This window comes from Populus nigra, chromosome 6, assembly GCF_951802175.1.
Source record: "Populus nigra chromosome 6, ddPopNigr1.1, whole genome shotgun sequence".
Classification (NCBI taxonomy): Eukaryota; Viridiplantae; Streptophyta; class Magnoliopsida; order Malpighiales; family Salicaceae; genus Populus; species Populus nigra.
This window is the reverse complement of record NC_084857.1, coordinates 10,709,634-10,780,331: the sequence shown is the minus strand read 5'-3', so window position 1 is coordinate 10,780,331 and position 70,698 is coordinate 10,709,634. Positions and strand designations below refer to the sequence as shown.

Genomic DNA, 70,698 nt, shown 5'->3' with positions numbered 1-70,698 from the left:
GGAGCACGTAGCCAACGGCCAACGGCTACCTCGTTAGATCCAATATGCATGAGAGTTGCCCTTGAGGTCCCCTAGCCATGGCACCGTTGTTCATTCTCTTATCTCATTCCCCACGCACTTCTTTTTCTTTTTCCTAAACAAAATGGTGCTTAAAGTGGGGAATCCTAAGTATAAACCCCAAAAGTTCTTTATTCCTCCCAGTGAAAGGTGGGCTTATGGGAGTGTAGGGAGCAGAATCCTACTCTTTACCTCCACCTTTTCTTAGAGAAATTTTAACTTTATTCTGTGGGCATGACAAAAATGGAGGACCCTAGAATTCAGCTTTTAAAGATGATTTTAGTTGTAACACAGTGCCTCGTGGGGTTGCTGTAAAAGGATTATATATAGGCCCATTGGGAACTAAAGAGTTCAGAAGATGGAATGATGCCCACAATATATTTCAGATATAGTTTTTGTGATTCTGTACTCAAAAGTCGCCATCCTGTGTCATACACTTGTTAAAAAAGAAAAGCCACAAAGAAAGTAATATCGTATATGAAATATCATACCACCTTGCACCTGGAAAAATTCACATTTTGTCTCTAATAGCAGTAAAATATTTCTGACCTTATCAGGACAAGTACTATCCGCTTACGCATGTTCCAATCAAGTATTCCCTCCTGTTTTCCATTGAATGAAACTTCAATATACTACTGCTATTCATAACAAATTATGTGTTCAACTCCATCGGCAATGATACCATGTATCAGTAATGCTACTCCTGTACGTAGAGTATTACCGTAAGTAGCAAGCCCTGATAGCTAGTTCATGATTCTATAGTTGAATATTACTTATAATGGAGAGGCTAAATAAAAAAAGGGAGGGCGTGCTTTGGCTTTACAACTCACGTTACCTTCTTTGGATGCCATGAAAAGAAACTGAAAGGGAAGGATGGGAGTGACTACTACTCTCGAGGGAGCGTCTTGCACGGATGTCGCGTTGCCCTTTATTGCCTTTGTGATAGTGCTTGGACCTCCATGTTAAGAGTGGAGACAAAAGTGTCTTCTCTTCTGTTCTGTTCAATCAACATGTTCAACAGCACCACCAGTACTGACCACCCCCCCTCGATCGCCCCATACATTACTAATTCAAGCGTATACAATATATACTCCTTTATGAAGACATGTGTATAAATACATAGATAAATATAGCTTATTAATTAAGCTTAGTTTTACACCTTATAACAGTATTCTACATAACAATTATCAAAAGCAACCAATAAAGCTGGCTGTCTCTTCGCGTAAAAAATTGATGTTGCAAGGCAGACATGCGAGCCAAATTAGCTAGCTCTATCGGGCCTAAAGGGAAAGCCGATTGGTAATTTCAAGAAAAAGAATGCCAAGGCTTCCAAATATGGCATGAATTTATTCGGGGCTTGTGTCAGCGTAGTAGAAAAACAGAGGAGGAAACATGTTTGGCTGATCGATGCAAAAAAGACATTTCTGTTTAGCCGAAAGCCTTAATGTACTCTGCAGCTTGTTTTTTAAAACAAAGAAAGAGAGAACACCGAAGACATACAGTAAAAAACGACAGGATAAGATTGATTAATTGTGAAAGGAGGAAGCTTTGTTAAGAAATTGCTTCCACCTGCTGCTGCTGCTGCTGCTGTTATATAGATTACCAGACATTAACAAAGAAGATCACATTAGTAGGTTTTTTCCTGAGTTTTTTTTTCCTAGGTTAGTGTGTTTTTAATTCTTAATTCCCTAAACAGTGTATTTTTAAACTTATATGTCGAGGGAAGGCATTTTTTGATACACATGCACTAAAACACAATTAACGAAGATTACATGTTAATAAAATAACAATAATAAAAAAAAAGATTGTTTCTCAGCAATACTTTTTTTTTTTTGTTTTTTCTCTTCGGACTCTATTCTTCCATAACAGCACCACTAACAATGTTTATTTTTTTTACAGGAACAAAAGTATCAGTCTTGACTTGGGTTTCTGAGTTCCGTTTATCAACATAAAACTAGTTTTTAAGTTTTCAATGTCTTGTAATTAAGTTTTACCGTGCTTAAAACTTGCTCAATACAAAAGCTTATCGAGATCAGCTCTAGGAACTCCACATGTTAATAAAGTAGATCAATACTAATAGTATTGCATGGAATTGTCTCATTTCATCTCTGCTACAATAGAGAAATACTGGTAGTTGTTAGGCAAGAACAAGTGAACAGACATGATTATACACAATTTAATAAGTGGGGGCGTAAAGAGGAATAAGACATTATTTCAAGCACCTTACCTACAAGCTAGTAGACAGCCCAAACAAAATGATGATGTTAAAAATGCAGACCCAAATCCTAGTATAACTTAATCAATAAAGCTGGAAAGTAAGCTTTCTGTTAGATGTGATTTAAGAGTGGATACAAAGATTTCATTTTTAAAATGGATTCTAATTTTTAACAAATATCAGGTACTAACACCTCGTTTGCACGATCATCCCATCAAGATCATAGTTGTAAAATTATATATATATATTCTCTCACCTCAGTGTTTCTATATGTACATAAATCTTGCTTGAGGAAACGGAGAGCAGCAGGATTATAGCCAAGTAAGTAAGTAAGATTTCAATGTTTTACAGACACTTCATCAGAAGACAGATTGCAATAACCAAAATGCGGGAGACTTTGCTGTTTTTATTTTATGTTCTTTAAATAAATTTATTTGGATTGAAATTATTGATTTAATTAGGTTTATGTTAATATTATAAAGGAAAAAAACTATAAAATGCTGACGTCGACTTTATGTGGCATAATTTGACAAACAAATATTTTTAATAATTTTATAATCAAGTGACTCGATTATAAGACAGTGTATCAATTTCAAGGGTAATGAGACCCAGTCCGCACGCCTATTTTTCAATTGTGTATGTGAGCTTTTTTATTTTCTTTCGAGTATATCGATTTTTCCTAACATATCAATCAATTATTTTATTATTATTATTATTAATATAGATATTTAAATTAATTTACGCATACCTTAATTAATTTTATAAACCTTAAAATTAACGATTATATAAACATTCAGTAGCTATTAATCAATTAATACTATATTTAACAAATAAAATATTGTTAAATCATTTACTAGGCTAAAAAAAACCCATTTAAAAGAAAATTTTCACATAACTTGGATGAAATTAGATATTTAATTGGTAGTTTGAAAAAACCAATGTACTCAAATGAGGGTTTATGTCCTAGATCGAAAAAACCTCAAAATTAAGTTAGAATACCGGCAATGTAATCATCCCAATTTCTAGGCACCGTGAGCATTAATTTTGTTCTTGAAATCTTTCAGGTTACCGATGGATCTACGAAAGCGAGAATCCATCTCCACGTCTCATTTAAATTACAGAATCGTCTGTAATTAGCTCTTAAAAATGAAATAATTTTATGGAATATTCGTTTTCAGTAAATAATCACTGCATGCCCATTGTTTATCTATCTTAGAAACGTACACGAGCACTCATTAACATCTTCTTCCCACATTATAAGCTTTTGAACTAAAAAATGGCTTTACTTGATTCAAATGAAAGCAGACATTGTAATATATATATCGCACAATATCGAGCCAGACATGACAGCAAATGGATTAATTCACATATCCTTTCGAAGAAAGAAAAAGGTGTTCACATATTGGCCATGGTTACATGATTGCGCGCGGGTGACGAGTTCTCTTTATGAAAATGCCACAAAGTATATAATTAATCTTCGGTGGTTTTTCTTGGATGAGAGGGATGGAAAGAAGAAGAAAATTGAATCCATTTGGTTTGTTATGTTTACTTATTAAGCAGCTTTAAGTTCAAGTTCTTAAGATAAAAACGATTGGTAAAAAGTTTATTTAATTTTAATGAAAAACAAATATTCTATTTAAAAAAAAATAGATTATGAAAGAAGCATGCCATCATCTATTTTTTATATATATAAATACTATCTAGTAATAAAATCTATTATAATTAATTAAACACTTGAAAAAATATTATAAAAATGGTAAGATTTATTTATCTTTTATTCTTTTAATTCAATAAAAAAAAAGAGAGAGTAATAAATGTATTTAGATAGAACGGCCGCCTTTAGCCCTTGCCTTGAACCTAAACAAGCATCTTCATGGCATTCATGAGATGCTTCATTGTGAGCTAATTAATGTCGAATTAAATCACGTGCAATAAACAAGAATCATAAAGGGACAAGAGCATCTCCTCCTACTGCAATATGATCCATTCTAGTGCATTCCACATCAACAACGCACAGTCACATTATTTTTCAAACTTTAGGACAATTAAGAAGGGAAAATTAAAGAAAAAGCAATGAGGGAAAGACGAACGAACTTCATTCTCTCGAGCTTATATATTTGATAATCACATAATTAAAAAAGAAAAAAAGCAAAAGATGTGTGTACTGAGCAAAAAGCTATTCTTGGGTTTCGATCACTCCTTGTTGATGCAATTAAAAGTAAACTGTTCACATTATCTTGAAAAGGGTGTGATTTTTTTTTACCGAACACCCTTTTTGACGAAACTGTTCACATTGGCCGTGTCTCCTTTCTATACAATATTTACATGTTTAATGTTTAAAAATGATATAAATTAATTATAGAATTAATTATACTCTAGGATGATCAATATTTAGTATATTGAATTAAATTTTTTAGTTGAGATGGTTCTATAATATGATATTAAAATTTTGTTAACTAAGTAATTATAGATTTAAATTTTATTAATCTTATTGATAAAAATTAAGCATAAAAATAATTCTATTTTACTAACTTTAAGTGTATTTCACTTGAAAGAATGCACTAGAGAATAATATAAATTATATCTAGTAGTGTGAGTTTGTGTAAATTATATAGTTATTAGACAGTGTAAAATGTAAACTTGTATAAGTTTTAAATTTACAATTTTTTTATATTTTTATTGGGTTGAAATAGTTTCTTCACATACAACAAATCTCTCATGGTGTTTTTATTATAAGAAAGAGTCGTGAATATTTTTGCATGTAAGAAAGGTACAATGTTAACCTTCAAAAAAGTGAAGAGGTTAACAAATTAAGTTGAATAGTAAATAACCCACAACATCTTTAACGTTTAATCTGATGATGGAGTGGGTTTGATCCTATTTTTAAAAGAAATCATAAAATAATTATTTTTCTTATGAATATATCAGTTTAGATATGGATGACTTGCTTAAAAATCAATTTAATATTTATACATGAAAGCCAATCCTACTATCGAAACCAAAAGGTAAATATCTTTCACCTCAACAATTTTTTGAGCACCGTGTTTTTGTTTTTTTTACCGCTTTGCTAAAAGATAAAAATATTCTCCCATCAACTTGATTAAACAAGCTATTCTTATCCATTCTTTAGATTGGTATGAAAGTAATTTTCATACTGTCTCCTAAAAGAGCCGCACTTCTTTGCAAAAATCGGGCAATTAGCATAAAAATTAAAAAGAAATGGTGAATTAACATAAAAATAAAAAGTTTCGATGAAATTTCTAAACCAGGAGATCTTTTCATTGCAAACAAAAAAAATAAGCAAGCAAACCAGGCATCTTAATTACTTCCTATTAGGACCTAGTTTATGATGACTGCTGAGGATCCTTAATTAGGTCAAAGCATGGTAATGGAAAGCTGTAAGAGAAAGACATGTAGTTCAGTTACGTTAAAATCCTTAAACCATCCTTTTTGCGACTCCTATGAATATATGCAAAGAAATGGACTGGGACAGTTTCAGGAAGTTCCTCTTTTCTTTGAGGAAGCAGCACTCAGCTCGATGAATTTGAAGTAGTAGACCTGAAAGACTTGGTTTTTCATTCTTATTTCTCAATTGAAAGAGAGTAGAGGAAGGAAGAAGCGAACTTCACCGGATGGTTTTTGTTTATTGATAAATTTTTTAATAAAAGCTGAGATGGGATGAGTTTGAAGAACTAGTTTTTATTTTTCATGACATGTCATGTTCGGGAAGCGCTAGATATTTAATTGTTACTTTTTTATATTGCGATAATTATCTTATTGTATTGAAAATAATGACATTTAATAAATATTATGTTTTAGAAATGTGATAAGATAAAAATATGTTATTTTAAAAAAAAATTAAAATAGTTATGTTCTACAAGATTTTTAAATTACTACGTTAATTTTTTTTAAAAAAATCCCACTTGTTTGACGGGGAATCTTGCTAAAAATATTGCTAGTTCACTGAAGGAGGAGAGTATTGATAGAAAGCGAGCACATTGCAGCGTCTAAGCAGACGAGAGAAAAGGATCCATTGAGCTTGAGAGTCCCATTGTTCTTCATGTGGGCTTCTATAATGGAGCATTTGTGGGCTACAAGATTACGCATTGTTATAAATAAAGCTCTCTTATTCTTATCCGATCCAAATCAAATGGTCCGCTATTCCATAATCCATAAAGATTCCCTGTAAACGTATCACCAGCCACCAGGTTACCGGGCAGCAATGCAAACGCAAAACTCCTCCTCCTGTGCTCCTCCCAGACACACAGTCCCTCCCTGTCTCAAGAAAAGAAACACTCCCACGTTTCCCGAACTCGTACAATCCGTTAGCAGATAGTAGTAACATCCCCTTTGCTTGCTTATTACAGGAGGGAAGATTTTACGAGACAACTATTCAACTAACTGTCCGATCGAGGACGAGCAGCAACTTCATATTTGATCGGAGCTCAAACTTTCTTGCTCGAGCTAGTTTCTTCAGACATACTTGTATTTAGTCGATTGCAATTAATTAAAGGAAAATAGGACATGTAAACGAAATTAGAACACAGCATATTCGGGTAAAATGCTCAAGTTAGTGAAGCTAGCTACTTCAACGACACCGGAGGCCCTGGTTCATTGTCAACATCCTTGCATTAAAGTAGAAAACATGCTGCATTTATGTTGGTGACAGTATCCTTATTCATTAACATTAAAAGAGAGCACCTAAACTAGCATTCATTTAGTGCCCAACATTCTCACACCTAAACGAAAATCATGCATAGAGAATGTCCAATCGATTCGTTGCACTCCAGAGCACAATGTACCCTAAGGATTTAATTGCATGTTAGCTGTTTCCTCATGAGTTTCTGAGATTTTATTCTTTGATTGTGTCCACCGACGATATCCCAATTATTATTTTTTTTAATAATGATTATGTTCACGACAACGAAAACAACTTATCGCTCATTAAAAAACCTAATAAATTATATATATTAAAAATTATTAGTCATAAAATAAATTAAATTAGGATGATTTAATTAAACATGACTTGATTAAAATATATTTTAGAAATTAAAAATTAAAATATAATTAATATAGTGATTATATTTCTAGATCTAGAAAAATCAAGTAAGAATTTAATTGAGTTAATTTTTAAAATTATCTTAAATTAATATATAGATATTATTCAGAGAATAAATTTATATTTTGTCAATTTAAAAGGTTTTTTAGGTTTCACTATAAATAGTAAGTTATGCTTGTTATTTAGAAGTTGTTGTATACTAGACAGAAAAACTACAAAAACATAGAATTAGAGCTAACACTGTAGGCATAGCAATCCTTCTTTTTTAAATAGGGATTTAGGAGATTTTCACAAGAAATTCACGTGGATTACTATTAAAAGCTGAATAATTAGACGGTTTATGATTTGCAACAACTCGGCCTTTAAAGAATTATTCAAAACCATAAAAGATCAAATCTTTAAATAATAAATTTTTAAACAACTCTAAATCTGTCTAATAGGATTTAAAAACTCCATATAATTTTTATTATTATTTTCTTTGTGTACATGACATTTAAAAATCCAACAAAATCTAGCTACAGGGAGCTATGTAAACCATCAGGGTTCTGTTGCTCTCATGCACGGTAGAGCTTCATGATTAAATGCCGTGATCCTTTACCAGCTTAAAGTAGCCCCCCTTCTCTTCTCTGGTGTTTTGGGTGTCAAATTTAAAACATTATAGTTGACAGATATTTATAGTTAAATTTTCTATCTTGTATAGATTTTCGAAAAAGGAACAATTCTAATCTTGGAGCACTTAATAGGATATCTGAAAGAAATGCCAGACTCTGTTATTGAAAATGAACAAGACGAACGTCTTTGGGAAATGATGCAAATGAACAACTGCATGCTGTTACAAAGGCATGGGTGCAGTGGCGAGGAAAAGGCAACTTTTGTATCCTCCTTTTATATTTTGCATTGCAGATCTTTTTACTAGGCTGATGGAGAGAGTGCTGTCTAACAATGGAGTTAAAGCCTTAGCTATTGTTATTACAAGGCTACATAACTGATAGAGAATGATGTTAATCATAATCATTTAAGCCATTTTCTATTTCTTTGGGGCCATACAACTTGCTTAATTTCATCAACTCCTAACTCCTTTCATTAATGGTTTTTCGAAGTACTCGTTTCTTCAAACATAGTCAAACATCCTTTCTTTTTCTGATTATATAGGAGCCTTGCATTTGCTTGACTCGATAACATTTTAATAATTGACTCCCACACGAAATATCCGACCTGACAACTAGGAATATTATCGTGACAACTTCCACCGATTGATTCCAACGTTCTGTGCTTGTTTGGCCCAATGTCTCTATATGCTGCCTGATTGTTTGATGCTACAAGTAAAAAGCAGAAGATTCACATTTTATGTTAATGCTGACTAGCTTGTAGTGTTGGAACCAGATATTCAGTGACTTCTTGCACAAGGACTATGGAGGATCTGAGACTTTAATGGTGGAGCCATTCACAGATGCGTTGGTTTCTCTCGAGGAAAACTTTTTTCCTGGAGCTCCTTCGGCTGCAAGGGCATCTCTATTATGGGCTCAAAACTATGGTGATCAGGATTGAGAAGTCAGGAACTCAAACCTACCAAATCGATTTTTTTTTTAATTTTAAGATATTTTTCCTTGTTGTCTTTGCATTTCTGTTCCCAGTCATCGACCATAAAGGCAGAGAATATGGAGGCAACATAAACTATAATTGTAAACAATATCAGATCCATTGCTTCTTTTGTAGCTATACAGGGAGATTATTACTCGAAAATATTTTTTCTGCTAGGAGCTCTAGTTGACGATGGTACAGATGACTGCCCACCTCCATTGGTTGAGTGACTCTATTTTGCTGTGTATAAGAAAATACTGAATACATGGTGTGCATCTGTCCATATATGGCCAAAATCTGTAAATAATGGAAGCAATCTATTGCACTTTTTATTGGCTACAAGGCAGGTTGCAATTTGACATACCATCAGCTCCCAGCTTCAGAGATACTCTGTAAAGAGGGGCGCCATGACTTTGACCTTAGGGAGGCAGAGTTAATTGATGGCATCCTGTGTCGATGTCTTTCATGTTTGGACACCTGAATTATCACAGCATCATTAGAGTGGTCAGTATTTATGATTAGGGCTGAAACATTATGCAATCAACTATCTTTAATTTCTTGCTTATAGGTGCTCTTAATCTTACACAACAAGTACCAAAATTACGGGCAAACATATAGCTACTCCTGTCTTCATATTCTGCTTTTGTTTCCTAATTTGTGCATTTTATCTGAACATCAGTTGGTATTTGGTTTGGAAAAGAGAAATGAGAAACACAAGCGAAAACAATTTCACCCAGTTATAATGATGCTCATGAAGCAAGATTATATTATTTGATAATTTGAAAAATTTCTTGCTGCAAAATAAACTTGATTGGAGAGAGGAATTGAGAGAGACCAAGAGCGGGTGTGAGTGAGAGAGATACCCTGTAATCCTTCTCTATGTTAGACTTCTTTCTTGTCTCGCAATCTGTACTTTGCTTCTTCTCTGGTGCGACCTGCAGCTGTGACTTGTTCTTCGATTCTGGCTGCTGCTGTCCCTTCAATTTTGCGTACTTCTTTGCCTGTAGCACCTTCATAACTTCTACAACCACGTCGGAAAATGAAAATTAATCAGATTTTTATACCCATATACGACAGATCTTGGTTAATCAGAAGAAGCATCATAGATGGAGTTTTGAAGGACTAATCAATAATCACAAGCAGCAGCATTCTAGCTATATATATTCTAACCTTGAGTAGTAACAAGTCGATAAGCATGACCAAGTGCAAGAGTATTGCTCGGCCTGAGAAGCTTAACACGGGTGAACTGCACAGTTTTGACGTGGTCTTGGTTTTCTTGATCCCCAGATACAGGCAATGGAATAATCAAAGAAACATAATGACCAGGGTTCATTCTCATCACCTCACTAACACTAACAGGGCAATATAGCCTCTCTATCTTCCCACTTGGGTGCTGTATAACCAACGCTGCAGCATCTATGGTTTGACAATTCCCCATCTCTCTGTTCTCTCTAGTTGGGAGTGAGTGAATGAATGAAATTAAGAAAAAGATTAAGGAAGATAAGGAAGAGCAAGATAGGAGGAAGGAGGTGAAGTAAGCATAAGTCTCTTTCTATACAGCTCCCATCACCCTACAAATAGTTACTAGCTACGTGACTTGTGCTTTATCTTGCTAAAAAAACATGAAATAACAATTTAAAAAATAAAAATTAATTTTAAAAAAAGAAAAGACAGATAATTTTGGATTGAAGATCTAAATTGAAAAATAAAATTAATTTTATAAAAAAATAAAAAAAGAAACCACTCAAAAAATAAGAATCAATTTTAAAAAAAAAAAACTAAGATCAAATTTGAAAAAGAAAAGGACAAAAAAAATAAATTAAAGGATGGAATTGAAATATAAAACAAAAACCTACAAAAAAAGCCAAGGATAAAATTACAAATCAAAAGAATGAGCATTGATACTCAAATATCCCCAACAAAGGAGACCACCTTGAAATTTGAATTGTCGGGGTGAAGAGAGAAAAGAGAGAGAAAAATATTGTTCTGTTTAAAATCTTTCTAGAATCATTAAACGCACACCATTGATAAAAAAAAAGGATGTCGTGAAGAATCTAATGACAATATAAAACAATTTTTTACCATTAGAGGACATTACATGCATCATCAAAGCATGGAGGAACCCTTTAACACGCAATAATATGCATGTCACATATCTTATAGTTTCAAAAACTTAATAATTTTTAATTAATGTAAAATATCAATTTAACCCTCTACTAATACTAATAAAAATCAATGTGAAAATATGGAAATGCCCCAAAGCAAGCCTAGTTAAATTTCATTCCAAGGGTAAGTTATTAATTTTATTGTGATAAAAATATAAAGTCTTAAAAAAATCCTAGCAACCAATTTTCTGAATTTTGCTTTTAAGAACAAATGAAAGTATTTTATTGTTTGAAAAAAATAACAAAAATAACAAATAATTCATATAGAAAAAAACTATTTTGCCCCTAAATTTACAGCAAAACCATCTATTTATTATTATAATGAACAATAATTTATGTATAGAGGTACAATATTTTTTTCATGGCCTATATATTTTGTCAATAATAGTAGCCGTAGTTGTGTTAGGAATTAGGAGTAAAGGTCCTGTTCATCAAGCACACGCAGGCAGCCCACCTCTCATTTCCCAACTAAAGTCTACTCTCCATGTGGGCCAATTGAAAACAAAATTAAAAATTAAAAATTAAATTTAAATTCTTGGCATTGCTATAGCACAATTGACACAAATATTAAAATTAATAACTAGCACTTGATAGACTCCTATATATAAAATAAGCAGCGGTATTTAAAATAATGTGCGCCGGAATGGATCTCGGTAGCTGATGGGGTTGTCACGTGGAGAGATTTCAGGAGACAGAAGCATGGCCGGTCATACTGGTCTCCGGTGTCCGTGGGGGGTCAAAGATTTTGAATATTTTTTTCTTAGGAATTATTCCATAACCAGATGATTTTTAGACTTGGAAAGATAGATAGTAGAGGATGCAGATATGTTCCATATTTAAATGCATAATATTTTTCAATTAAAAATATATTAAAATGAATTTTTACATATATAATTTCTTTTAATTTTTAATATTATCATATTATAATTATATTTTAAAAAAATACATTTTTTATTATTTAAAAAAAGAACACAAACAGCCGAGGCAAAGGTCTACAGGGTCAAGTCAGGCGTGTGGGAGGGAGATTCCTTTGGATGGATAAGGACATCTTATCCGCGCCCTTTGCTCTTTGCCGTCTATCCAAACGGCTAATCTTCAAATGTTGTTAAATCGCCCAAAAAGGTCATCAGAACTTTGGATCTTTTTTTTACTGTTACCATTTACGGTTTCTTGCTTCTACATTCCAGCTTCGCGTTTACGTACACTGTTTCTAGTTTTTTTTTCTGAATTTATGTTCTCAATCTTCGGATAGCTTTTTTAATTATTTTTTTTATTAATGTGAATATTTAAGTTAGCCTGTGTTTATTTTAATTAATTTTATAAATTTTAAAATTATTAATACAAATCTCTAGTGAAGATTATTTTTTTATTTTTTGATTTCCCAGGAGTTACAACTACTCTTATATTACATAATATTAATTAGTCCTGTTAAAAAAACTGCACATTCCAGTCTTATTTCGCACTAAGAAATTATTGGATAATTTTTTTAAAAAAATAATAATATGATGGTTAAGAACATTTGTTTGAATCTTAGAATCCATATTTAAAAAAAAAAAAAACTATCCAATATAAAACCATTACTAAGATTATTTGTATATCTTCGATGAAGACTAGAAGATCGCGACTCCGCAAAAGATACGGAGGACGTCACATTTAAATAATATAAGAATTCGATGGGTTTTTTTTTTAAAAAAAAAAAAACTAAACATGTATTATTGGTTTGAAATTAAATACATATACTAAACAGTCCTGTCCGCTATCATCACATGGAATTACTAATAAAAATATAAAATGTTGAGCACAACTTTTGGTGGCAGCTCCGCAGCCCGACGCAATTCAAATGGACTCAAATTAAAGTAACACATCTTCGCACGTAATCAAGATTTCATGCTTTTGCTAATACATAAATAAATTAAATATCCATTAAATCAAATCTTCAGAAAAAATAGTCCAATTAAAACCCAATTAATTCAAATTAAATTTACTTGATTTTAATAAATATAAAGTCAAATCGAAGTGATAAATTTTATTTTGTTTGATTTGGTTTTTTTTTTTGTAGAAAATGATCTGTTAGATTTTTTATATATTATGTTAATCTCAAATACATGTTAATTAACCAGATTAACAAGGAAGATATTTTCGAAACGTGTGGAAGGGGATGATTTTGTGAATAGATGAATAAACAGCGTGATTGCAAGCTAGTTCATCTAGTTAGGAAACTCATTTTTAGTGCTATTATTTACTTAGTTATTTTAAGTCCAAGATAGAAGAATATTAATTTGTGACTTTTCAAAATTAACTGTATTATCAAATTTGAATTATGTTTATTTATTTATTTGTGGGAAGATTGAATACCCTTTGATCTATTGGTCTGAATACATAAAAAAAAAACCATTAATAAAAAAAATATTACTACCGCACTCAAACAAACCCTAGAAGACCAACCAATGAAAAAGAAAGGGAAACGAGAAGGTGGCTGCTGGCTTTGATTTGTTTGGAAGCAAAACCTACTGCCACAGTCACCAACTACAGTTTCAGGTGTCGTGTTTTCTCTCACAAAAGCCAAACGTCGACATTGGGGTTTGATGTGATAGAAAATGAAGCTCACGAGCCCTTTGTTTATATATGTTTTGGTCATCATCAGCTCTATAGATTATTGATTTGTGATTGGATTATGAGCAAAGATAACCCATCTTTGCGAGGATCTTTGACTCGTGTAATATCTACAGGTCCTTGCTTAATTATCTGTATCCCAAAGCGTATGAAATGTTATTCTTCCATGTGTGTAAACACCTCTAATTTTAAATGGAGTCAGGCACGTAATATATCTAAATTTATATGCTATAGTACTGGATGTAATTCAAAGCTTTACATTCGTATGTATTCATAGATTGTTATACCTTGTGGGGGCAGCAAAATTAGGGCTGGTATCTCTGTGCCTCGCCCTTAAACATTCTAATTCCCGATTATAGCTTCTCGTACCAGACATTGGAGGAGTCTTACGGGTGGTCTTGCTGGTGGGGTTACTGTCGGTTTCTTTTTTATTGTTTAGGACATGATTATCTTTTTAAAAAAAGTTGCTTTCTCACATTCTTCCCCTTTAATACAAAACACAAACAATCCATTCAAGAGTATTTCAAGGAATGTCTATTGCAAGAAAAAAACAAAAGGAACGAAGAGTTGGAGATTCAAATGACAATATGTGAAACAATAATTGAAGAGATGATGTCCATATATGTGCACCTAAACGTTTTTTATATATATAATAATTGATTTATTTATTAATGAAACAACCATTCAAATAATGATCAGGAAAAATACAATGAATTTAAAAAAACCTCAAAGAATAAAAGATTAGAAACAAGAGTAATTACAGTACATCAATAACATCATAATCTAAGTTTCATTTCTGACATGTTTTCTACCTGTGTTTATTTAAAGATGAATGCCTTCAACACTACAAATAAAATCGGTTTATGTGTATGAAAAATCAGGTTCGCTAACCTTTATACAACAGGATAAACAATGAAGAATCAAGCCAAGGTTTGCATCTCGATCAATCCACTGATTAGGAGTCTATGTTCATGTACCGTACAACCAAACACTTCAACTTATTAATGGATGTAAATCCTATCATAAGCCCAGTGCAATTTGAACAACAGATCACAGAAACTATCTTTGGATTAGTCTAGTAAGATTTTTTGAAAAAAATAACTATCTTCAATATCAGTTGAGTTCTAACTCCTCCTTGGCCCAAATTACTCTCTTTGTTCCTATTCTAATCGTGATACGGCAGGGCATGATTATCCCAGGTGCAAGGAACTGAAGAATTTGCAGCTTTTAATAACAACACCACGCTTTAATTAGTATAAGCTTATAGTAATGAGAACGGGGAAGAGCATTGTTACTTAACAAGCACTACTGTTAAGATGGAGGAATTGGGATCCATTTAAGTATGCAAGAATTATACGTGTCCCATTTAGAGAGACGAAAAGGTTATATTCATTAACAGTGGTGTATTACAGGAATATAATAGGATTAGGATCGACAACATTAAATTAAGGTCAAAGATGTGGGCGTGCTTCATTTTTTTTTAATTATACTGCATGCATCATTATCCATACAAACAGAGCCTCAAGATCCTAATTGATACCATGTATATATAGCTTTAATTAATATTAGTGGGTAGTTTCTTGAAGACCGCACATTAAGCAAGCTTTGTATAAATGGAAGTGTGATGATGAAACATTAGTATATTCTCTTCTCGATCTCTTTGTGATTAATGGAGAATTTCAATGGTCCTTGAACTATATGATGCAGCTGCAAGCATCTCCCTCTGCCTTCCTATTTCCAGCTAGTGGAAACAACTTTTTTAACTTAAAAACAAGAATCAATCCTGGGCGATGATGGCGATTGGGATTTGCCTTGTAAAGGCGGCCGTCCATATTGGAAGGCTTGTAATTAATTCGAAAGATGTTTGATTTTTAAAAGTATATTTTACTTTAAAATATATTTAAAAATTATATATTAATATATTAAAATTATCTAAAAACACTACAAAAATTAATCCAATTTATACTTTTAAAACACCTAAAAACAAAAGTTACCGACTCACCAAAAGGTATGGATGCAAAAATATAAAAAAATCTCCTTGAATAATTATCTCCTATAATCTGTTGATACTGGATATGCTTTCCTTGATCAAGATCATGACTGAGATGTGATTTTATAAATCATTTATTGGAAACTTTATAAAACATAATTGGGTCAACGTAGGTTATGAGCTCGAGGAAGGGGAAAAAAATGGAGTACCTTTGTAATCAAGTATCAACAAGGAAAAATATGAAGGTAAACACAAAAAGGACCGGAGAATAATCACGTATAGTTTTTTAAAAAGAAATCTGAGCAACTTTTTCTGTTAAAAAAAATGAAGCAGTACATTTATATGCCTTTTATTTTTATTTATTTATAGAAAATCAAGAATTAACATTTCAATAGGAGATGTGGTCTTTGTAAATTCCATGCAATTAATTGCTTGCCGGATTAAAAAAATAGTAAATTTTTTAAACAAGAGTGCCGGATAAAAGATCTGTCTGTATTTTTCTAATAATTAAATTAAATAAAAGTAATATATATATATATATATATATATATATATATATATATATATATATATATAAATGGGATGCATGAGGCGTGATTTATTATAAACATGTTATGTTCGCCGAGTCAGGGTAGAGACGTGATTAATATTTGGCGTTTATAGGAAAATCCATGCATGGAAACAAAAGATTTCCACTTTTTGTGACTTTTACAAATGCTGGTCGAATCCTTTGCTCACCATGGCAGTACTGTGTGTGAGATTAAAAGGGTAATTGACACACAAAACTTGAATTATTGGGTCTGGCACTGGCAGGGACATGTCTAATGGTTTCATGAAATCAGAAATAGACACTACGGCTTCTTGTGGTCACCTTGTCACCTATGCCATCTATGTTTTATCAAATCAACGTTGCCAATTGTCTCACTGTTTGGAGACATTTTAAGATTTAAAATTAAGACCAGATTAAGTTACTTCATTCTAATTCTAGATAAATCTCTGTCAATTCTAGATTAAGTTGGAAAAGGTACCATACAGTAATGTAATGGTGGCAAGAACAGACAATGTGGAAGATGCACCTCGTTCAAAGAATATGGAGAGGCCAAAATCATCAATTGCTTTTAATTGGGAGCTTTCACTTGCATCTGCAAATAAGAAGTTTTCTGGCTTTAGGTCCCGGTCTATGATCACTCCATGATCATGGCATATATACCTGCAAGGAGTATATATCAACATAGAAATGATTACTTTCTTTGCTGAAAAACTCCAAATATCGCAAGAACATAGATAGCTGTTTATCCCAAAGTATCTTGAATTCGAAACGTTCAATTTCGATTTATATCTCAATATTTGAAGCACTTCATAATCATGATCGTGATAATTTTTAAAAGATCTGCAAAATCTAAAATCATAGATGGAATTATGTATGAAAAATTAAGGCCATGTAATGACTATACCTTGACAATCTCCAAAATGGTCCTTTTTTTTATTTTTTGGATAGACATACACTCGTGATAGCACTCAAGGTTCATAATTTTCAGGTTTTATACCATTAATTCATACATAATAAAAGAATACAAGGATAAACAAGATTAACGTATGACTCTTTTTTATTGTTATTATTATTATAATTAAAACTTGATGATTAGCAACTCGGTACTAAAAGCATTAACAAAACCTCAATGTTAATATATTTTAAATCATTCGATAATGTTAACACCATACAATTAACCTGGGCCTCATCAATATTTTACAAAATTTACTTTTCACTTTGCATGAATTTATTTAGATTGACCTTTCCAACTTTGAAATAATTCCGTAAGACTCGGGCTTTTGAAGCAATCTCGAATGTCATATGGACGAAAAAGGAAAAAGTCCCAAGAAATCAAAGGGACACCGGGCATTGTATATATATAGTATACATGAACTAGAATTATTTCCCAAAAGAAAATAGAAATGAAATATATAAGGGGAAAAAATGAGCGAGAAAGAGAGGAGTGGCCCAAGGTTCTAGAATGGGCCGCTCACTTTGTCCGTATGCGGGTTAGCACGCAGTCTGGCCCAGATGCAGCTAGAGTGGAAAAGGGAGGGAAACCAAAAAACAGAGGAGAAGAAGAAGAACCTCCTCCTCCTAAGTCCTAAAGCAGAAAACATCTTTGACTCGTCGTTCGAGCGGGCCTTCTGTCCTGATTTTCTGGTCTTGCCGAGCAACATGCAAAATACCATCTCTCAACCCCTTTTGCCGGCAGGCCCGGGGTTTCTTGTGGCTGTGCCAATTCAGGCAGTGTGGAATTGTAAAGTTTGGTTTTTTTTTTTTTTTTGAAAAGCATGACAGCCAAAACTAGCTATAATAAGTGGTAACGATGTTTTAATGCTAACCAAGGTCTGCTTCAGCAATTTGAGATCCAAGAAGAAACATGACAGCTAGAAGAAATGTAGAGAATCAAACAATAATTATACATACATTTATACCACTAAAGTTTACTTGTTATGTCGATCTGAAATGAGGGGAAAAGGTTCTTGTTGCTGTGTAGTGCCCGAAAATACATGTATATTAGGGGCAAGAGAGCCACAATAAGTTCAAAATTAGATGTTGGAAGATCACACTGATGGGAAGAACTTGTTCAGGTTGAAAGGCAAGGAATAGAATTCTTCACTTCTTGTGTCTGTCTTGAACGACCGGAACCTGTCCCACCAGTGCATCCCTCTATCCTTCCTAGTTGCCGTGTCTTTTTTATGCAACGTGACGTCCAAGAACATTGCTAAGAAGCCGGCAACAAAAGGTTCCGATGAGAATGGCACATTGATCATGTCATTGAACTGCCAGAAGATGCAATATCATGAGTTTCCTCACGGGACAAATTTCTGATATCTGATCAAGAGTGAGAAAAAGGCATAAACAATTACCCATCTTGCGCCAGTGTGAACGGGCCCATAACCTTTAATTGCTGTGTACTCATTGAAGTATTGTGGTATCGACAAGCCCATGAAAACAGAGAACCCAAGTATAAACTTCGTTCTGAAGCTGTTTAGGTTGCAAAACTGCAGGAAAGAGAGACCTGCTGACCCTGTTCATGTAATGAAAGAACAATGAGTTGCTTGGACTTGAACTAAATCGCATATGGTAAAAGCTCACAAGATTTGATAAGACATACCAACGTATGCAAAGAAAAGGCAATATAAAGCTGCAATAATTGGAGATGGAATTGAAGCAAAAACAGCTCCAAATTTTCCTGCATAGAACAGCATGTAAGCGATTTTGTACTTTTAACCGAAAGAGAGAGAGTTACATGATTCACTCACCAAGAATGGAAAAGAAAATCATGAACCCTGCTGATATTTGAACCACCCTTCGACTGCCAACACGCGTCAGTGCCAACAATCCAGCATTTTCACTGCAGTTGACGGAAGAAAGTTTCTAATGCCAACATGAGGGAGAAGTAAAAAAGGACCAAGATTGGTGGGAGATTAAAATGCTTTTTCAATTCAAAGAAAAGGAGGATTCTTCATATGAATCTTACACAGATACTGATGACCCACTCCCAGTTCCAAATATGCCTGAAAAGAGAATTCCGACTCCCTGGGATCAATATGAAAGAGATTATTAAAAAAGGGTTAAAACAGTTCCGAAAATCACTCAGCCAACCAATCATATTGCAGTTATAAAAATTGTGCAGCTTCAGCCACGGAAAATTCTGTGAGATCCTATCATTTTAGATTCAAAATGTAAAAAGGCAGGTGAGATTTGAGCCTGGGCATTCCATAGAAATTCAATTCAAAGAGAATCATACCCTCTAAATTTTCATTGTGCGTGGAAAATGAGTAAACTGCAAAGATGAGTGCAAAACATAAACGCTATACCTGCCAACCAACACCACGGCTAAGTATAGAAGGTGGAAGTGGAGTTGCACTCGCATACCTAGATACAGCAATGAAGGCACCAGTGGACTGTTTGACCACAGAAAGTGAATTGTAAGCAGGTAAATTTCAGAGATCGTGAATCAAGATAAGCTGCCAAGTCCTACCATGGTGTCAGTCAATGATAAACATTTCATGGAGTAAAAAACTTGAGTTGCGAAGCATTAAAAAGGAGAGGTTTTTTCTTAGTGTTCAACAAGAGGCAGACATAAGGTGATTCAAAGAATTTTAACACAGAAGAAAGAAAAAAAAAACACTGATTTGAGGCGATTTAATTATTAAATTAAAGAGAAATTGTCTGCTTCATAAGTTGTTGGGTTCGATTCCACAACTATGAGCTGAAGTAATGAAAGAAATACGGGCCACTAAATGGAGTAGGCGCCAATTCACATTTATTAATGCATCTCATAGTCACAGCTAGAAGTAACCAAACCTCTACTAGTGCAACAAATGAAGTAGCCATCATTGCAAAAGCCTCTCCAGCATCAAAAGTAGGAGCTCCCCATTGGAAAGGGTATGGAACTCTTATCCTACACAAAACACCATTATACAAACAACGAGGATCAGTGGGCACAAAAAATACACTTCATTTTGACCTTTTATTCCTCTACTGTATCATACCATAATGAACTGCAGCCAATAACTAGAGCTGTGACTTGTAAGAAATATCCTTTATATTACTATATAACACTGTAATTAGCCGCTTCAAGGAAAAACCTTTGTTACTCATCCGTATGGTTAACATTGATGTCATATCACAGTAAGTTCAAGTTAAATGGAGATTCAGTAAGAACCTTACCAAGGAGCAGCACCTATAATTCCTGCACGGTCAGTTCGGCAGCTTGTTTGGGTTTGGTGTGCTGCATTCTTATACGCCCCACTTACGGTAAGGAGGTGAGCATAAACCCACACAATGACCACAGAGAATATAACAGCAAACCGATTAAACACAGCCCTCTCCCCTCGTATCCAATGGGGTATATACTGCAAAAGTGGTCAAAGTATATTTACTCAACTATACTAAACTTCCATAAAAAGAAGTTCAATCATTGATGTTCTCTTTGAAGTCCTCTGATGCAGTTAAAATGAGAGGACATAAATGTGCACTACATAGAGGTTTACATACCTGCGAGAAAATTAGAAGAAAGATGATCTGTGGCAGTCCAATCTCCACACATTTTGCAACCTAGAAATCCCAAAGCCGAAGCCATTAATGAACACTAATAGAAGATGCAGTTTTAAACAAGACAAAAGGAGGAGAAGGAAAGTCACTTAGATACATACTAGAGGGAAACCAAATTCATAGAGGCCAAATCCAGATAGAGCAACCAAAGGAACGGCAGATAATGGACTCAAGAGCCTGGCCAAGTATCAGAGAGACAAACATTAATCACGGACCTGGCCAAGTATCAGAGAGACATAAAACATAAATTGATTAATGTCATTTCGAGTAACTTCTTCAGTATAACTAAAAATTCACTGACGTTCCCAATTATAGAATCTGATAATTATTTGCAAATCAAGTATCATGCCAAAGTCATTTCAATTCCAAAACTAAATTAAGAAAAAAAAAGCCATAACTAGATGAGAGGGGTGACCTATCAAACAGAGTGAATTAGAGAACTTAATAAGAACACTGCGACAAACAACTGGTAATGCTTTTAATCAATTAACCAGGATTTATTAAACCTTGCAACATTTCTCCAAAGGCCACTGAAGCCCGCGACAATCTGGAGAGTTGAGGCAACAATGAGCGCACCTTGAATTCCACGCATTGTCTTTTCAAATCTCTGCAACACAAAGGATCGTTGAACAATTAAGAAACATACATGCACGAAGTTTAGTAAGGCCGTATCTACGTAGGGGAGAGATCCAAAGGTAACCTCGACAGGATCCAAAATTTCACTATATCGACCAGCCAAAACGATAGAAATGGTAGCAGGCAAATAGCTAAAGGAACCTCCAATAACTGCAGGCAGGCGAGTACCAAAAAATGTTTGGAAAAATGTATTTAATCCAGCCACAAATAGCAATGTTTGAATCATCTTCGCTTTTTCCTCCTGAAAACAGTCAGAAGTCACATCAATTTAGAAACAGATACATCATAGAAACAAGAAGCATCAAAGAGCAGAATCGCTTACATTTCTTCCCCCCATCTGAGGAACAAGAGCAGTGGGTATAAACACTGTTGTCCCAAGCATCACCAAGTAGTGTTGGAAGCCAAGTAGAATTGCCTCAGCTGCATTTTTTGAAACAATCCCAAATATCATCAAATCAATAAACAAATGAAGGATGGATTATAAAACAAAATAAACATGTAGATGGACTCCATCAAATTCATAGCAACTGCAACAAATGCCAATACAAACAAAAGAAGATCAGAAATCCCACATGACCAAAATGTCAAAATTAACTGATTTTGCACCCAGAACAATATGAACGGGTCAGGAATCACTATAAAGGGATTAAAAAAACAGACAGAAAAAGAAAGAAGAACTGCGACCAAATAAACCAAAATGGGAACAGGAAAACAGGGGAGATGTAGACAGGAATAGCACAGAAAAAAAGGTGGTAACTAGAAAAACAAGGGGAAGGTAAAAAAGAACATCAAACGGGGTGATCAAATGCATAACATTGGGTTACTAATCTAGTATAAAATTAAAAAAGTAGTAGTGGTAGTGATCCATAGTTCATATTATATATAGTATGAGTGAAGATAAGGAAAGAAAAGAGAAACTGACGCCAAGGAGGAGGGCTGGTAATGCAGTAAGCAATATTTGGAAGCTGATCCTTGGCAGGATGTGGCTGCAGCTCTTCCTGTTTTGGTGGTGGTGCGGCTCCTCCGCCTCCAGCCATATCCTTTCTCTCTTTGCTGTTCCTTTTGCTTCCTCTGACAAAGAAATTTTACAGACGACGTCCTTGCACCCTCTAAATAACCCAAATCTTCACAAAAAAAAACCCAAATCCCTCTAAGAAAAAAGTACAAAATCCCAAAAGAAATAACAAACTACCAAAGCCCAATTTCACAACTCCCAAAAAGAACGCAGAAAAAAAGGCTTAAAGCAGTGAAATGGTACTGGTACTGATTAGTAAAAGAGAACAGGTTAAAGCAGTGAAACCAGGTTGCGGAAAGAAAAGGTGGGAAGAATTGCAGTGAAGAACATGGCGATTCTAAACTCTACTAATAGCGTATTACAACAACAAAAAAGTAAGTATGTAGGTTAACAAAGACCCATTCCACTTGGAGGCCAAACAACTTACTAATAAAGTGAGTGTGAATGGAGGAAGAAAGGAAGAAAGAAAGAAAGAAAAGAGAGAAAGAAAGCAAAAGCTCGTCTCTCCCAAAGTGAGAAACAAACCAAAATTTATACTCCTCTCCCCCTCTCTCCCCCTCTCTCTGCGCCAACCAAAGGAATCTCTTCCTCTCTCGAACTGTCTTTTCTTTACATGCATACCTGTTTTTCTTTTTCTTTTTCTTTTGTTAATTAATGTTGGGTCTACGCTCTCTCTCTCTCTCTCCCCTCCGTTTACGTAGAGAACACAGCTTGGTTGCTTAAAAGCGCTGCTCCAGTACCGTCACCTTTACCAGTGTCGTTATTTCTGTAAACTATCCCTTACATTCATCAATGTTTCACTTCCGCCCTCATAGTTTATACTTTCTCAATCTTGCCCCTATAGCTTATTTCATGGTTTGGGCAGTAACACGGGGATTTTTTGAAATCTACAAGGGTGTTAATTAAACTACAACACAGAAGAGATTCAGAGCAAGAGTTGAGAAATTCCTAATGCGCTTAGATTCATTGGTTATAATTTCTTTGCTTGTATCACCCCAACTAGTTAATTTGTTTCAAGCTAGCTACTCACTCTCTAAGATAGGCAATAAATTACTCCTGCTACTTACGGTGGTGAAGAAAGAAAAATTCAAAAGGAGTGTGCAATGAGTGCTCCTCCTATACATTATCCATGCAATTTCTTCCAAACAAAGCAAGGGATTGTTCATTCAAGAGAGCATTTTTTATACTGTTGCAGGGAACAGATCGCATTTTAGTAGAGTTTGTTTGTCCGTGTAGTGTGGTTGTGATTGTAAGTGCTTTTCAAATAGTTTTTTTGTGTCAAAATGCATGTTAATGATGTTTTTTTTATTTTTTAAAAATTATTTTTGATATCTAAACATTAAAATGATTTAAAATATATAAATTATATTAAATTTTATTAAAAAAAATTAAAAATTTTAAAAACACGGGTCAAACATTGTTTGAAGATTGGTTAGTCCCTTCCGGCTTTCCCTTTAAGTATTTGTTAAACGTATACGGAAGTATTTGTTTCTGGCATGCTTTGAAGATTTTTTACTTGAAATTAATTTATTAATTTGTGTTTTGTATTGTTTTATGTGCTAATACCTGCACCAACACCGGTCAATCTGCTGGCCCCGTCTGTCGTTTTTTTGCTCTGACTGATCAGATGTGTACTTATTTATGGACATGGTCTTTGAGGGATTCAAAATTAATTCTCAGCCCTCTCTCCGGCTATCTTGTGTTATAGGCTTCTAGCTGTGGTTTGAGAATGTGTTTGGAAATATAAAATGTAAATTATGTTTTTTAAAATTTTAAAATTTTTTTATTCAAAATAAAATTTTTATATATATTTTTAGATTATTTTGATATTCTAATATTAAAAATAAATTTTTAAAAATAAAAAAATATTATTTTAATATATTTTTAAACAAAAAAATACTTTCAACTACCACATTGTTATTACGAGCACCACCATTTCAATACTAAACACACCGTATGACGAGAAGGCCTGTTTCTAAATAGGAGGAGGTGCTACGATTTAGAGTGGAATACATAGAAGTAGAGTTCGGGCCAATAGATAGAGTTGGGAAACCCTTCTCCCTTTTGTCGGTGATACAGTCGTCGCGGCTGGCTAGCGAGATTGAACAAAATCAACGGCGCGGCGGGGTCCAGGCAAGGGTTTCGGTGAACAAAGTAGTAAATTAAAAAGAAAATCGTTGTAGGAGCAGTTGTTAAGCTCTTTCTATGGTCAAGGTAATCCGTGAGGTAAAAACCATTAAAACTTAAGTTATTAGTTATGGTTTGGAGAAATAATTTATATTATTTTTTAATATATTTTTTAAAATAAAAATTTTTAAAACTTGAAATTTACATAAGTTTTATTATTTTATATTTTATTTTATTTTTATTAAATAAATAAATATTATTAAATTTAAATTCATAATTACTTAGTCATCAAATTTTTAATATTATATTAAAAAATTATCTTAACTTAAAAACTTAACTATTAAATAAAATTTTAAAATATAATTTATATTATTAGCTAATATAATTTTTATATTCATAACTTCATCCTAATGATGCACGCATGACCAATCATGGAGTATGTAATGCCAGTAAATATTCTATATATGCCAGATAAAGTAAACTCCCTATATATCCAGCTAATTATTGCTGCATGGTAAAGATCTATTAATTCTCAATGGATATCTTATGCTTTTTTATATATCACTCAAACTTTGGATATATATATATATATATATATATATATATATATATATATATATATATATTAAGGATCGAGAATTCACCAATATATATATATCCATCTGTGAGTATAAGGCTTTTGGTGTGCAAAATCTTAAATGTCACTTTGAACGTGATTAGTTTTTGTTTTCTGAAAAATAAAAACTCCCAGCAACGTGTTTTTATGTGCTTTAATTATTTATTATATATTAAGAATTCTTATATAATTAAAATAAAATTATTACTCTACCTTTAATAACTCATAGTATTTAAATTAGCCTTTTGTTTTGTACACAATTGGTGTTCGCTGAGAACTATAATTAAATCATCTCGAAAGGATCCAACTGTAAATTCAACGTTTTGGTATAAAAAAATATTCAAGAGCTTTCTTAGAAAATATAGTCTTGTAATATCTTAAATCACTCTTTTTTTAATTAGTAAAAATAGGGATTTTTAGGAACATATACACACAGATTAATTTCTATGAATCTAAATTATTTGTTTTTGGAAATATTATATATAAAATGTCTTCATACCAAACGCTTCTTTAAAAGTGTCAATTATTGAAGTGAGGGTGAAGCAAAGTGCAAGTTTAGGCTATATTGTTTATCTAATGAATTCAGATCATCACTCCCATGTATAATAGCGTTAATTAATTAAGTGCTCTCTTTTAACAAAAATCTTGACAAGATCACATGCAAGTGCAATACGAACGAACACTCTTTAAAATTTTAATTAATTTATAAAAGTGTGATTACAATTTCATAAATACTTAATTAAATTTGAGTGGTGCAAAATGAGCAAATAATCTAGAGACAAAAGAGTTAACATATATAACCCAGTTATGACTATATATACGAACACCAACGTAATAATAATTATATATTGTATTTTAATTATTTGGAGATTACAATAAAAAAATCATATTTATAATAGGTGATACGCGAAAATAAAAAACAAATCAGTTATCTTTACAATAAGATAATTCAATGAACCCGTTGAATTGTTCAAGAAATCCCAGGATTTAATTCCATGACTTTTTGTAACTTGGAAAGTCATCAAACTATCTAATATAAATATGTTAAAGGTCTTTCTTTCTTTGCATGCATGGTTTCTCGTTGTTTTAATAGGGTTATTTTTTAAAAATTAATATGAATATTTAAATTAACTTATATATATCTCGATTAAATTCATAAACCTTAAAATTAACAGTAGTATAAACCCCGGTGATTATAAGAGAAGTAAAATTGCCTAGCTGGAAGTAATTAACTTTATTACTATTACATTTACTAGTCAAGAGGAAAGAAAAAGCTGTGTCCAGAAATGAAAAGCAACGAAAGCGCTTCCTGCGACCGCGTTAATTCAGTGTCGGGGGGGAAGCTGACCAGATGTCAAAATCTGCCACGTCCACTGCTTCCAATCCCCTCTTTAATTTCGAATGATGGTCGTCTTTTTCCTCGTAGTTTAAAGAGAAAAGATACCTTCGTACCTTTCTTGTAATCGAATTAATTACGCATATTAAAATCACACATCCCTTCGTTGAAACATCGGAAGAAAAAAACCATCGACCCTAAATTTTTTTTTTTTTTAATCTAAGAAAATTTTATTTTAAAAAAATATTCTTTATGAATCTAGATGAGCAAATTAAACTCTAATTGTTTCAAATTTTTATAAAAAATACACATCCTGCATCAACCCTAAAAACTCTCACTTATATTATACAAGTCGTATTTAAAATTAAAAAAATATTTATGGCAACCAGCTCTTTCAAATATTAAAAACCGAAGTCACACATTGATAAAACATTTTTTCTTAGAATTAATTTCATAAACAATTTAGATTAACAAAAAAAAAAATCTATCTAGACTTAAAAGGTATATACAGATTTTTAAAATGTTTTTAATTTGAAATGCATTAAAATAATATTTTATTATTATTTTTTAAAAAGTATTTTCTATAACTATATAAAAAATAAATTTAAAAAGTAAATATTTTAAAAAACAAGCCCTGCATTATCCTAAACAGGTTCGAATATCTACTTCTTGGAACGATGGAAGGGATCGAACAAGGAAAGTAACTGCTTGTTTTCAACAGAATTTGTTTGGTTTCGGCGCCGCGTTGAACAAAACTAGTTGAAACTTTCACTGTGTGCTTTGCGACCCCACCGACACAAATTACAATGGGAAGGAATCCCTCCCTGCTCTGCAAAAGAGGAAGACTCAGCTCTTTAAGAAGCGATTGGCAAATGAATAAATATATAGTATTCATTAACTTTAGTAAAAGGGGAGAGCATCCTACACAGAAAAGGGATCATCCACGCCTAGTTTTTCTCGCCTTTACCTATACATACACTAATTGTTATTAGACCCCCAACTTTCAAAATCTTGATAATTTCTCCCTATTCTTTCTTTTGTCTAACAACTTCATCCCCCCATCGGTTTTCTTACCATAAAACTAAATACACTAAACTCACTTTTGTCATGTATATGTGTTTTTGTTTTATAACATGGATTCTTATCTCTTTGAAATGTCAAGAAGGCTCAATCCATCTAATTTTTTTATTATTAATATTTGTATTTGAACTAATTTATGTGCGGCTCGACTAATCTTATGAGTTATAAGATTAACGATTATATAAGTCTCCAATAACTCTAAAATTTATAAGATTTAAATTAGACCAATTAAACTACACTCCTCCTCGTATTAACTCTAATCTTTGTTTTATTGGGTTGGTAGGGATTAATGAATTGATCCTCATATTAACTCTAATCTTTTTTATTTTTAGTTTAACGTGGGAGTCCAGGCCAGCTTGCGCGCACCTCGACTAATCCCACAAGCCCTGAAGTTAACAACCATGTAAGCCTCCAGTTGCTATTATATGAATAACCACAGAACTCGAACCTGAGACCATAAAAAAAACAAATCTCTTGCTTTCAAGCTTTTATTACTAAAACACCATCTAGATTGTTTGTAATCTTTGTTTTATTGGGTTGGCAGGGATTAACGAATTGAGTACCTAACTAGCTAATCAAGGAATGAGGTCAATTACTAGCCTGTTTTAGCAACCGACAATTCGATCTTTTTTTCGATCTCTTACAGGGATCGGCCTCGGTACACCACACCGATTGGGCACATCCATTTTCTTTTCGTGCGGCTTTATATTATTACTCTTACTGTGTTTCCAAGTCCCTGTTGAAGTACATTTTCACCCAGGCTTGAAATTATATCTTATAGACTAGCTACATGGCTCGTGATCCGTTGTGAGTTAGTTTTATTTCTCGGTAAAAAAACTATACAAGTTTTTTTATTGGACATAAAACAATTTTTAATTATAAATTAAAATATTAAAATATTTTTTTAGTTAAATAAATCAATATCTAATCAATTAATAACTAAGATTAAGATATTTAAATTTATCAAAAAATTAAATATATAAGGAAGGTGGAAAAAAAAACACGAAGATCAATTTTTTAAAAAAATAAATATTAATAGATGAAATTAAATTTTTTTTAAAAGAATACTGAAGTCAACATGTGTGAATCCTTAGAACTCATGAAATTAAAAACACTAAAGTTGACTTATATCAGTCTTCAAAATTTGAAATCTTGATTATGAGATCGAGATTAACCTTATCTAAGATGAAAAAAGAAAGCAAAGTCCTCCATAAAAATATATATCGCCGATAAACTAGCTCACCACCGCTGACATGTATTATATCTGAAGGAAGAAGACGCGATGAAACTTCCAACAACATAGTAGAAGAGCAGTTTGACCACTGGTAGACATCACATTCACCATCAGTTTTTAAATTTAAATATTAATTAATTATTCTAAATATTAATATGAATTCAAATAATAATTCCTTCATGGTTATGGAGTTAACACACACACAAAATTTTTTTGAAAAAAAAGACCAAAAGGCCTCCTGGATCAATGACTTGTTTTTTCTTGATTTTAAAGGTAAAAATATCTTTTTACTATTTTTTTTAAAAACCTAAATATCCAGAACACATAAAAATTAACTCAATATAAAGTCATTTTAATGTTTCTAAAAATAAAGAAAAGTCACATACGCCCAATCAAATCTATAATAACTAATTAACGAGTCATGAAAAAGACCGAACGATCTCAGCTCATAAGCCTTTAGTTTTGTCTTGGAAGGAAAAAACAAAATACACTTTAGCAGTAAATAGTAAATATGTGTGGAAGCATATTATTTTTCCTATGTGTTCTGGAGTGCATATTGTTTATCCTCTGTATTTTAGAGTTCTTGTTAATAATTTGCAACTCAAATAAATCTCAAATAGGGATACTCTACAAACGGGCTAGCCCATGAGCTTTACCAAATTAGAGCCCATAATTTCCATTTCTTATCATGTTTTAGGTATGATTTCTCATTAATATTTATTGTTTTTCAAAATATTTTTTATTTAAAATATATATTAAAATAATAATAATATTATTTTTTATATTAATAGATTTTTTTATATGTGCTTTTCTCAAATAATTTTTATAACTTTAAAATTTTAATTAATACCCCTTCTTCATGATTTGTTTTTGGATTTTTTTAGCCTTGAATAGCAATTAATTTTTAATTATAATCGGCGTGTTTAGTTTTTTCAAAAGTTAGTATGCTTCATCTATAATATTTTTATATAGATTAAATATTTTTTATAATATTTTTTAATATGTGCAATCTTGCATAATTTTTTTTTTAATTTTGATTTTGTTCAATAAATTTTATGTGTATATCAATCTCTATTACAAATTGATTTTCATAAGCAAATTAATTAGACACAACCATATAAATAACTCGTGTTGGAATATTAAATATCTTTATTTACACTAGTATCTTAATTTTTTTAATTATGTCTTTATTTATCATTAATCTTCTTTTTCGTTTATTTACATAATGGTTAGGGGTTTATTTAATTGGATGCTTGCATAAGTTTTTCGATCCACATTTATGATTTTTTTCTGTAAAAAATCACATTGAAAAATTCAACATGTTCAAGTTTATTTGATCATGTATTTGTATTTTTAATTTGATCTTTATTCTCATGATTTTATTTTATAAAAAATTTGTTCTTTTTAATTTCACCATTCAATCCAAGTTGATAGATTTATTTTATATCTATGTTTTCCCGTTTGCTATCATTGTTTTTTTTTTCCAGTATGATTTAAATAAAACTAGCTTATTTAATTGATCGAGATTAAAAAACATTTGCGATGCCAAAATATTTTACTGAAAAAATAATATAGATCAGTATCATTGGGCGAGCACCACTAACCAGGAATAACCAATGAAGGATATGTGTTTTTTTTTTGAAAAAAGTACAGATAAAGTTTTTTTAAAAGAAAAAAATGACTTATTTAGGAGATTGCTTTTGCGTTTTGCTTAAAACGCATGAGCAACATGTTTGGTAATGAAAGAAACACAATTTACTATTCATGGGGCCTATTAGAATCTGTGCTTGTAACGCAGGGCAGGAGAAAGCAACACTGAGCTGCTTTTCTGTGGAGAGTGCATCACTCTCCGCAATTCACGTGAACAGTGGAGTCATCCTCCACTGTTCCCGCCGGACCCGGTCCGATTCAAAGCCAAATGCATTGAACCGGGTCTGACCCAGTAAAATAAAAAAAATATTTTTTATTTTTAAGTGTTTTGTTCAAAAAATTACTATTTAATACTATTCAATGACACTATATAAATTAGACAAAGATCGCTTAATGACGTAGTATTTGCAAAATTTGATCGCAATTCTAATTTTATTCCTGATGATATTTTACCTGATGTTGTTGCGCACTTAAAAAACCAATGAAACTGTAGTCCTTGTCGGATGTATTTCATACGTGATGGAGTTGTAGATAGTTTAATGAAACAATAAAAAATATTTTATATAAAATATTATTTATTTCATGATGTAATAGCAGTAATTAAATCTATAATATTTAAATAAAAACCATCAATATAAATATATATTTTTTAAAATTATTTTATAACCTCAATTTGAAAAGCATTTTTAGTTAAACACATTAAACTATTTTTTTGTTCAATCTCAATTTCAACCACAGTTTTAACCAAACATATATAAATATCAAACCAACCTTAACCAAAAATACTTTTTATAAAATAATTTTTTCAAATCATAACTATAAAAACTACTACAATACCAAACATACTTGAATTCAAGGTTATGTCATACTTTTTCAAGACTCAGCTCCGGTTTTGAAAACTTTATTCCAAATAAATTCGTATTTTATTATATTTCCTGAATATCTTGACAATCCATTTATAATCTTGCCATTCGACACATTTTAAAGTTCTTGCATGCAATAACTTTTACCTGTGAAATATTTTTATAGCGTTATTTTGTTTTTATCGTTCATTTTTTGTGAACGAGATTAAAGCACTTTCACATTATAATATGATTATTACTTTAGGTTTTTATTTTTAACATGATTATATCCAACTAAAGTAGTTCTACATGAAATAAAATATCCATACAGCGATTGACATTGCAATTCTAAATAATTTTTACAATGGCTTCTAGCAGTGAACACCCATTAAATTATTGTTTTTACCGTCAAGTAGTGATTCCTCAACTTGAAATATAAGCTGTGCAAACTGCAAACGTGGAACTCATTCGAGTTTAACCTTGTCAATGTCCTAGATAATTTAACTATAAACTTGGCAAAGTCTAGGGTTTCAGTCCAACCAGCCAAGCCAGGTTCAACAACAGCGCTCACTAGTGATTGCATTCTACTTTCTCCTATGGAATGACTTGATTTAGAGTCTTAGACAGGTAGCAACTACTAGAAAGAAAGCACCGGGTTTACCTGTGGCTATGGGAAAGGTCATCTTTCTTCCAACTTGAGAACAAAACATCACATGCCCAGGTACCGCACCTAATACCGAATTTACACAAAAAACTAATATGGTAGTAGCTCAATGCTGACGACAGAGAAGAAATGACTCGTGTATTTCTTGATACTGGTTGGTGGCAGACTTGTTTCCCATACATCTGAGGATGTTGCAACACGCTATTAATTTATAGCTAAAGAAAACCGGATCACTTACCTTTGCTTTGCTCCAGAACACTCAATAATGATACAACTAAAACGCCAGAAGCAGAACCATGAAAGAATAGCTACAAATTAATGTCTAGGGTGAAAACTAAAATTCCCTTGTCAAGAAAATCTGAATGGTCTTAGCTTAAGGAATCATGCTTTTCCCAGAGATGGCTGTACCTCAGGTTGGGTACCCACGCTAATCCGTTACACGAGGTGCTTTCCAGGCAGTTGCAGAAAGCAAAATAAAATCTTCACTGACTGGCACCACGGGCTTGCAACCTCTTCCTCTCGAGCTCAAGCTGTAAAGGGACACGCATAAGCACATTATTTGACCCCCCTCAAATTTCTAAAAATAAATCAAAATTTTGCATCCTGTTCAGCGTCTTACCACTTTCTTCACCCTGTCATTGGCAGCAGGAGTTCCTCCACTGACACATTCAGGCAGGTATGGACTACTAACATGAACTTCATTCATCACAACTATGGATGTTTTGTCCCAGCGAACTGGAAGCCTGGTTATATGCATTGACACCAATTGGGAAATTAATGACTTGTTAGTGATCTAATAATACTTTGCGTAAGAATATACAATACAGAAAATTGAGGACAATTCATAGCCCACTTAAAATGACACAACAAGACAAAGGCAATGAACAACCTCAGAAGCTTATTCAATCAAGAACACATGTACATACACTCGAAAAAATAAACAAAAAATCAGCTTATTTGTGCTTTCACACAAGATTGTGGAAGTCAAATGGTAGTTTACAAGTGTACAGAAAATTTAAGCATTTATATGTTGTTACTAGCACATTCATGTCGTTAAACACCGCAAGTTCATAATAGACAAGACCCCTCCAGTATAAATGAATAAAGTTCATATAATAGAACCCCAACAGTATAAACGAATAAATCACTCGAAAAAATAGCTTGTATAGGTTATTGTTAATTAATGACTCGTCGATGTACCAATTCATAATCCAGGCATGGTTCACCATTACTTAAACCAGTGGCTCCATAGGAAAGCTTATCCAACTAGTTAGCACTCCTCAACTTCACTTTATACTGAAGAATTTCTTGGATGAAAAAGAAATCTGTTAATTAAGGAAATGAATTGAATTACAACAAGGAGAATCATTTGATATAGCAGATCCAACCACTACAAATGAAACTAGCAGTCAAGGACTACATGTGGGAGGAGTATTCATGCCAATAGTATGCAGGCATCCTTTTCTCTCCAACCAACCTCTGAACTCCCACATTATACCAATAAAAGCCCCAAGTTATGCATATTTTCAAATTCAAATTTTCTAATAAAACCACTACAAACAAACCCTAAATCGTTTTTAGCAGCTGTCCCAGAAATTCTGCATCTTGATCTCTTTCAGAGAATCTATCCTTTGCTTTCGAACTTAGTTATCCTTAATCATTTTCAGACCCTAAGCAACTCACACATTTTGCATCAGCTTGAAGCCCCCAATATTTCTATATAACAAATCCCAGCCAATTACAGAATACACGAGGCATATTTCTCTACTCAGTCCCAACTCAAAAACCAGTCGATTAAGTCATCAATAAGCAAAACAATCATATCCATTCAATTCTGAATCAATCCTATCATATGAATCCAATTCATTTACGCTATCCATGCACACCTCATCTTATAGCATTTTCTGTTTCATATTATCATCAGAACCCTTGTTCAGCTCCAGCATAGGTCATGCAGCATTGTGCCATGGACTATATCTCCTTAGCTCGTCAGCCAAATATTAGCAACATAATACAAATTTCTAACCTTTCAAGCCCCTAAATATGCACTTCATTTCTCACCCTCTAATACTGACTTCTCTAAATGAAATAATTAAATTCCACTAAAAAAAACTATGTGAATCTATATTGACAACGTTGTCAAAGTTCGGCACATTAATGTTTCATCAATAATGTATCTATGGCAGTTCAGAAAGCAAGAGCATACAAAATCCATAAAAGAGCATTGGAGAAACAGGTTTGTCAATTTGATAAACTCAATGATATGAATTGCAGGGCAAGGATAGCATAGATTAAGATTATCCATGATATTCTCCTGACATAAGCCCTCTTTCCACCTTACAAGTACGTATCTTCTCATCATAATGCTAGAAGAACATGCTTCTACAGATTATAATATCTACAGCCTCTTACATTACATGTTAGTAAAACTTGAAACCCATCCCACTTTTTAACGATTTGGGTATGCTAAATTAGGTGACTTCAATGAACAAGCTAAAGTTTAGAGGCATAATACGCTTGCTAGCAACAAGATATAACGCCACAGGAGTAAGGATGAGGGTACATACGTCTTAGACAAGGCATCAAAAATGCCCTGTGCCTCAGCAGTGACACCCACTCCAATCCTCTCAGCATCTGCTTCTGCTTGCCTGCAAATCCAGTCCAATCAAAACTTTACAAAAACTTGATTATTGTTTTTTTTTTTTTAAAAAAAAAGAAAACACAAATCCCCGGATGGGTTACAATGAAAATCACCTTAAAGCCAATTCCTCCCTGGCTTGAAGACTGTGTAGATCAATATAACACTTCTTGATGTCAAGTGGGTCCTCGGCTTGACCCCGAAAAGAAAACTCCTTTATATAATTTGCTTTCAAAAACCTTATATTTTTCTTCGGACCAGGTTTCGATTCCTCTTGTGAAATAAAATAGTTAAGAAATATCAAAGAAGAAACATAAAAATACTGATGTTTTAAAGCAATAGAAAAGAGAAGGAAAGATTAGAGTGGAGGATATGAAGAACGAGGATGTTGGAGGGCCGGTCAAAGGTAATGACTTGTCCATCAAACTCTTCGCCTAAGGTGGTTTTGATAGAAAGCAAGCAACCCACAGTAAAGTCTTCTCTGTTGCTGTTGATGTTGCTACCTTCCATTGCCATGGCTGCTGTCGATAGTTCCTGCTCTTGATTGAGCTTTGCTTTCACCAGCTTCTTCTTCTTTACCTTGTGTTATTTGGGTTGTTATGTTGGAGAGCTACATTTTGTGGGTTAATTTGGGTTCATATGGCCTCTGGCCCATTTAACTATTTGGGCTGGGGTTGTTCAGCCCAAATTTAATAGTCTGTTTTATCTTATTTTGTTTTTTAGATAGTAATATTACGTCCTTTATAAATTTTGTTTATCGTTGATAAATAATAGCCTTAAATTAGTATAAAATATGAGGAGGCGTCCATTTACAAAATTCTTAGTTTTATATCATTTTAATATATTTTTAATTAAAAAATATTGCACCCAAATATTTGACATAGGTTTTGCTTTTATTTTTTTTAGATACTTTTTAAATGTATTCTTGTGCTTCTGGCAAGCTATTTTGAGAAGAGCTCTGTAACATGCCCTCAAATATCCTCTTAAGCTCTGCTTCTTCTTCCTTTCCCCCCATTTTATCTAGGCTGCAAACCTAACAAATATATAAAAATACCAGGAAAAAAAAAACAAATGCTCAAGAAAATGGCGTTAAAAGAAATTAACTGGGATTTCATATTGGCTAAAAAGGCTAACAAATGGGCCATGACTCATGAATGATGTATGCGGGCCTCGTAGAAGGAATAATGTAAGAAAATATAAGAATATTAACTTGATAACAGCCTTAGATACAGGATAAATTGAGAGCTAGAAACCCATGTAAAAAGTCGGTGCCGCCAGGCTTTTAATAATAAATGATTTTGAACAGAAAAATATGATTTTAACACAAGTAAATAATAATTTCTTTTAGATAGAATATGTAAATGATTTTTTTTGTTTTTATTTGAATTTCTTCAAAAAAAATTTAAAATTTAAATAGTGAAATTAGTCTTGTTTAAGATTTGTGGCTAACCTTTTCAACATGTATATTTTATAGGAATCAAACTTGTTTTTTATTTTTATAAAGATATAATGGTACCTTAACAGTTATATTAATACTTTGTTAATAAACATGTAAATGATTTAGTAAATATAAATACATTTATGAAGCACTAAACAAGTTTAGGATTTAAAAAAAAATCTATTCGGATTAAAATAATAAATCTAAAAAATTATAATTTTTTATCTAAACATTAAATCACACTTAAATTTTCAAAAGAATTTTACGATGATATTTTTGATGGAGTATATCCATGGAATTACTTCCCTGCCATTGGAAATCTTATGCTGGTCACCTGTGCAGTTGCCAGGTGTCAGGTAGAGAAAGAGAGAGAAAAAGGGAAGAAGCTTAAAAACAAGGAAACAGTACCTGGGTATGGGATCAACAGTTCCAATTACCATGGTCGGAGCTGACAGTTTCAACTTTCAACTGCTTTTGGTAAGAATTGAATTTATTAATTAAATAAAAACAGGGGACCCTTTTTCAAACGTTTGGTAGCTTTCTCCGTACTACAAGCAAGACTTCTTTAATATTTTTTTTCTGGAAACGAGCAGCACCGTCATCGTGGCCCCTTCACCCCCTCTGACCACTAGAACTGGGGCAAAATAGTACCTACCTATATTGTGGTCCCTACAATAATTATCATTTTCTCCTAGTTAGGTAGCCACCACTCACCCGCTCCTCCTTTTCAGCCACGGCCTGCATCGCCATGCTCGTTTGATATTCAAGCGCCAGTGTCGGTTTGCCCCGTGGGCCGTGCCCCTCTCTTAACATAGTATTTTTGTTTTTTTAGCACATCGACATTATAAAAATGTTTGTAGTCTCCCGCACGATCCGTGGCTCAGACGAATTGCTACTGTTGGTTGTCGGATTTGCTAGACAGGTGTCGGGTCCATAGCCATCGCTCAATAATTTGATTTTATAATTTCTTTTAAATTTAATAATTAATTGATAATTGATATTTTTTGAATTCTGGACATCCTAAACTTGTCCATAATTTTGACTTGCATTCCGTACAGAACGTTTTGTTTTTTTTTTTCCAGTGATGGGTTCAGGGATGTATGCCTCTCATAATTAGAAGAATCTTGCCTTTACTAACTTATCTATGTCTAGCAACTTGATCTTATGAATTTTTTACTTGGGAATATTAAGACTAAGGATGATAATGGTATTAACGAGTTCAGTCTTCATATTTATACTCTACTTGTTGCTTGCTATTTAAGAAATCTAAATATTTATAAGTTATTTATTGAGTTTTGGGTATGCATTTATTATTTAATTGATATATATCACTTAATAGAAAATAAAATAGTTAATATATATATATATATTAAATGATAAAATTATAAATATTATACATATTTATGTTTTTAATATTATCATTGAGATGATTTTTTTTTCCGTTGATTTTTAAAATAGTTGAAAAAAAAGTTGAAACTTAATGATTTTTTTTTTTGTTTTTAAAAAACAGAGAGATTTAGATGCGCACTGTGATAAAACGACACCACTCTTTAACTTTAGCTACTTCAGGATTCAACGAAAGGCTGGTAGATGAAAAAAGTTGACAGCACCCGTTACTGGTTACTGTTGTGTCGGTGAGCCACGTGTTAGTACTTCAATCCCTGCGATAATGATATACTACTACACATGAACCCTTCTGTACGTGCTCTGGGTGCGACCATACACGTCATACAATTAGAGGTCCAGATTGGATCTGAATTACGTATTCCCAAGGTAGCCAATCGGATTTCACTTGTAGCTATTGGCTGGAGAAATTAAATTAGTTAATTTATAATATTTGCCATCATGGCAAAGTTAAAAAAATACACCAGAGACGACCAATGATAGATAGATCTCCACTGGCTGGTCCTGTCTGATTCATAATATCGACGAAGCATTATGGTAACACAACACATATTAAAATCCATGGCAAGTGCATGACAGCTCCTATACACAAAAATTCAAAGCAGCAAACACCAGATGCTTGCATACAATTCTGTGCATACTTTGTCGGCAGGTCTGTAAAATTACGAATGTTTAAGAAACTACGAGCAGTCTGTCTCATACACTCAAGAGCACCTGGACAGATAGCCGGGGGCTGCTTGAAGACATGGCTGAAACTCATCCCCCCCTGCCCTCCAGGATAATCTGACAGTCTTGTTCTTATATCACCGGAAAATCATGTGGACATGGAAGGATGGAGAGAAATCATGGTCACAGCAAATTAACGTTTTTAATAAGTAGATATTTCTTGTGATGCTGGATCTCACCGTCACAGGATGATTATGACTTGCTTTCAGGTAAGGTGTCATATCATATCATGGATGCAGGAGTTTTCTTCTTACACGCATCATCTGGGGACAACACATAATTTCAACATCATGGGGCCATTACTTATTTCTGCCGATGCTTATTGCTGATCAGCGAGCTGACTTGTGTAATCTGTTTCTCTTTTATGCCTTGGCTATTTCTTGGAAAAAAGATTACTCTATGATTAAATCAGTTTATTATTACTCTAAATCAAGGAGGGTGTGATGAGTTTTTTAGGCGAACTAAAGTAAGAAGGTGTTTGAAATAGTATATTCAAATATATTACTATTTAAATATATTTTTGATTTGTTTTGATGTTAAATATAATTCTTTTGAAAATTTTAATATATTTTTTAAAAAAATATAAAATTTTTAAAAATAACCGCTTTAATTTGACTTCCAGTCACCCTTTAAAAACTGCATAGAAGCTTCAAACCAAAACTCTGCACCACCATACATACTTGTTAATTGACAGATTCTTTTTCATCAAACCAGAATTATTGGGCATGTCTTCCTTTTCTAAAAGCTATCTTCCTAAAGGCATAAAAAACATCATTAACAATAGCCCTTGTGATTATTGCAATTGACGTATTTTAACTGTAAGTGTAGTCGACGCGCCTTGCATTGTTTTATGAATATCATGACACGCAAGACTAAAATTAGATATTTAAGAAACAGATGATCATCAGTGTAATAAATTTTTAAGATTAAAAAAAAAGGCAGAGAAATAAAATCTTCTCCTTTCAAAAAATTCTTTAACCAAAAATCTCTTCTGGTAGAGGTTTTTTAAATGTTATCATAATGTAGGTGTGTTTTTTTCCTTTTTCATAACTTTAAAATTCGATTTGGTCTCGTAAGATAATTCAAAATCTGATTAATTTGAAACTGAAACCGGGTCAGATTGAAAAAAAAAATAAGAAAAGAAAAAACCCAGTGTAATCCGGTCAAAAACCAAGTTGCAACCCATTGAATTTTTTAAATAACCCGAGCAATTCAATTATCTTATCAAAACCTAAAATTCAGATTTTAAACTAAGTTAATCAACTGGCCGGATCTAAAAACTATAATTAAAAGCGTAAGACATCAATTTCATTGTCAATGTATAATGCTAAAATATGAAACTACTCAGTGAAAAAAAAATATAAAAATAAATTATTACTTAATAATTTTATATATATATATATATATATATTATATTCAATTTATATATAGCTATATAGTCTTACAATAATATATAAAAAAAATACTTGATTACTTATTTTTATTAAATAATTAAAATAATTTTTTAGTTATATTGAGTTATTCAATTTTTTCATTTTGTTTTTTAATCAGGAAATTATAAAGGATATTTACCTTGATTAAAAAAATCAAAAGGGAATGGATTGATGGGGTGACATTTTCCATGGTAGCTTATATTGCGTCTAACTCTCTCTCTCTCTACAAGTTTTATTTTTTTTGGATTATATATTTTTACAAGTTATGCTACTAGACTTTTAAATAAAAACAGTTCTAAATAATTTCTTTAAACTTCTTGAACAAAATTATTAATAATTTATTAAGAAATAAAGGGGTGTAATTGAGATAAAATGTCAATGCAAGAGTAAGGAGTCAGACCTCTTCAAGAAGAAAATCCGGGTAGTTAAACTAATTCAATAATCTATTTATTTATTTCCGAGAAAATGAATTTACTCATTCTTTGATAACTAAATAAGTAATTTTATAAAAGCAGACAGTGCTTCACCAATTTTTTATTTTTTCAAATATAAAGAAGTGACGGGCACATGCAGGGTGTTCCCATCACCATAAATGAAAATAACAGATACTGGTACTAGACGGCTACTTAATAAAGAAAAAGCACCACGTAAGGCAATTATAGCATGCTTGTTTTTTTTAAGTATTTTTTTTATATTTTTAAATTAACATGTTATTATTAAAAATAAAAAAATATTATTTTATTATATCTTAAAGTAAAATAACATTTTCAAAAACCATCGTTACTATTTACTATGATATAAAGGAACTCCAATTAATATTCATCAGAAAAAAAAAGAAAAGAAAAGAAAACGTCCCAGTAGAGAGAGCACCACTTGTTTCAATAACAATAAAACTACTTTCTTTTATCTTTTAATAATCATCCAATTAAATATTTTTTTAGGTTAGTGTTCATTACTTTTAAGATTCATAAAATTAATTAAAATATATTTTAATTAACTTGGATTTTCGTGTTAATAAAAAAACTATTTGTTTCTTGTTTTTAAAAGTATTTTAATGTATATTTAACTTGAAAAAAATTAATTAATATTTTTTAGTATTTTATGATATTTTTGATTTTCTATCATTAAAAATAAAAAAATATATAAAAATTATCTAAATATAATTTTAAATAAAAAATACCTTTTAAAAAAACATCCTAAAACACAGAATATACACGAGACACGAGAACACAAGAGTCATACCACATCGTAATATTAGGTGCCCAAACCACAATACATTATAATACTGGGAAAGAAAATGTGATTCTCGATGTGACCATACCAGACCACCTTTGTCTCTGTCCTTCTCGTTCAAACCCTCCCTGTCCAAAGTCTAACCCCAACTTCCCCTCCCCGTTCCTCCTTCTCTGTCTACACTTGGCCGGACCCAAACCATCTCTTCCCTTACATTTCAGAATGGGCAGCCCATTCAAAGACCACCACACCCTCCATCCCTCTCTTGTTAGGAAGCTCATTCCATGGACCTTCTATGCTATGCTCCCTTTAGTTCTCTTTCGCGTGTATTTATACCCTTACCCCCTCCGCCACACTGCCACAACCATTCTCACCTCCTCCTCTGTTTCTCCACCTCCTGCTTTATTAGGTGCATTTATTTACCTGCAAAACAACTTACGAGTAGTTTTTCTTTAATTAAAAAATCTTCCTCTGCTTTTTGGTACTAAGATTTTTTTTTTTCATGTTGCAGAAGATGAAACTTCTTGTGACTACACCGATGGAAATTGGGTACCTGATAGGAGGGATCCTTTGTATAACGGTTCAACCTGCGGTACAATCAAGGAAGGCCAGAGTTGCATTGCCCATGGCAGGCCGGACATGGGTTATCTCTACTGGAGATGGAAACCGAAACAATGTAAGCTTCCAAGGTTTGAACCCAACACATTTCTCCAACTCCTTAGAAACAAACATTTAGCTTTTGTCGGTGACTCTATGGCTAGAAACCAATTGGAGTCACTTGTTTGCATGCTATCCTCTGTCTCTCCCCCTAATCTTGTTTATCGAGATGGTGAAGAAAACAAGTTTCGTAGATGGTATTTTGAGTCTCACAATTTCAGCATCTCAGTCTATTGGTCACCGTTTCTTGTTAGAGGCGTGGAAAAATCCAATACTGGTCTCAATCATAACGAGCTGTTTTTGGATCACGTTGATGAGAGATGGGCTGCTGACATGAATGGAATTGACATGGTTGTGTTATCAATTGGGCATTGGTTCTTACATCCAGCAGTATATTATGAAGGTGATCAAGTACTAGGTTGTCATTACTGCCCCGATCTTAATCACACTGAGATTGGATTTTATGATATCTTGAGGAAGGCTATAAAGACCACACTTAAGGCTCTAGTTGACAGGAAAGGTCCTAATGACAATGGTTTTGATGCACTCGTGACTACGTTTTCTCCAGCCCATTTCGAAGGTGATTGGGATAAGTTAGGTGCTTGTCCAAAAACGGAGCCTTATAAGGAGGGAGAGAAAACACTTGAAGGGATGGATGCAGAGATGAGACAAGTCGAGGTTGAAGAAGTGGAAGCTGCGAAAATGAATTCTGTGCAGCTTGAAAAGTTCAGATTAGAGGCACTCGATGTTACCAAGTTGTCATTGATGAGGCCAGATGGTCACCCAGGTCCATATATGCATCCATTTCCATTTGCTTACGGTGTAGCTGAGCGTGTGCAAAACGATTGTGTGCATTGGTGCTTGCCAGGGCCTATAGATACTTGGAATGAGATTTTACTCGAGGTGATAAAGAAATGGGAGTACGAATCAAGAAGAGAACAGTGAGTCATGATCACTGGGCTTTTTTCTGTGCTAGAATGTTATTTTTGATCCATTTGGGTGTTGGTTGATTTCTCTTGAGAAGGGACCAAAGTAAAAGAGAGAAATCCAGAAGAGTTGAGTAAATGATGCCAACTACAATGATCGTTTTGGAGTTATACTTTTGTCTGTCTAAACTGTACAAACGATATCAATGGAAAATCATGGCCATGGTCTAACCAATTTGCAACCTTCCATTGAAGAATTTGTTTGGATGTAGGTATGGATATTGGCTAAAACTCCTTTAGTTTTAAATCTTCTTTTTTTTTTGAAAAAACTCTTCAATTTACTGCTTCATTAGTTTTTTTAACATATATTACCCATTTCATTGTAGAGAATGGAGATTTCTCAAGATATAGAATTTACTTATTATTTGTATGCCTTGATTTTCATGATATAAAATTAGGGTTTGTTTAGGTGAACTGAGTTGATAAAATGGTAAGATGCAAATATGGTATTATCAAAGTAATTCCAACATGCAGCAATAATTAGTTCATTTGTAATGATAACGATAATATCAATAATTATTGATATAACTATAATAATTATTAATATTATTATTATTACAACCATTATGATTATCATAGCTACCATCATTGTTAAAATTATAAATTTGTATTGAATTATAAAATTAAAAATCATAAAAACTATGACAAAATAGCAAGATAAACAAATTAAAAAATTAAAAGAAAAGGGACTAGCTTGAAATAAATATTATAACTATTTGAAAAAAAAATATAAATTTGATTTGAATGATAAAATTAAAAACTATAGAACCTTTAAAAAAGAGCTAAGAAAAAAAAAATAAGAAATTAAAAATAGAAGGACTGAATTGAAAAACATCATATATACAAATTAGAATCGAAAAAAAATACAACTAGAATAAAAAAAAAATACAATTGAAATAAAAAATAAAAAGAACGGGGACTAAAATGAAAAACAAAACACGGAACAAATTATAATTAAATGATTAAATTGAAAAAAACTTTTATAAAAAAAATCAAAACAAAATAAAAAATTAAAAGAAAAAAAACTAAAATTAAAAATTAAACAATAAATAGGACAATGATGTATTTTAGCAGCTAGACAGGTAAAAAAAACAAAAACAAAACATAAATAATTATTTGCGACAATCTGACTACCACACATCTACATGCATCATACTATGTGAAAGAGGAGACAGTCAGCATCCAATGAAAAGATAAATGATTACATTTGGCTACTAGATAGTGTCACAGGGGCCACTTGAATAGTATTGATACCACCTATTTATTGACTCATTTGGAACATGCACAATAAAAATTTAAAAAAAAAACATGAAATATACTAAAACACCCCCATGAACCTATTTATTGTAATTTTTTTCCTTTACAAGATTAAAAGGTATTTTGACTGTACATAGATTATAGCAAAATTATTAACAGGGCTTCCCAGTAGCTCAATAAATTTTTGATCACATGGGTAAATAAACATTTTTTTTATTAATAAGCTTATTATGAAAAGTTATGAAAGCTCTTGGTCAATATTTATAAATTTTATTGGTTTTAAATGTAAAAAATATTTTTATTATATTAAAAAATAAAAAAAACATATAAATCCTTAAACAATTTTTTAAATACTAATGAGTCCGGATTCGAGACCTAAATTTTTTCCATAAAAGATGGAAGAGTAAAATATGCATAGAGATAAAGTGAAACTGACACGCATTCTAGGTTCTCTTTTAATTTTAATTTAACGCCCCATAGAAGCTTCCCTTGGAAGGTTAAAATGCATGTCATAATTATGGCAATTTGGCTGTCTCCCAAAAGTCAAAATAGAACTCTATTCTCTTTTGAACTCCGCGAGGGCGAGGCTCCATTTCTTTGACCTAAGCAAGGGATCCAAAGTTACTTTATCTGGCTTGTATACGACGAGAGCACCATGATCGCATCAGCATGCTCCTCCTTGAATTGTGATTTCCAGGAACCGGATTATCCGGGTTATATCCAATTCATTAACCAAGTCAAACGAGACGGGGTTCCAAGTATTTCGGTCCGATTCACTCAGAAAGAAGTATTCTTTGTTTATGCTGGTTTGGTGCCGTTTCGATTTGACGTTGTTTTTTTACCCAAGCATCTGAATCTGATTTTAGAACGGCTCGGGCCCAGTCTGGGCCGATCCAGTATATGCGATTTTAGAACGGCTCGGGCCCAGTCCATGCATGTTTAAAAGCGAGGATAAATTATTTGTTCTTGGATAATTATTTGTTAATTTTTTTATATTATTTTGATGTGATATTATAAAAATTAAATTTATAAAATAAAAAATTATTATTTTCTAGATAAAAATCAAATTTGAAGCTATTACGATTTTATATTTAGACTAAACGAACTCTTAGTGCGGGAAAGTTAAAAGTTAAAAAAATAAAAGAAAAGGAAACAATAAAAATAAAAATCTTCATCTGGATTTTCTGGAATTGATCGATGGCGATGATTTTGCTTGCTGTTTATCTCATTAAACTACAAGACAGATCTGAACTGAACTGAACAAACTACTCTTCTTTCATCCTATCCATGGCTACAACGATCTCGGTCTCAGCCTCTCTCAATCTCTTCTCAGATTCACAACCATACAAAAGACTGCCTTTAATTCTTTCACCCCCAAATCTACAACAACCTTTCCTTTCTCTCCACAAATCTTGCTATTTCAACTCCAGATTCTGTTTCTCCTCAAACTGCTCCTCCTCCTCCTCCTCTTCAACAACAGCAACAGAAACAGAAACACCTAGTGCTTCCACCACCTACTCCTATATTGAGGATTCATATAAAACAGGGAGGTTCTTGAGCAATGAAGAGATTGAAAAGCTAAAAGCACTTCAAGATTTCAGATACTATCAACAACTTGAAACTGGGTCTATGTTGGTTAGGATGATGAAGCCGGGGGAGATGGATATCACTGTTAAATTGCTAGCAGAGTCATTTGTTGAGTCCATGTCGTTGCCTGTTGGTTATGTGTCTTTGGTTTGCTACTTTGTGCAGCAGTACTTGACTGAAAGGCGAGCTGCAGTACCACATGCCGTTACGCTTATTGGGTTTTATAAAGGGAAACAAGAGACGAATGGTGGAGAAGAGGAGGAGGACCTCGAAGAGTTGGCAGGGACTGTAGAGGTTTGTTTTGACAAAAGGGGTGCTAATGCTTCTCCTCCTACACCTACCCCTCCAAAAAATGCTCCTTACATTTGCAACATGGCTGTTAAGCAGTCACATCGTAGGTACTTAAGCTTTGCTTTTACTTTTTTTTTGGGTACTTGGAATTAGGCATTTCTCTAGTTAAAATTTGTCAACTTTGCTTTTATTTGGAATTAGTAGGCATTTTGTTGTTAAACTTGTGAATCTTGACTCGTATCAATTTATACCTAAGAGGAACCCTTCGTATACATTCAACTCTCAACCAAAAACTGTTCTTTGTCTTCCAAGTTAGAGCTAAGTTTGAGAATGTGTGATCGTGTCACTATGTGACCTCGGAAATCCTTAATGAACAAAAAAATCACTCCAGGAAGGTTGCTAACATGTCCATACAAGTCTTTGCTACCTGAGTTTTCTAACAGGATTAGATTTTTAACCAGGTGAGGATTTGTGAGAATTGTTTATAGATAGCCATTTGGAATTCAAATCTTTTACTCGTACTCATACGAAATTATGGTCTGGCTTCTTTTACCTGCACAAATACAATTTTGCGTTCCGTGTTTTGCTAACTAATTGAACTCTAAAAGTTAGATCAATTTGATATAGAACGATGCATTTAATTTGTTAATAACACTATCAATTGAGAGAACTAGAAATAACAGAACCTTAATAACACTATCAATGGAGAGAACTAGAAATAACAGAACCTTGATACGCTTACATTACAAACTGTAAGTTTAAAATTTTTGCTCCTTTGATAGGTGTTACCTTTTCAGTGCCTTCATGAATATGTCAATGCCTTGTGACATTTCCATGATCTACAGATCTTCACGATACAGATTTTTTTAATTTTATATGTTTATCGGTAACTTACCCCTACATGACCCTTAGCTACTAAACTAGTTTCAAAACCCGCAGTGTCTAAGTACATTGTGTAGAACTAGACCGGACTTAATTTTATGCCTGTGGAACTTCCAGGAGGGGAATTGGGTGGAATCTTCTGAAGGCAAGCGAGGAACTAATTACCAAGATGAGTAGTATGCGAGACGTGTACTTGCACTGCAGAATGATTGATTCAGCCCCTTTCAACATGTACACAAAAGCAGGTTACAACATCGTTAAAACTGATAGCATATGGGTCCTTTTGATGTTGCAGAGGCGCAAACATTTGATGTGCAAGAAACTTTTAGTCTCAAAGAATCCTTCAGAACTCAATACTTCAGGCTCCGATATGGAATTTTCTTCACAAATGGATACATGGAAGTCATGACACCTGTTTCCAAGGTACATCAGACACTCTTGATTGGACTTGTAATTTTTCATGCATCCCCCTCCCTCCCCCTCCATGTTAATTGTTTTTGTTTATCATTATTGCTAAAATTTACTTTTGTTCCTTTATGTTTTCATCAATCTCATCAACATCTTTGTTTTAAGATTCTCATGTGAGTTTTTTCTATATTTGAATAGTCTGTTACACTTTTCTTATGGAAGATTTGGATTCTGGTCCAGGTCCTTCAGGGTATATAGTCTGGCCAGGTTGTGGTGATCATCCAATTAGGTTGGTTTAGGCCTGGAATTTGATCTGATGGTCCAGCATCTCCTTGCTTGTAATTTATCATATTCATGGCGTAAACATATTGTGTTACAGGTAATCCCCACCAGGCATCTCCGTTTCTTACATGTCATTTACATTATACTCAATGAATTTACAAAACATGCATATGGCAAACAGAAAATGTAAACATGTAAAGTGTAATCTTGGACAAAAAGTAAAATAGAAAAGAAAAGTCGCCTCTAAAGTTGGTTGTGAAATCTCAATGGGACCTGCCTTATCATACCTTTTTATCAAGCAAAGAATGTACCTCTCCATATTTCAAAATGATATAATATACAACAGTTGTCATTAAGTGGAAGAATAATTAAAACGAAATGTTGATTCTAGACAGAACCAGATATACAAATAATGTTTCTTGCTGGTTGTGGATTCTCTTTTGTTTGCTCTCTAGATTTTTATGGTTTACGTTCTTTACCATAAAACCATATTTTTTTATTCTTCAATTTTGTCTGCTGTAATTGATAAATTACTAGAATCCTTTCTCCATAACATGTCTTTTTTTGTTTGTTGTTGTACACTTAATACTTTTAAAATCATAGGTCTCTTGCCTTCAAAGTGTCAATAACCAAATGAAGGAAAATAGAGGATCTTTATTGTTGATGTAACACTTTCTGTGCTGATGAACCGTTTGTTAGACCATTTTGAAAGTCATCATGCCCATGCCCATGCCCATGCCCATGGGTTTTGAATTTGTGTAGATAATTGTTTGGAGTTCTTTCACACATTCAGCCATGGAGGGTCTCTCACTGCTCTGAATGCGGATGCAGCGTGAAGCCAGGTTGGCAAACATAGCAATAGATTCCAATGTGTATGAACTCCGACTAAGCTCCGGATCAATTACCTTGCGTAATTTTTTCCGATCATTCAAAATATGCCTAACCTGAAACATAAAGGATAATTTATTTAGTATTTCAGCCATGTTCATGGTTAGCCCTCTAATATACTCAAAACTATAGTAGAAAAATCAGTCGAAACAGGATGAGTTTGTCGTACCTGTAGGACAAGGTTTTGATCACTTGGTCCCTGGTTTAAGTCTACCGCTCTACGCCCAGTCAAAAGCTCAAGAAGAACCACACCGAATGCATAGACATCACTTTGTAAAGTGAGTTTCCCTGTCTGTCATGAAAAGAGACAGGCTAATCCTTAGATCTAACTTACTAATCAAATTTAACTAGGCAAAAATTAATTTCTGGGACTGAAGATTGTTGTGCAATAATTCTTGCTTCGTCAAAGGCTTAGACTCCAACTAATTAGGGATTAGTCTCAAGGCCTAAGTGCCTAACTGAGTTAAGCTGATGATGAACAGATGTTAGGTAATATTATACTTGAACCAAAGTCAAACTAGGAGTTGCTTGATGTTTCTCAGAGACTGTCAGATCCTTGCCTCAAAGGAATTTTTTTTTTGTTTGTGCTGCTTTTATTGAAAATGTTTGGTGCATGATTTAGAACTTTTGTGGTGATTAATGTAAATCCAGGCAGGGCCAAATGTAGTGAGTTTGCATTAAAAAAATTCCTGGAAGAGAATTTGGAAAGAATCTTCAGCGTCGATTTATTTATTTGATGCACAAAATGTGACCAGAACATGCACTGTTTTGGTCACAAACCCAAGATCAATTACAGGAAGCGCTGTAATTGTCCTAGTCTGCATAACTGATAACTTCAGGTTTTGTCTAACGTAGTTGCAAGTGAACCAGCAATAATGCTAAAGAAAGTTATGCATATAAATCATTATTTTTTTTTCTAAATGCATAGCGCAGTATAATCTTGTTGCATCGAGATTTACTTAATTTTACTAATAATTCAAAGTTGTTGGAAATTCAGGTTCAGATTTTCTGCCTTCTTTATTTGGTGTAAGATATAAAACACAATTTAAATTGCTAGAAAGTCCTTTAGGGTTGCTAAAATAGAGAAGTTGCTAATTTTCTTTGTTAAATGCTTCTGTTTCTAGACCACTTTCAGTTTTATATGCATGTTAGCAAACATAGCTCAAGCTCAGACATAAAAAATGTGAGTACACACTTAAGGCTAGTCAGGTTTCATCTGGTTATAACCCATAATTCTTTACCTTCATAGCTACTGAGAAAAATTTCTTCCCAGTAGCTTGCCTTCCTAATCACGACTGATGCTTTAATGAGGTTACAAACTAGCCATGGCCCATGTCTGAACATGTTACAAAGGCATGGTTCAAACTCTTAATTAAGAGTTTATTCATGAAAAAAAACAAGAAATTGTGGTTAAACAATGGTAATTTCCTTTAGAAATGTAAATAAGTTAACAGAAGTTCATACCGATGTATACTCAGGGTCGAAATACCCGAATGTTCCGAGAACTCTTGCAGTCACAAATATCTCCTGCCCCTCCGGCATCAACTTTGCAAGACCAAAATCAGATATCTGTAATGGATAGGGATATGGAGTTTAGCTATATGCTTTTGATTCTGATATTTATTTGTAACATTTTTTTTATCAGCAGTAATTATGAAGAACCTCACTGTTAACACGGGACATAGGTGTTCGTGGGTCAGTTGAGATTATTAGCAAGCCTCAAAATTGTTACCTTAGCTTCAAAATTTGCATTTAGAAGGATGTTGGTGGATTTAAAATCTCTGTGGACAATTGGTATGCCAACATCAGAACTTGAATGGAGATAAGCAAGTCCCCTTGCTGATCCAAGTGCCACTTTTAACCTTGAAGGCCATTCCATTTTTGCTTTTCCATATCCTAGAATACAGTTGCAGATTACTAGATATGCCATTAACGATTTGGGAATGAGAATAGTATTTTGTGTGATAAACTGACCATTTAAATGATCTTGCAGATTCCCATGTTGCAGATACTCATACACTAGAAACCTGTCCTTCCCATCAGCACAATATCCAATCAAGGAAACCAGATTGGGGTGCTCAAGTCTGCTCAAGATGTCAACTTCTACACGAAACTCCCGTTCCCCTTCAGCTTCTTTAAATGTCGGCAGCTCCATTTTCTTGATTGCTACAACCTACAGATTAGAGAAGAGGAGCAATTTTGTATGTTTTTCGAAAACTAGAGTGTCATGTTTTACTGCTCTTTGTTCTGGTATTTTACATAATATAGGAACTAAAATCGCTGCAAGTTTTTTAGAATTAAAATTGAATGCATTAGCTTTATGTCTATTTGGGAAATTCAGAATTCTAGCCTAAATGCCATTCAGATCATGATTTGTGTTCAGAAACAACCATTTCATGACCATATCAGTTTTTTTTTCCCTGGGAGTATGATAAAATTTTCTGTTAAAAAGAAGTACCTCTCCTGACCGCAGGACGCCTCTATAGACTCGTCCAAATCCCCCTTTTCCAACCAAATTTTTTTCACTGAAAGAACACGTTGCTTCTTCCATTTCCTTGAGTGTGAAAACCGATGATCCATGACGTCTCTTTGTGGATTGAGGTGTTTGATCTTCAAGTTGCCAAAACTCCATAGGTTTATAAACCCCTGGAAGGTAAACAAAATCTCAAACTACGGAAACTGCTATTTTAATCTGCAAATTAGGGTGAAGGAAAATTTGTATGGAAAAAAAAAAAAAAGAGAGGAGGAGAGCGTACAAGGGTCTGAGTGATCTTGGGACTTGCTTCTCCGTCGCTTGTTCCATGCTGAGACTAACCCAAAAGGCATAATGGTCTTCCTTGGCTAAATTTTTAACCTCTACTCTACTAAAGGATTAATGCAACGAAGCGCATAATGTTAACAGACGAGATTTCATGACAATCTAGGAAGATGGATCTCACGAATCTCTTCTCCAGAGATTAATCCAGTTCATCTAACTTGGATTGAACTGTATATTTCTTCGAAAAAAAATATGACGAAAGTGGAAATGATTATAAACTGCAGTTGCTAAATGTGAGTAAATATTATTAGGAGAATCCTCTGATGAGTACGTATTGAGCAAGAGAAGGAAGATTAGGAGAATACTCAACTACAACATCTTCCAACAACCTGTTTTTTTTGGGGGGGAGAGATGTGCTTCAAGAAAAAGAAAAGGCAAACATAGTAAAAGTTGGGTATCGCTTACTTACCTTTTGATGATTTTGTGGAATGGTGGGATGTGTATTGCTTGATAAGGAAATACAAGCTGCTACCTCTCCCTCCATTTCTTATTTGATTTTCTTCTTCTTTTTTGAACAAGCAAGGTGCATGGCAGTTGAGCGGGTGCTTTCATTCCTTCCATCCAATTTTCAGTAGATTGGTATTTTTATCTCTCCCCCACCTTTTATCTCTGTTCCACAAAACTACCTTCATCGTCATCTCTTTGAAAATATCCAAGACATTAGACATTAACAATAATTTGATTGCCATTGATGATATTGTAGGATCTAAGGTCCCAATTTCCTGTACTTTCAAGTCCTGTTCACCGATCATAAAAATGTTAATGCAGGCTTCAATATTCTGAATACATGTTCGAACCACTTATTGCTGACATGTTTGTGGAGTTGGGAGATGAGAACAAGGGATAGAGGGAAAGACTGAAAACTGGTTTCCATAAACCCGACCACTTGTTAATTGTGGACTGCTTTTTTTTTCTCTCTCGAGATTGTTTAGAATTATGTTTCAAATAGTTTTTTTAATGTTTTTTTTAAATTATTTTTATGTTTTTTAATCGTGTATTGATATTAAAAATAATTTTTTTAAAAATAAAAAATACATTAAAAAATACTTTAAAAAGTATTACAAACAGCCATTTCATTGTATTTTTTTGTTTGGTTTTCGTCGGGCACATGCATAGATTGGGACTATAGAGCTTCCTAATAATGTGATTTTTTAGCAGCTAGAAGTCGAAACATTTGTTACTCGTAACTTGTGAAAGAATATTGCTTATAACGTCATATAAAATGAAAACTGGCATCATTGCTGGCTAATGTGGTCTGTATGTCATAAATTAAAATGCCTCATTTTAAGATATAGGATCTCAAAATAACTTGGTTTGGGAAAAGACAGCAAGGGTAAATTATAGCACGTTTATACTTGTAGATCGACGAGGATTCAAACTCTGACCCTACAGCTTGAAATTATTCAATGTTATCTTATCTATGTGGTAGGAAAAAAAATGGAATATTATTTAACGGTTATGGGTAAAATTGAAACATTTTGAAAACTTTTAGCATCAAATGAGAAATATAAAACTATAGGAGTAGAAGTGAAATGTTGGTGTATTTATAGGAGCAAAAGTGAAGTTTACCCTTAAAGCGAAAACATATACACTGAGAAGTGAGAACGCATTAACAGAAATGTTTGAGGGAATTTGAATTTGGGTAGTAATTAATTTTTAAAGTGTTTTTTATTTGAAAATGTATTAAAATAATATATATATATATATATATATATATATTTTAAAAAATTATTTTTGACATCAGTATATCAAAATAATTTAAAAATATATAAAAATTTAATTTGAAACAAATAAATAAATTTAATTTTTTTAAAAATATTTTTAAAATATAAAAAAAAAACCTGTAATCTTTTAACTTTTCCTTTTCGGATGGCTAGCGATTTCTCCTGCTACTTTAATGCAGGCCTCTCTTCGGTGATTTATGGTTCGGTATCTTGAATCGTCACAAAAAAAAAAAACTCGAACTCGAACTCGAACTTTAATGTTTTGCCAGCTTGAGCCCGAACCTAACAATAAAAGAACCTATAAATTCGGTTGATGATTAAAATAAAAAGAGGGTTCGGTCCGGGCTGCCTCGATAGTCCCGAGGGCGCCTTTCCTTAGCAGGATTATTTCTCGTGAGTTTTAGAACACCTATGTATACAGTCGAATATATATTTTTTTTATTTCACAATCGAGAGATAAAGGCACCATCCCACCAACCGAAAAATTAAGCTAGTACTAAAATAATTTAATGAAATAGGATTACCTTTTCTAAGTTATTATTGATTTGTACAATTATATTCACTATTTATTTATTTATTTTCATAGTCATATATATTAATTTTCATAAAATTTATAAAATTCAACAAAGAGTATTTGAAATAATAATAGAGATTGTTTTTTAAAATATTTTTACTTGAAAATATATTAAAATAATTTTTTTTACTAAATTTATTTTTAATATTAAAATATTAAAACCATCCGAAATAAATTAAAATAATTTAAAAAAAAAAAACCGAAATAGCAGTTCAATTGCTATGCCAAATAGTACCTGAAAGATTAACCAAAACTAGACAAAAACGCTCTCACTCTCCCATGAAAGGGACTTATTTAATATATATTATTATAGTTAAAACCTGAAAAAAAAATCAATCACCTTACATTCTAATAATATAACTTAATTTTGAGGTGGTTATGTTTGTGAAATTACCAAGTACTAATTATAAAATTTGTCTTTTGATGTGATATAATCACATGTCTTGTAGAGGTTATATATATATATATATATATATATATATATATATATATATATATATATATATATTTTAAATGCAGCTAATAGTTATTAATTAAAATGATATAGACGAAAAGGTAAATATAGTGATTGATTAAAAATATTAAATAACTCTTAATAAGTATCTCATTATATTTTCATGGAGCAACCTCACTTCTAACAATATTTTCTTTATGGTAATCTATAGTTTTCAGGAAACTTCCTCCATGACATCAACACCTCCATGATTAATTAATGTATTAAGATCAAAGGAATGAGTACAGAGATGTTAATCAAAATGGTTGATAGCTCAATACGTTTTAGCTCATTTAAGGCATGCTTTGTCTTGAAACGGAAAACAACAAAAACCTTTTTAATAAACTACTCCAAATTCACCCACTTTATCAATCATGTGTTTATTAAAAAAAAAAAAACTAAAGGAGGAGGAGGGGTTTTTACTCTACTCCTCCTCATATAATATAATATAATATTAATGTTTTTTTTATCTAATCTATATTTTCTTTTTAATTTTAATTTCATCATTTAATATTAAATTTATTAAGGGTTGAATTTCATAATTTTTTTAATTCACTTTTTGTGATATTATCCCAGATTCATGATCCGGATTGTAAGTTTGATGAGTTAACTCAATTGACTCGAGTTATTCCTTCCTTTTCTAATTGATTTTTTTTTAATTTTATTTTTTAATATTGAGTTGATTGAGAATTAGATTTTTTTTGTTTACTTTTAATGAATTTATCCTCATCTCATGACTCGAGTTATAATTTTGATGGGTTAACCTTAATTGACTCGAGTTGTTTTTTGTGTTTTTTTAATTGAATTGTTTTTAATACTCGGTTGATTGAGAATTAAATTCATAATTTGTTTCAATTTGTTTTTTATTGGGTTATCATAGTCTCATGATCCAGGTCACGAGTTTAACAACTTAAACCGGGTCTACTAGGGTTATTTTTTTGGATTATTTTTTAATTGATTTTTTTTCAGTTTCATAATTTAATATCGAGTTAATTGAAATTGAGTTTCATAATTATTTTGATTTGTTTTTTATGAGGTTACTATAACTTCATGACTTAGTGTTCAGATTGATAACTAAATTAACTTGAGTTAATCCAAATTGATTTAATATGTTGTTGTCTAGGTGTTTATTAAAAAAAACCTGATATTAAATATTTATTTCGAGTTAAATTACATTTACTGGTTATCCGGGTTGTTTTTGAACCCATCAAAACTAATTCATATCAAATGAATTTTTAAATAATTAAAAAAATCTATTAAAAATAATATTAACAATACCTAAATATATTTTTTTAAGTTAAAAAAATTTATATATAGACTCCATGGTAGCATATTTATCTTACTTTTTCTTCCGTTTCTTTCTTTCTTTCTATTTATTTATTTGTATTAGGGTTGGCACACCAGCTGAGCACATCCTTCCTAGAACACACAAGAAAACCCCTCGATGCGTAACATCTGAGCATACTGTAGATTTAAGTCTATGATTTAACAGACTTGTGAGGTTCAGTGATTCGACTTGATTCGGCTATAAACGCTATTGCAATTGGTTTAAACGATAGTCCGAGACCACACTTTTTATCAATTTACAGAAACCTTGGTTTAACTATAAATTGCAGCATGCAGAGTACTGTAGTAATTGCTCGGCCAACTGGTTCTGTGCCTGGTAGAAAAAAAAAATTTATGTGATCGGGCCCATTTCTTGCAAGGGGCGGTGAGGGATGAATTATTCAACATGATAACATTGATAGCAGCTAAGAAAGTGGCAGTTGAACCTGTTCCTAGTGAATTTAAGGCTCCCATCTATATCCAAAGCTTCACCATTACTATATAAATGTACAAGAGTGTATATCAGATTCTAACATATAGTTTACACTATAGAGAGCTCATTTCTTTCTTAATCTACTTAAAAACAATTCCTGCATTACGCCAATGGCTTCCGGTGGAAAGCTTGAAGTAGATGTTGAGATCAAGTCTGCTGCAAAAAAGTTCTGGGATAACATTAGAGACTCCACAACTCTCTTCCCAAAGTTCTTCCCTGACCAATACAAGAGCATTGAAATACTGGAAGGCGATGGCAAGGCAGCTGGTTCCATTCGCCTCTTCACATACGCTGAAGGTAAAAAGGCACACACATACGTACAATTAGCATTATTTAACTAACTAATTAATTAGTATATCACTTTGGGAATTATGCTCAAATACCGATGATCAGTACTACTTTGGTCATACATTTTTGCTTCCCAGGTTCTCCGCTTGTGAAGGTGTCGAAAGAGAGGATCGACACTGTAGACGAAGCAAAGAAGGAGGTCTCTTACAGTGTGATCGAGGGTGATCTTCTAAAATACTACAAGAGTTTCAAGGCAACCATAGTTGTTACTCCAAAGGGAGATGGAAGCTTGGTGAAATGGATGTGTGAGTTTGTAAAGGCAAGCGAAGATGTTGAAGTCCCACACGTCATTAAGGATTTTGTGGTAAAGAACTTCCTGGAGGTGGATGAATTAATTCTCAAGGAGTAGTGCACTGCAATTGTTTGTGTTCTTATTATATGGTCGTCTAAATAATGTGGAGCCTTATATTTACTCTGCAATTTGTCTTTCATCCATATCAGATCAGATACTTAATTCGCAATTATGCTGCTACGCACCTAGCTAGCTACTGCATATTACTTATATGTACTGGACGTTCTTATTATATATCAATGTATATCTGTTGTGCTTAATTCCATTATCTGTTTTTTTTTTTTTTTTATCTATGGAACGATGAATTAATTACTCCATTATCCATATTAAATGGACTTGGAATAAATAAATAGATATTTATTCACTTGTTACTTACAGCACTCACGCTTTCACGATTTGTTTTTAATGGAAGAAGAGGTAAAAGAGAGACGAAAAGACGCCGAGAAGAAGACAATAGGGTTTACCAAAGAAAAGAAAAAACGTATTTTGATGAATCACGTGCTATTTTCTAGAGAACTTGATTGATTGGGCTAAACAAGATGTTTATAATATTTTCAGAAAAAAAGAAGAAGATGTTTATAATAAATACCGTTTCCGCCTAAGTAAAATCTACTCCAACTTAAAATGGCGCATGTACATTTATTTATTACCATCCCCCTTGTGCTCCCAACACGAACCATCATCTTATATCTCGCATATACGGTCCATCTTATTTGTGGACCATCACATTTATTATTATTATTATTATTAATTGTCTTAAGGCGAGAGTTATCATGAAAAAGTAACTTTTCAATGATATATATATATATATATATATATATATATATATATATATATATATATATGATCTTTTTTTAATCAGTGTAGTTGAATTATTCAACTATTTGTGCATTTATCAAGAAAAATAAAAGAGAAAAAAAAAGAAACGAAGACAGAAAAGGATCAGGAGGGAAAAAAGTTTCAAGTCACCGCCGACAGTGGAAATATCCAATTTCACCCTCACCGACAATTGTAATCCCAGCACCATTGTTCCTCGGAGCTTGTTGCCTGGGGGGTCGTGGAAGGTTTTGGACAAAAAGAGCTAAGAATTTGAACTTCAAATTTTTATTTGATTTTTTTGGGTTACATTTGATGTTTGGCAAGAGGTTTATAGAAAGGTGGAAATTTTCAGGGTCGGAAAGATTATGAACATGTGGGTTGCTGTTTAGTTTAATTTCAATAAATCAAATATAAAAATAAAAAAAAAACTCGAGTAAATTTAGATAAACAATGAAACTTGTTATTAAAATCATAAAAATAAGATTACCATAAAAAAAAATAAATACAAATATTATAGTTCTTAACCAACCTATTATTGAGGTGCTAAAGTGATAAATAGATATAAATTTTAAAAAAATAATGAAAAAAATATAAGTCAATTTATTAAATTTACGATCTCAATTATGAGAACATGATAATTAATTAAAAAAATTATATTTTTTTAAGTTAAGTGATAAAAAATTATCCCAACATAATAAAAAATAATAATTTTATTGGTGTCTAATCTTTTTTTAAAATAAATCCTTTGGAAAAATTAAAGAAAAGACCTTCGAAAAGGAATTCAAGAGTCTCGGCCCAAAAGCAAGGACAGGCTTGCATGCTTCCCATTTAATTTTTTTTTCTTAGTTGGGTGGATGTTGAGTCATCCGTCCATTCAAATTTTTTTGTTTGTCAAACGATGTAAACAACACATTATCTGTAGCCTTAGATGTTGTTTGGTATTGTGATTGCGGGTGAAGCCTTAGATGTTGTTTGGTATTGTGATTGCGGGTGAAGTTCACCCGCAACCATATATTTGAGTGTTTGGTAATAAAAAAAAGTGATTTTCATTGATGGGACCATCAATTTTAACTGTTGCACCACAAGTTTGGAGAAGCAATATTTTACTGCTTCTCATTGCGATTTCCTCTTAACAGTGACGCAGTTAAAAAAAATTCAGTTTTTATTTTTTATTTTAATTGTGTTTTATTCATTAAATTAGAAGGATATCGCTTGATGACGTAACAAAAAATTCAGTTTTTGTTGTTGCGTGCTTAAGAAACCATGAAAAATATAGTTATTGTTGGATAGATTTCGTATGTGATGATATTGCATGTAGTTTAATGGAATAATAAATAAATTTTGATATCAATATTTTTTATTTCATGATGTAATAATAGTAGTTAAATCTACAATATTTAAATTAAAAATATTTTTAATTATTTTATAACCTCAATTTGAAAATCATTTTTTTAACCAAACACATTAAACTACTTTTTCTTCAACCTCAATTTCAACCACAGTTTTAACCAAACACCTATTTTTTCAAACCAACCTCAACTAAAAGTACTTTTTATAAAACAACTTTTTTCAAACTACAACCACAACAGCAACCACAATACCAAACACACTCTTAGTTTCTTATGACCCGTGGATCACAAAAAAATCAAGAGAGAAATATTTTATGTTAAAAATCAAAATTTTCAATATATTTTGACCCAAAATCACTTAAAAAATACTCAAAATATCTTGATAAACCCATTTATGCCTTTAAATAACCCAAAACATGGTCAAAAAAATAAAAATATACTTGAAATCCAAAACATTCATGAGATCAGATCTACTTTCTCAAATAATTTAAAAGTGAAAGAACTCTCAAATGCAACTTCTCTCCTCTCACAAATTTTTTTGTCATCAAAATTGATTATTTTTATGGTCGGAATCGGTGTTAACCGGTATTTTTTCTTTTTCATCAAAATTCAACAACTCTCTTTCATTTCTTAAACTATGAAAATATAAGAAAAACAAAGTTTTGGACTAGTATATAATTTTTAAAATTATGAGGAACCAAGAAGTTATCACTTAAAAACTATGAGGATCAAAGTGAATATATCATCCAAACTTTAATAAGAAGGACTTTAAGTTAAGCCCGAAAGATGCTTTTTAGTTTTAGTTTTAGTTTTTTTTTTAATTTATTTTTGAATTTTAGGTTTTAATTTTTCTATCTACGTACGATTCAGGTAAAAAATAAACCTGTTTAAGCTATTATAAACCCGAGGTAGATATTGATAAAAGAATTTGATTTAGAAAAATAATAGTGCGGCTAAGGTTTTTGTTTAACCATTTTTCATGATTTTTGTCTCTTTTTTTGGTCCTTTAATTCCTAGTCTAGTTAGTTTAAGTTGCGTGAAAAGGAAAGGAAAAATTAAAGGGGTTGACACTCAACTCCCAAAATTTGTAAAGCGTTAACCTATGCGTGGATGAGCAAAAAAAAAAAAAAAAATATTAAGGAAAATTTCTGAAATTTGTAAATTCTTGTTTTTCATTGTTAGCTAACCCCACTTATTTTAATTTTCTTTTTTTTTATCATGTCCCACAAATATATATTATATAATTTTTTTATATTTAATTCAAGTATAAATTTAAAATTTATTGAGGTCTTGTTTATTTGCTGGAAAATAATTTTTTTTAGAAAATGAATTCTGAAAAAGTCAATTATTTTCTGATATTTGACAGTGTAATGAAAAATAAATTGAAAAATACTTTCCAGTGTTTGGTTATGTCATGCAAAATGAGCTGGAAGATAACTTATTAATATTTTATTTTTTTCAAGTTTATTAAAATAATGAGAAATAAATTTTATAAATTAAAAATTAAATGAGAATAAAATTAAAAATTTGTTAATATCTTACTATTATGGAGGTAGTCAAAACATGGAGAAAGAACGTAGATATTCTCATACAAGAATTCTTCCAAATATAAAACTTTTATGCAGCGAATGTGTTACTAATTTTACATCTTTAATCAAACAAAATGTACACTTTCTCAACATGGCAGCATTAATTCTTCGCACCAGCCCTGACAAAACTATCTACAACCTGGACTAGTAGCAAGGAGAAATACAATCAAATGCCCAATATATATGTATACAGCTTTTCGAAGATGTTCAATTTGTGGTTCAATTTGTGAAAAAGGATTGATCACCACAAGATTAATATTACTCTACACCTCCGAGTCTTCTTGTAGGAGAGGGTTCTTCTCATCGGAGGAGTACCTGACACTCTCCTCCTGTTTTTCATCTCCTCTCATCTGACCCCATGATACTGTATAGTAACCCAATCCAGATATTACGGCTCCTATAACACTGCATGCACATATAAAGTCAAGATTAATTAGAGCCTATGCCACTGTTGATTAGGAGATCAGAAATAGAGAGTGTTCTTCTTGTTTAATAATTACCTTCCATAATGGAGACCATTTACGAAGAAGCCGACGCCGAAAAAGGTAGCCCAAAAAATCCTAAATGGTTGAAACAAGGGCACGTAAAAAGGGCCCTTCATGCGTGTGCACGAGATTTGAACACTACTGCGGACGACACTCCCAAAGATTGCCTACATTCCATACCATAGCATGGCACGTAAAGAACAAATTGCAGTCGATGATAATTTTAAGTGTGTGTGTGTGTTTTAATGGCGAACTCAAGTTGATGATCACTGTGCACAAATTACGTACCGTGATAACTATGAGAAGCAATTCCATATTAAGCCTCAATTTCCAAGCATTCAAGTCTCTCTCTACAATCAAAGAGAATATTGCACATTGAACAGTCCCAGCTAAGCTATAAAAAGACGCTATTTTCATTACTTGGGGATAGAGTTTGATAGTACCCAACTGACCAAATAAAAGCCACGAGAGAAGAAAAAAAAATCAGGAATAATTTATTAAGAACTGAAAACCCAAAAAAAGAAAAGAAAACTACGTAAAACGACATGGCTTGTTCAAAAGATTTCTTAATTTCTACGTACCTGGATAATGTTCCACAGTGAAACACAAAAAAAAGATGCAGCAAGCAACATGCAACCAAGAATCCAATTGTCTGGTGATGAGTAGAAAACGAAAAGTTGGTGTTCGGAATGCTGCAGTTTTTGGGAAGAAGATGAAGGTCGTATATATGGGCCCTTGTAAATGACTACCGAGACTGCGCCCATGATTGATACCAAGGTGCCGATCACTTTGAATTGGAAACTTGAGCATCTCCATTCTACCTTTGACCTCCTGCCAGAAATCAATTGCAATATAATCAAACGAGTTGATGACCCTTGGGGCGCTAGGTCCAAAGCCCTTTAAATGTGTTTTTTTTCCTTCTCTGAAACTCATAGGTTTAATAAATTAGGGAAAAAAAAGGAACTCGATTTAACAGGAAAAAAAATAAAGAGATTTTAATTTCGAGGGAAAACCTGAGGACGACAGACAGAATGAAGGAAAAAGCAGGGATCAAAAGGCCCATTGCACAAACGACTATCGGTGAACTGTAGCTCAGGCCCACAAATGCAAGATTCTGTGATAAAGCTATCCTACAACACACATAAAAAAGTCATAAATATATGAGTTTAGCAAAGTTTAATAGTGCATAAATAATAAATTAGTGGAAAAATCCAATGAAAATATTTATTCTGACCTTGGCATATTGTTTATTGTTAGTTAATCTTGTAAGGTGAGAGAGGTGAACCCTCTTATTATATGACTCATGCTCTGCTGAAAGGTTATATATTTTTATTTTTTATATAAAAATTATATATATATATATATATATATATATATAGTTTTTTTAACTCGTTTTTATAATTTAAAAAATTTAAGTTCAAATAATTTTTTTTATTAATTCATGTAATTAAATAAATTAAGAACTATATATGCTAATAAATAAATAAATAAAAAATCATTAACAATATCTAAAAATAAAACTTGAAAAATCAAGAAACAGATATGAATCAAAATATTTAATTTCAAAATATGAGATATTTACCAGGTTAGCTAAAATTATTTATTAAAATAAATTTTTATTCAAGCAGACAATAATAGAAATAGAGACAAAAATTAACTTGATTGAATAAATTAAAAGGGGAAAAAAATATCATGCAAGGCTGCACATATTAGAAATATTATCTGAAAATATTTTTATTTTATTTTCATAAGTAAAGTTTATCCATAAAAAAAATAAAAAAAATTATAGATGAATCAAAAAAACTCTTCAAAATTAAATGCATAATAAAAAAAATAATAGTAATTTAAAAGAGGTTTTCCAAACAAAATGAAGAGAGAAGGAATACTAATTTAAATATATATTAAAAAAATTAGAGAAAAAACTATAAAAAAATCATTAATTTAAAAAAAAATATATAAAAAAAAGAAGCAAAGAACACGTGTTGTTGGGTCTAGCAAGCCAAACTAGCCCGCTGAGTTTATTTTATTAGGGCCCATGCCTGGGCCTGCCATGGTGGCCTGCATGACAGGGTCCTATTTCGTTTGCCTCAGTTTTTTAGAAAAAAAATCAAACGACATGTCATCTAATTTGCTTATATTCTAGCCACTGTGGTGGCTGAAAAATCAAGGTTTAAGTTTTTTTTTGTCTAAAAACTTGTTTTCAACCTGTTTTTAACCCAAAATACCTCTAAAATATCTTAGAAACCATGATAAATCTATCCAAGACCTCAAAAAACCTTTCTAAAAATCAAAATCAACCTAAAACAAAAAATCAATTTGAGCTAAATTCTATTTTTTTACGAACTTTAAAGGTTAAAAAACAGCTAATATGAACTTTTCTCATCAAATAAACTATTTGACACAAATATTATCTATTTTGATAGCCTAAAACGATATTAATGGCATCTCTCTCTCTCTCTCTCTCTCTCTCTCTCTCTCTCTCTCTCTCTCTCTCTCTCTCTCTCTCTCTCTCTCTCTCTCTCTCTCTCTCTCTCAACCTAGACTAAAAGATAACAAAAGGAATTTTTATATTAAAATTAAATTTGAAAAATATTGAGGTACCAAAATTATACAATTGATGTTATTTTTGAAGTTTGAGGACAAAAAAGAATTTTTTTGAAACTTATGCACACCACCCATGCGTTTAATATATTTTTTATTTCGGTCCCTCGTTTTTCAATTCTATTTTTTTATAAAAAATCAAAATTAATTTGTTTTTAATTAGAATTAAATCACCAAAAAAACTTTTAAGGATAAAATTAAAAAAATAAATTTTTTTACATAATTCACAGTTATATACATGATCGAGATGAACAATGCATGCATACACAATGAAAAACCCATGACTTGAATATCTATACTTAATATGGCACAATGATTAATCACAGTCTGTTTCGAGGAATGGTCGATTAATTAAAACCACTGCCTGTTAGTGCAGAACATTTTAATTTTCACGAAAATAGAAACTCTTGAAAATGCGTTAGCTAGTTCAAAAGGAAAACATGTTTTTTTTAAAGAAACACATTGTGATTCTAGTTCTTTCTTTCTTTTTGTACACAACCAAATTTCTAAATTCGACATTCCAATCTTTAATCCTCTGGTGGGTGGAAGGTAGTGTCAAGGAAAAGGGAGGGCAGCCGTGCTGGCAACTTAGCTAGGATCCAATTGGTGTTCCCTATGAATTCGATCTTTTTTTTAATTAACGAAAGAAGATGGAAAGGGAAATAAAAACATGCATTGGTTCATGCTAATGTGTGCATGTGTGTGATCAGTTGTGGGCTTGTGGCTACACACAGCATATATAATCGAATTAGAAATATGAGAGTACAAACCCTGTCAAACCCAGGAAGAAGAATCGCAAGAAAACTGGCAAGGTGAAGAGTGGTTGTTCTGCTCTGCAATAGACAACAATATGGAGTATATATGATCAGAAGCTAGCTAGCTAGGGACAGTACTGTTACAAATATTAGTTAACAAAGAAGCGTAGGATAATCAGAGGGAAATATATATAAATAGATCAGAGAGTGTGTGGACCTTTCCCTGTGATACAAGAAGGAAAAAGGGAGGAGAATGAGAGTGCCAAGTGCGTTGGTATAGACAACAAATACAAAAGGGCTCATCCCTCTAGACATCACTGTTTTGGCCATAATGGTCAGTGCGATAGTGCAACCTTCCATTATCACCATCACTGTAAATGGTGCTACTTCCCCTAACTTAGAACCCACTCCCATCTCTCTCTAACAAGATTCTTTTATGTAGAGAGAAACTGATGCAAGCTCTCCCTCTCTCAGGTATTTGATCGTCAACTTGCTTCTCAAAGAGAGGGGGAAAGAAGAACTGATGTAATCAAGAGTGACTCTCCCTCTCTCTCCTTTATGATGTGACCGTGACAACAAGCTCTACTTATATTGTGTGCGTGCGAGCGAGGGTGATCAAAGAGGGTAACCCTTCACAACTTGTTGGAGCTACTTGCTAGAGAAAAAGCTACTCGGTTGTGTCTCAAACTCTACACAAAGGGAGGGAAGCTGACATGGCATTCATTTTTTTTTGTCGAAATTATTGTGTTTTCGGAGAAAAATCTTTAGACTTTAGCACTTATTTTCCCTTAATTCGCTCCTTGGTCTATTAATTTTGACGCCATCATGTTTAAGTTACTATTTTCTGCTAATCTACGTGACTCGTTAGTGGCCAAAACACAAAGACTTAACAGTGTTGTTGATCATCTCTTTGTGGTCGACATTGCCAATGGCCCCACTCAAAAAGAGTATTATAACTCCATTGGTCCACCCACCAGGACAAAATCAACAAGGACCCAGAACCTAAATCGTTAGTTTTTTATATAGGAGGAGATACCTTGTGCTACCCAACTCCTGATTGTGAATAAATTAAACGGATAGAAGAATCAGCCTTGGCTGGTATCATACTGGTCAAGAATTTGTTGGCTCTGGTGCAAGAACTGCAGGCCCCGGATCGATGCCTCTAACGATACTCTTGGAGTCATCATCAGACTAATTTCACCCCAAGGATTAATTCTTAATTAACAGCTTCAGTCATTAGTAGAATCCTGAAGAAATGAAACTGGGCACTGGTTTTGTCTTTGTGCTAGCAACTAGATGCCGTATTGTCAAAATATAGGGACCTGAGAGAAGTTAAAAAGGAACCTTCTTGCTCCTGCAGTTCTGCTAGCTGAACTGCTGGATTTGTTGCCTTGTACTCTACCGTTAATGCAGTATCTAGTGGAACATGACAGCATATCAAGGATTGGACAAAATAGGGCTCGAGAAATGTCAGGAAAAATCATACAATAGTCGCTTAGTTGCTTTAGTCATGGAAAGTGCACAATTTCATTGCTCTCGGTGCTGAAAGTGGGGAATTAGCATACCATTTTTCTACTTTGAATAATTCAATGATTCACAACATTCTTTCTTAATGCTTAGCGTTAATGATTCCAAATCTACATTTCTAATTACTTAAAGGTTTCCCTTTTCTAATTACATTTCTTCAGTTGCTGATGTGTTGGTTAAATGTCCATCTTGGTGTACTAATCCCATGGAGCTCATATATGCCGCCATGTTTGCTTCCGTGCATTTATGGCGTTATAATTATGGAGGCATAAAAGTGGGCAATTGGAGATGTGATCAATTAGACAACCAGATACCTGCTTCTTATCTTCATTTTTTTTATACCTGCTTCTTATCTTCATTTTTTTTTTCTTTCTTCTTTTAATGCCATGAAAGCAAGGAGAAAATGGAGCTGAAACATTCTAAGCGCCGACCATGACCCTTTCAGTATCTAACATGCCCAAAAAGACTAAAGTAACATGTATCTGCCATGTCAAATGCTTCGATAAACAACTTTTCACTCCGTCTTCCCTTTTAGTTGATTCTAAAGCAAGTGCAAAATGTGCCTTCAAACATGAAAAATTCAGCGCTTGAAAATGAAATTATCCATAAAAAATTTGAAATCAGAATGTTCTTACCATTTTATATGGGTTTGTATCAGGTTCAGGTCATGATCATATTCATCTCTTCAAATTGGCAATCGTTTTCTAGACACTGAAGTCAAAGGAAATGTGATTTGCAGGGGAGAAAAAGAAAAGTCCATCCATTCCAACCCAGCTCAACACGCGTGCAAATTCTGCCTCCAAGGCATCAAGTATATTTTATGGACTGGTGCTCATGATAGGGTCGCATACAGATGAGGGCATAACTTTACATGGTTAAATAATTAACATTCAAATGAAATGTGGAATTTTTCAACAGATATCTTCATCAGGATGGCTTCATTCTCCTTTTCAGAAAGTGAGCTTACCCTGTGCCTAGCTGTTGGGTTCTGACACTTCTATTCTTCTCAGCGTTAAATCATGCGTCCCACTGCAGGAGGGCTGACCTTGCTGAGCCCATAGGCTGGGAGTCTAAATACATTGGTCAACCCACATGCTGATATCTTTCATCGTGCGTGCCTTCCATCTCTCCATTCACAGAAACCACTATGTTTATGCATGTACATTTTTCCTTTTCTTTAGACTTCTTCCTCCTGTTTAAGACAGATAAGAAAATGCACGTACAAAATCCGGAGATGCTATCATATGCAGAATCACCCACAACTTTCAAGCAATGACTTTATACAACCCATTATAAAAAGAAAGAAATAAAGAAAAACACTAGAAAATAATACCGACGTATTGACAAAGCATTGAAAATCTCTTTCCTATCCAGAAATATCAGCACGACTTCAACTGTTCAAAAGGATAAGAGCCAGGGATTGAGGTTGCCTCTTCACAGACAGAGGCATCAGATAACATTAGACATTTTTTTTCAAATATTGACACTTGGCCCATTCTATGGGAGAGTAACAGAAAAAAAGAAATTCCTTGTACAGTTACGTCCGGATCATATATACAAGGGACATTATCGGCTGGTCCAACACAGCCAATTAACTCCAATCCAATCCCAAATCCTATTTCATCTGAAGCAACCTGATGCTAATATAATGGTGCATGTGATATGGTACAGTTTTTTTTAATCATTTTCTGATACACTCAGCATGTATATGAGATACATTGCGAGTCAACAACCAACTTAGCTAAAGGCATGGCCGATACACATAGGTAATGACTCCACACCAACACGGTCGAATATGGAAAGGCAATAGAGGATAAACCATGCCAAGTGCTGAAGCCCTGAACCCCTCAATTTTCAACACAATGCAAGGGCAGCTTTTAAAATGAGTGCCTTGCATGGGCGCGCACACACATGCAGGCTTGTGTGTAGAGCACATGAACCACTGTCTTGTGTGTGCATTTGTACATGGGTATGATTTCTAGGTAAAGGAAATTGAGGTTACCAGTTTCATTTGGCAAAAGAGACCTTTTCTTTGGTTTGCTGTACAAAACTTGCGTGTTTCTTCAGGATGGCTTTGCAGGAAAGGGACCTTCAGGATACCTGATTCAATGCTCCTTACCCTATTATCCACTCCCCACCTTCTCTTTTTTTTGCCTGTCCCCACATCACCGAATAAAATCCAATGAAGATCACAGTTGCTCCAACAAGACTAACTGTTTCAAATAGGATGGTAATGATGCGTCTTAGTGTCTTTTCTATATCAATTATAAAGGGATGAAAATACAACCAATGTACGAATAGAACCAACTTGGCAGTATGATAAAATATCAGAACCTATCACCACCTTCAGACAAAACGCATAAAGAAAATTTATTTATACCCTCCAAGATACAAAGTATTCCCCAAGCAGATGATACTAACAGCAGCTGCAATGACAATCCCCCAAGGGCTTGAACATTGCAACAAAAACGGGCCATGCTTTATGCAGGCACCATGTAGAAACACCAACTTGTAATGCAGAGCCGAAAACTCGCTGCGTTACAACTTAGGAAAAAGTTGCAAGTCATTCTTTTCAAGGTAAAGAAAAATGTAGAGAACATTTAGAGAGGCTAAGTGGGAATGAGATTAAAGCAAGTGAGATTAAGCATGCAGATATAGTAGATTATTATGCCTCTATCCACATAACAAGTGCAGAGAATTTTTTCACTACATACCGAATACAGAACAGCAATCAATCTCATAGTAGGTTTCAAGCTCCAAGCACCAGGGTAACTCTCCATAACCAAACAAACTATTGTAGACAGAATGGTCACAGAGAAGCAGTAAAAAAAGACCACTATAAGCTCCACTGGAAATTTCTTAAGAGCATTAGTTACGGGTTCTTCCGTGTCTTGCTGCAAATGGTTTTCATTTTCCTTCGAGAGTTTTGATAAATATCGCCCGTAAAATTAGCCATGTAGAAGCCATAAAACAATCAACTGCAAGCAGCAGTCCTCCAATATTCCAATTTTTATGGGAGAAGCTAAAGATGCAGGTTCGAAGGAGAGGGTGCCATCAAAAGTGGAGGACCCTTGTAATAACTGACAATGAATGCCCCTGCAATCGACACCATGGTTCCCATGGATTTAGCTAGCTAGAGTACTAGAGCTTTTCTATTCAAGTTTCTCATCCTGAAACAACCAGTCAAATTGATTTATTCCCATGTTATGAGAAATTCATTTCAATCCCATTTCCCAGTAGCGTCTCCAGGCTGCTACTATTTTGCTACCTGTCTCAATGCAATATTTCAGCTCTAATAGTGAATAGCACTTTCTGTCCTTTTCTTATTCCTTTCAGCAATAGAAATTCAGGAAAAAAAGGGGGGGAAATCTGATTCCGGTTTCGAGGGAGAGCGTGGAGAATTAAATGACAAGCTCCAACCTAGTGTTTCTTTGCCAACATAAACAGTAAATTGACTGTATAAGGATTAGTTTCTGTCAATTTTAATGAGGTTTCATTCTTAGGGAATTTTTTGTGGGTGGACGATGGAATGCAAGTAGAAGAAAGGAAAACCCAACTCAAGTTGACATTTCCATTGCCAGCATAAGAAAGCCGCTCAACTTGTAGAAGCACTGGTTCCTCTAAAAAGGGATTGCCTCGATTTAGGAGAAACACCCTAGAAAACAATGATTCTGCAAAACCCAATCAAAATCTTTCAAAGAAACTCAGGCCATAATCTCATGCACAAAATGAAGTAAACTACGTGAATCTCTCAATAAAGTAAGATCCATAATAACCCGCAGGCTTCCTAAAAGACACGATCTAAGTACCCTTCAACAGTAGCTAACAAGCCGATCATTAGTAAGTAGGTTGCAAGTTCGAGCGGTGTCTAGGAACAACTCCAGCGCCACTCCAACTTTCTTGTAATGAAAAATCACAATGAATCTCTAACCATCCGATAGGAATAGGATCTGAGGGAAAATGATAGGGATTTTCCAGGAAAGAGCCCCTCAGATGCGATATCTCCTGATGTAATTTGGACTCGAAAAGCTAGAACTTCTATTATTGTACCAGGAATATAAAATGACAGCTTGTGAATACAATTGAATGTCATAGAACTCCGAATACAATAAAAAAAAAAAGAAGAGCCCAGATTCTAACTTTGAATTAAAGACCATGGAACCCCCTCCCTCCGACAGGGTGCACAATACCCATTCGCTCCTAGGAATCATCCCAGCTATCTCAGTGCGTAGATTATGCACAATAAATCTCAAAACCAGAATATTCAATCGATTTTATCTTCTGGTGACAAATAATCTCTTTATTTTAAGTAAGCTAGGCGGGAATAAATGCCACATGCATTTGAAATATCAAATATTCAGAAGTACTAGGGTATATGAGGAATGAAGATGAACAATTGAAACAAATAAATTAATTTAACGCATTTCCTTCTCATATATAATACGTACATAAGTGGGAACCAAGCAAAGATTTTGGCACTTCATTGTGGTAAAATTTTTATTATTCAGAGACTTGCCCAAGATTACCTTTCTTTTCCTTATTCTATGAGCTCAGAGAAAGAGGGTGTTGCTCAGCATACATGGAACTAAATGAAAGAACCTATGTGATGTAGAACCACCAACGAGAACACAAATCAAGAGAACCGATTCTCCGAGAAAAACCCAGATTATGTTAACTTGGAAGCTGTAATATTCTTATATATCCTCATCACCATTTTAACTGGAAAGGTGTACGTGCAAGATACTTGTTAGCGCAGCGGTGATGACTTAAAAAATCCTTGCTCCAACTTCCATGCCCTACAACATGGTTATTTCTCCTAGTAGTATTCCTTCTACAGGCTTGTCAATAGCTCTCTCGAGACACTCTCCAAAAGTTCTCTCAAAGTTCGAGGAATATATTCTATCCCCAGCATTGTGTTGGAGGCTCAAAACAGAATACTGATTACTCCAATATAACCTCAACAATCTTCTTGATAGGTTTTCCATATAACTGAGAAATTTCAAATTGGGCTGCTACAAGTTTTACCTATTCAGAAGTTGGATATCTTTGGATGCTGCGTGCCCCTATAATCCAATAGTTATTTTTCATCTTCTACCTATAAACACCCAAAAAGAGAGAGAAAGAATGAAATCAACAGTATGAGCCTTGTGATTACCTCATAAGCATAAGCATCCAATCTGCTGTGATACTATAGAGTCTATTTTTTTTTGCTACTTAAACATAGTATCAACATGCATAGACCTGACTTTTATTTCCATCCAAATTAAATATTTAAATGCCATTTGTTTCGTGAAACACCAAATAATATCATCCTCGTCAACAGAAAAGAAAGAAATGGAATGCTACTTAGCAATCAATTCAAATAGTAAGAGCATTCACATCCATGCTATCTATATTTTAGCTAAATTTTAGGTAAA

The 70,698-nt window shown here is 33.0% G+C and overlaps 8 protein-coding genes across 13 annotated transcripts; 3 read left to right on the top strand and 5 right to left on the bottom strand.

Annotated features, from left to right (window-relative positions):
• Positions 1-8,389: 8,389 nt before the first annotated feature.
• Positions 8,390-10,502, bottom strand: LOC133696920 (uncharacterized). 2 transcript variants are annotated; one of them, XM_062119218.1, is made up of 4 exons: positions 10,083-10,502; positions 9,776-9,933; positions 9,277-9,389; positions 8,390-8,647 (listed from the first exon to the last, which is right to left on the bottom strand). In XM_062119218.1, exons 1-3 carry the CDS (start codon positions 10,348-10,350, stop codon positions 9,279-9,281), a joined length of 537 nt encoding a protein of 178 aa, XP_061975202.1. In that variant the 5' UTR covers positions 10,351-10,502; the 3' UTR covers positions 8,390-8,647; positions 9,277-9,278. The 2 variants fall into 2 exon arrangements, with proteins under 2 accessions (XP_061975202.1, XP_061975201.1); XM_062119217.1 differs by lacking the exon at positions 8,390-8,647 and adding an exon at positions 8,991-9,188.
• A 7,611-nt stretch (positions 10,503-18,113) lies between these two features.
• Positions 18,114-22,968, bottom strand: LOC133697617 (nucleobase-ascorbate transporter 6). Its single transcript, XM_062120296.1, has 14 exons — positions 22,337-22,968; positions 21,737-21,834; positions 21,479-21,655; positions 21,285-21,385; positions 20,880-20,955; positions 20,722-20,781; positions 20,395-20,579; positions 20,029-20,125; positions 19,539-19,625; positions 19,199-19,257; positions 18,981-19,072; positions 18,833-18,910; positions 18,585-18,745; positions 18,114-18,497 (listed from the first exon to the last, which is right to left on the bottom strand). Exons 1-14 carry the CDS (start codon positions 22,449-22,451, stop codon positions 18,279-18,281), a joined length of 1,605 nt encoding a protein of 534 aa, XP_061976280.1. The 5' UTR covers positions 22,452-22,968; the 3' UTR covers positions 18,114-18,278.
• A 9,131-nt stretch (positions 22,969-32,099) lies between these two features.
• LOC133696407 (uncharacterized) lies at positions 32,100-35,225 on the bottom strand. The gene is made up of 5 exons (XM_062118594.1): positions 34,992-35,225; positions 34,733-34,893; positions 34,546-34,626; positions 32,598-32,721; positions 32,100-32,508 (listed from the first exon to the last, which is right to left on the bottom strand). The coding sequence occupies exons 1-5, from the start codon at positions 35,130-35,132 to the stop codon at positions 32,461-32,463; spliced, it is 555 nt and encodes a 184-aa protein (XP_061974578.1). The 5' UTR covers positions 35,133-35,225; the 3' UTR covers positions 32,100-32,460.
• Positions 35,226-40,867: 5,642 nt separating this feature from the next.
• LOC133697509 (xyloglucan O-acetyltransferase 2) lies at positions 40,868-42,863 on the top strand. Its single transcript, XM_062120119.1, has 2 exons — positions 40,868-41,259; positions 41,362-42,863. The coding sequence occupies exons 1-2, from the start codon at positions 41,073-41,075 to the stop codon at positions 42,450-42,452; spliced, it is 1,278 nt and encodes a 425-aa protein (XP_061976103.1). The 5' UTR covers positions 40,868-41,072; the 3' UTR covers positions 42,453-42,863.
• A 1,996-nt stretch (positions 42,864-44,859) lies between these two features.
• Positions 44,860-50,424, top strand: LOC133697512 (GCN5-related N-acetyltransferase 5, chloroplastic-like). 4 transcript variants are annotated; one of them, XR_009842889.1, is made up of 4 exons: positions 44,860-45,735; positions 46,628-46,933; positions 47,159-47,297; positions 50,082-50,424. XR_009842889.1 is itself a non-coding variant. In XM_062120123.1 (3 exons), the coding sequence occupies exons 1-2, from the start codon at positions 45,038-45,040 to the stop codon at positions 46,917-46,919; spliced, it is 990 nt and encodes a 329-aa protein (XP_061976107.1). In that variant the 5' UTR covers positions 44,860-45,037; the 3' UTR covers positions 46,920-46,933; positions 50,082-50,424. The 4 variants fall into 4 exon arrangements, 2 of the variants coding, with proteins under 2 accessions (XP_061976107.1, XP_061976106.1); XR_009842890.1 differs by having other exon boundaries at positions 47,141-47,297; XM_062120123.1 differs by lacking the exon at positions 47,159-47,297.
• On the bottom strand, positions 47,450-51,329 carry LOC133697510 (probable serine/threonine-protein kinase PBL28). Of its 2 annotated transcripts, none has more exons than XM_062120120.1 (7): positions 50,845-51,329; positions 50,547-50,752; positions 50,063-50,261; positions 49,821-49,984; positions 49,553-49,657; positions 48,258-48,380; positions 47,450-48,144 (listed from the first exon to the last, which is right to left on the bottom strand). In XM_062120120.1, exons 1-7 carry the CDS (start codon positions 50,912-50,914, stop codon positions 47,896-47,898), a joined length of 1,116 nt encoding a protein of 371 aa, XP_061976104.1. In that variant the 5' UTR covers positions 50,915-51,329; the 3' UTR covers positions 47,450-47,895. The 2 variants fall into 2 exon arrangements, with proteins under 2 accessions (XP_061976104.1, XP_061976105.1); XM_062120121.1 differs by having other exon boundaries at positions 50,547-50,734; positions 50,845-51,328.
• Positions 51,330-55,545: 4,216 nt separating this feature from the next.
• Positions 55,546-56,416, top strand: LOC133696625 (MLP-like protein 423). Its single transcript, XM_062118862.1, has 2 exons — positions 55,546-55,813; positions 55,942-56,416. The coding sequence occupies exons 1-2, from the start codon at positions 55,627-55,629 to the stop codon at positions 56,211-56,213; spliced, it is 459 nt and encodes a 152-aa protein (XP_061974846.1). The 5' UTR covers positions 55,546-55,626; the 3' UTR covers positions 56,214-56,416.
• A 3,474-nt stretch (positions 56,417-59,890) lies between these two features.
• LOC133697056 (WAT1-related protein At1g70260-like) lies at positions 59,891-64,296 on the bottom strand. Its single transcript, XM_062119390.1, has 7 exons — positions 63,972-64,296; positions 63,770-63,832; positions 61,412-61,528; positions 60,980-61,229; positions 60,687-60,845; positions 60,414-60,565; positions 59,891-60,318 (listed from the first exon to the last, which is right to left on the bottom strand). Exons 1-7 carry the CDS (start codon positions 64,166-64,168, stop codon positions 60,177-60,179), a joined length of 1,080 nt encoding a protein of 359 aa, XP_061975374.1. The 5' UTR covers positions 64,169-64,296; the 3' UTR covers positions 59,891-60,176.
• Positions 64,297-70,698: the final 6,402 nt, after the last annotated feature.

Coding starts and splice junctions, on each gene's coding strand:
- LOC133696920 (XM_062119218.1), bottom strand. CDS start 10,350: ATGGGGAATTGTCAAACCATAGATGCTGCAGCGTTGGTTATACAGCAC. Junction 9,934..10,082: donor TCGACTTGTTACTACTCAAG/GTTAGAATATAT, acceptor ACGTGGTTGTAG/AAGTTATGAAGGTGCTACAG. Junction 9,390..9,775: donor ACATAGAGAAGGATTACAGG/GTATCTCTCTCA, acceptor GTGATAATTCAG/GTGTCCAAACATGAAAGACA.
- LOC133696625 (XM_062118862.1), top strand. CDS start 55,627: ATGGCTTCCGGTGGAAAGCTTGAAGTAGATGTTGAGATCAAGTCTGCT. Junction 55,814..55,941: donor CCTCTTCACATACGCTGAAG/GTAAAAAGGCAC, acceptor TTTGCTTCCCAG/GTTCTCCGCTTGTGAAGGTG.
- LOC133697617 (XM_062120296.1), bottom strand. CDS start 22,451: ATGGCTGGAGGCGGAGGAGCCGCACCACCACCAAAACAGGAAGAGCTG. Junction 21,835..22,336: donor TACCAGCCCTCCTCCTTGGC/GTCAGTTTCTCT, acceptor CAAAAAATGCAG/CTGAGGCAATTCTACTTGGC. Junction 18,911..18,980: donor GATTTTCTTTTCCATTCTTG/GTGAGTGAATCA, acceptor TGTTCTATGCAG/GAAAATTTGGAGCTGTTTTT.
- LOC133697056 (XM_062119390.1), bottom strand. CDS start 64,168: ATGGGAGTGGGTTCTAAGTTAGGGGAAGTAGCACCATTTACAGTGATG. Junction 61,529..63,769: donor TTCTTCCTGGGTTTGACAGG/GTTTGTACTCTC, acceptor TGTGTGTTGTAG/GATAGCTTTATCACAGAATC. Junction 60,566..60,686: donor TGCTTCTCATAGTTATCACG/GTACGTAATTTG, acceptor TATGGAATGTAG/GCAATCTTTGGGAGTGTCGT.
- LOC133697509 (XM_062120119.1), top strand. CDS start 41,073: ATGGGCAGCCCATTCAAAGACCACCACACCCTCCATCCCTCTCTTGTT. Junction 41,260..41,361: donor TCCACCTCCTGCTTTATTAG/GTGCATTTATTT, acceptor TTCATGTTGCAG/AAGATGAAACTTCTTGTGAC.
- LOC133696407 (XM_062118594.1), bottom strand. CDS start 35,132: ATGGCAATGGAAGGTAGCAACATCAACAGCAACAGAGAAGACTTTACT. Junction 32,722..34,545: donor TTTGATGCCTTGTCTAAGAC/GTATGTACCCTC, acceptor GCATATAACCAG/GCTTCCAGTTCGCTGGGACA. Junction 32,509..32,597: donor ATGACAGGGTGAAGAAAGTG/GTAAGACGCTGA, acceptor GTCCCTTTACAG/CTTGAGCTCGAGAGGAAGAG.
- LOC133697510 (XM_062120120.1), bottom strand. CDS start 50,914: ATGCCTTTTGGGTTAGTCTCAGCATGGAACAAGCGACGGAGAAGCAAG. Junction 49,985..50,062: donor TCTGCAAGATCATTTAAATG/GTCAGTTTATCA, acceptor ACTGTATTCTAG/GATATGGAAAAGCAAAAATG. Junction 48,145..48,257: donor ATCAAAACCTTGTCCTACAG/GTACGACAAACT, acceptor TTTATGTTTCAG/GTTAGGCATATTTTGAATGA.
- LOC133697512 (XM_062120123.1), top strand. CDS start 45,038: ATGGCTACAACGATCTCGGTCTCAGCCTCTCTCAATCTCTTCTCAGAT. Junction 45,736..46,627: donor GTTAAGCAGTCACATCGTAG/GTACTTAAGCTT, acceptor TGGAACTTCCAG/GAGGGGAATTGGGTGGAATC.